Source organism: Zingiber officinale, chromosome 4A (assembly GCF_018446385.1).
Source record: "Zingiber officinale cultivar Zhangliang chromosome 4A, Zo_v1.1, whole genome shotgun sequence".
In the NCBI taxonomy this organism is placed as follows: Eukaryota; Viridiplantae; Streptophyta; class Magnoliopsida; order Zingiberales; family Zingiberaceae; genus Zingiber; species Zingiber officinale.
In genome coordinates, this window is record NC_055992.1 from 55,916,002 (window position 1) to 55,976,949 (window position 60,948).

Consider the following 60,948-nt stretch of genomic DNA (forward strand, 5'->3'; position numbering starts at 1 on the left):
CTAGCTGATAATCTTTTAGTGTATGTATCATCCATAAAAGTTGGGAAGTGCATTCTCCTAGGGGCTATGTAGCTTCAGTAGTGGATAGAGCAACACAATGTTGCTTTCTGCTTGACCAACTTACTAGACACTGACCTAGAATTTGGCAGCTACCACTTGTGCTTTTTCTATCTAGTTTGCATCCGGCATAGTCTGAATCAGAGTAGCCAAAAAGGTCAAGGGTGCAAGTTCTAGGGTACCAAAGTCCCACATTTAGGGTGCCCTTAATGTACCTAAGTATCCTTTTAACATATGTTAGGTGTGATTCTTTTTCAAAAGATTGGTATCTTGCGCACATACCTACTGCAAATAAAATATCGGGTCGACTTGCAGTTAGGTAGAGTAGGCTACCTATTATACTTCTATAGTACTTTGGGTCTATTGGTTTTCCTTCTGGGTCAGAATCAATGTTGTTGTTTGTTGCCATTGGAGTGTTTATAATTTTTGAGTTTTCCATACCAAATTTTTTAATTAGTTCTTCAGCATATTTGGTTTGGTAAATATAGATTCCATCTTTGGTTTGTTTAATTTGTAAACCTAAGAAAAAATTGAGTTCCCCCACCAAACTCATCTCAAATTCGTTTTCCATTAAATTAACAAATTCTTTTAAAAGTTTAGTGTTGGTTGAGCCAAAAATTATGTCGTCAACATAGATTTGGGCAATACAAATGTCTTTTTCTATGGTTTTGACAAATAGGGTATGATCTATTTGACCTTGGTTAAAGCCCCTGGATATTAGGTAATTAGATAATCGTTCATACCATGCCCTAGGTGCTTGTTTTAGTCCATATAAGGCCTATTTTAGTCTTAATACATGGTTTGGATGATCTAAGTCCTCAAATCCTAGGGGTTGGCTTACATAGACCTCTTCCTTAATAAACCCATTTAGGAATGTAGATTTTACATCCATTTGGTATAACCTAAACCCTTTATGTGTTGTATAGGCTAACAACATCCTAATGGATTCGAGTCTAGCTACTGATGCATAGGTTTTGTTATAGTCTAAACCCTCAACTTGACTAAACCCTTTGGCTACTAGTCTAGCCTTATTTCTTATTATCTCACCTTGATCACCCAGCTTGTTCCTAAATACCCATTTGGTGTCTATTATTGATTTATCTATGGGTTTAGATACAAGTTCCCAGACTTGGTTTCTATCAAATTGGGCTAGCTCTTCCTGCATAGCAATGATCCAGTCTGGGTCAGGTAGGGCTTCTTCTATAGTCTTAGGCTCAATCTTAGAAATAAGAGCAATCTGACTCAGGTTTCTATAAGATGATCTAGTTCTAACTCCTAGGTTTGGGTCACCCAAAATCTGGTTAGGTGGGTGAGAAATACCTATTCTCGTTGGTCTTATATTTGTGTTAGGAGTTAGTTCCTCTGGTTTACTAGTATTTAGTTGAATTTCATCGTCTCCTATAATTCTTGGGTTAATGTCTACATCTATATTTGGTAGATTGTTTTCTTCATCAAATATTACATTAGTTGTTTCTTCAACTTTTAGTGTATTTTGGTTATAAACTCTATAGGCCCTACTGGTTGTAGAGTATCCTAAAAAGATTCCTTGGTTTGATTTGGCTGTAAATTTTCTTAGGTAGTCTTTAGTGTTTAAAATATGAACTTTACATCCAAATACTTTTAAATAGTTTAAGTTGGGAATTTTATTATAATATATTTCATAAGGGGTATTATTATAAAGTTTGTTAATTAGAATTCGATTTTGAATATAGTTTTGTTGGTGCAATCATGCCCTGGAAGTTTCAATGTATTGACAATTATTTAAGTTTAGATTAATACGTTGGATTTAACATGCATTGTGAGTTTGCAGGAGGAGTTTCTTGGAGGTCGGAAGACCAGATGCAAGAGAAGTCCAAGAAGGTCGAGGAGGACTGGATTCTTAGCAAAAGGAAGTTCTTGCAGGTCAGAAGACCAGATGCAAGGCAAGAGAAGTCCAAGAAGGTCGGGGACCAGATTCTTGGCAAGAGAAACTCCTGCAAGTCAGAAGATTGGATGTGTGTTAAGCCCACTGTCAGAAATTGATTTGTAAATCGATTCAGACATAACTGTGAGTCAGAATGCCTCTGAATCGATCAGCCGATCGATTGAAGGGAAGTTAATCGATCGGTCGATCGATCAGTAAGGTTCTGTGCGAAGCACAGAATCATCCTGAATCGATCAGCCGATCGATTCAAGGTATTGAATCGATCGGTCAATCGATCGGTGAACGATCTATGCGAAGCACAGATTCCTCCTGAATCGATCAGCCGATCGATTCAAGGTATTGAATCGATCGGACGATCGATCGGTGAACGATCTGTGCGAAGCATAGATTCCTCCTGAATCGATCAACCGATTGATTCAAGGTATTGAATCGATCGGCCGATCGATTCAAAGAGGCTCTGCGATTCTGCGATGAAGCACTGCACGTCTGAATCGATCAAGGCAAAATCCCAATCGATTAAGGTTCAAATCAGATGATCTATGCCGTTGATCTTAACGTGACAACACTCAACGGATACCTTTGATTCGATTGGAATACAAGCCCAATCGATTCATAGCGACGGCTACGTGAGAAACGGCTAGTTTTCTCGACATTTAAAAGCGTGGAAGAAAAAGAAAACAGATTATCCAAAAAGAATATACTGTTTCATTACTCTCAAAGGTTTTCAGAAATCCTTCAAGTGATCAAGATTTGAAAAGTGCTCAAGCTCTCCTCTCCGCCATTTTCTGAGGTCTCACTTGCAAAGAAGAAGCTGGTTAAAGTTTGTGATCCTTCTTCTCTTCTTCATTGTAGTGTTTGTGATCTTTACTTTGGAGAGGGAGAGTTGTAATCTTGTAAGATTTCTCCACCTTCGGTGTGATTCCGAGAAGGAGGGTTTTGATAGTGGAAGAGTGGTGAGTGGTGTGGATCCTTGGACTAGTCACCTCCTTGAGGAGGTGGATACCAAGTAAATACAAGAGTTAGCATTGCCTTCAAGTGTCCGCTGCGAAAGAGTAAATTGATCAAGAAAACGAAGTGAGTCATTCACCCCCCCCCCCTCTAGCTCAACCGATCCTAACAAGTGGTATCAGAGCATTGGTTTGCTTTTGAGGATTTATCGCCAAGAAAGCACAAGTTAAAGAGCTACAAGATGTCATTGATGGAGAGACATAGTACTTCACGACCACCATTTTATGAAGACAGTAATTTTGCTTATTGGAAGAGCCGCATGGAACACTATCTCATGACCGAAATTGACATGTGGTTCTCAATCACAGAGGGATTCACGACGCCAACCTAAAATGAAAGAATGCTTGAATCATCAAGGTGGGTCGTTGAACAAAAAATGAAGGCTCAAGCAAATGCAAAGGCGATTGTGACTCTTCAATGTGGATTAAGCTCGGAACAACTCAACAAGGTTAGACCTTTCAAGAGTGCCAAGGATTTATGGGACAAGCTCATTGAGCTAAATGAAGGCACCAAGGATTCAAGAATTGCAAAGAGAAACCTTTTGATAAATCAACTTCAAAATTTCACAATGAAGGATGGAGAAACGGTAAGTTCACTACATGGGAGGTTCAAGGAACTCTTAAACGGTCTTCATTCAGTTGGAGAGAGTGTAGAGAACTGAGATCTCATAAGGTATGCCCTGAAATCTTTCCCAAGAAACTCATTATGGTCATCCATGGTGGATGTCTATAAGGTATCAAGAGATTTGTCAATAGTAAAGTTGGATGAATTATTTGTGAACTTGAATTGCATGAGCAAGCTAACACAAGCCACAAAGAGAAAGGTATAGCCTTGGTTGCAGGTGAAAAGAGCAAAAAGAAGCACAAGGAAAAGAAAAAGGAGAAGGAGGCATCTTCGGAATCTGAGCAAGACAATGATAGTGATAGTGATGAAGAGCTATCATCAAGTGAAATGGCAAACTTTGTTCGAAGAATGATGAGACATTCAAGGAAGTTTGACAAGAAGGATGTTAAGAAGATTTTCAATGATGAAAAGAGAAAAGGTAAATCTCTTGTGGAGTCTAAGACTAAGACTGATGTAATTTGCTATGAATGCAAGAAAAAGGGGCATTACAAAATGGAGTGTCCAAAGTTGAAGAAGCAAGAGGAAAAGATCAAGAAAAAGAAGAATGCCTTGAAAGCCACTTGGGATGACTCATCATCAAGCTCATCGGAAGAAGATGAAAGGAAGAGCTCAAAGCACATGGCTCTCATGGCCTTAAGCAATGTTGAAGATAGTGAAGATGAAGATAGTCATGGAAAGGATGTGGAGTCTTCAAGTGAGTCATCATCTAGTGATGATGAGGTAATTTCTCCCAAGCTTGATAAGATGTATGCCACCATTGCATACTTAACCAATACACTAGCTAAATCAAAAGGGAAGGTTAAAAAATTGCAAAATGAATGTAAATCACTTAAAAATGAAATTGTGTCATGTGAAATTTGCATGCTTCATGAAAATGACAAAGATGATTTTGATGATCTTAAAAAGGAAAATGTATCGTTGAAATCACAAGTTGATGATCTTAGAAGTGCTCTAGAAAAATTTACTTCAAGCTCAAAATACTTAGACATGATTCTAGGCGCTCAAAGAGGTGTGTACAACAAAGCGGGACTAGGTTTTAAATCACAAGATAAGGAAGTTAAATTCATGTCTCTAATTAGTAGAAATCATGCTTCAAGGGTTAAGTTTGTTCAAGCTTAGGTACCCAAGCAATTTGTTATTGATGCTACTGGACCCAAAGTATGGGTACCAAAACATTTGGTTCATCGTGTTTAAACAGGCATGCGCAAAGAGGGAGCATCCAACAACATGGTTCGTAGATAGTGGATGCTCTAAGCATATGACGGGAGATTCGTCAAAATTGTCATCATTTAGGCACAAAAGTAAAGGTACCATTTCTTTTGGTAATAGTGGTGAATTAAAAGTTATAGGAATTGGAGATATTAGAATTTTGAAAAAATTTGTAATAAAAAATGTGTTATTAGTGAAAGGCATGGTCTTTAATCTTTTAAGTGTTAGTCAACTATGTGATTCGGGTTATGGAGTTGAGTTCAACTCATCTCAATGTCTAATCAAGCATAGTGAACTAAACACCAATATTCTCATAGGCCATAGAAGAGAAAATATTTATCAAGTTGAACTATTTGGTGTTACTAATATGTTTGCTAAGTGTCTCATATCCAAAGAAGAGGAGACGTGGCTTTGGCACCGGAGACTTGCTCACACCAACATGAGGAATATCAAAAATCTTTCAAAGAAGGAGTTGGTGCAAGGAATGCCAAAGTTGAAGTTTCAAAAAGACAAAATATGCGATGCATGTCAAATGGGTAAGCAAACCAAAGCTACTCATAAAGGTAAAAACGTTGTAAGTACCTCAAATGCTTTGGAGCTCATTCACATGGATTGATTTGATAGTAGTAGATATATTTCTTTAAATGGTAGTAGATATTGCTTTGTGATTGTGGATGATTACACTAGATATACATGGGTGTTTTTCTTGAAACATAAGGATCAAACTCTAGATACCTTGATTGCTTTTTGTAATAGAGTAGAAAATGAAAAGGCTCATAAGATAAACAAGATAAGAAGTGATCATGGAGGTGAGTTTGAAAATGATAGATTCACAAATTTCTGTATAGAAAAAGGTTATAAACATGAATTTTCCACCCCTAGGACTCCTTAACAAAATGGAGTTGTTGAGAGGAAAAATAGGGTTTTGCAAGAGGTCGCTCGGAGCATGTTAAATGAATATTCACTTCATAGTTTCCTATGGGCCGAAGCAATTAATACGGCATGTTATGTGCAAAATCGAACACTACTACATAGGTTTTTAGGAAAAACACCTCATGAGTTGTGGTTTGGTAAACCACCTACAATTAAGCATCTTAGAGTGTTTGGGTGTAAGGTCTATATTCTAAACACCAAAGATCACTTGGGAAAGTTTTCCGCTAAGGTGGATGAGGGGATCCTTGTAGGTTACTCAAGTCATAGCAAGGCGTATCGAATTTACAACAAAAGATCAAAATTAGTTGAAGAATCACTAAATGTTGTCTTTGAAGAAAATCCTTCTTTGAACTCTATAAGAACAAACGATGAAGAAATACGTTTTGAGTTAGAGAAATTAACACTGGATGGAATAGATCATCAAGGAGAAGAAAATCAAGAAAGTGATGGTGAGAAAAATGAATCTTTGCCATTTGAACCCGAAATTATAATAAATCAAGAATCAAGACCTACTAGGATTCATGTAAATCATCCCTTAGATCAAGTAGTAGGAGACATCACTCAAGGAGTGAGAACTCGATCTTACTTTAGAAATGAAGGAAGCCAAGTCGCCTTAATATCTCAAATAGAACCAAAAACCATTGATGATGCCTTGTTTGATCCTGATTGGATTTTAGCAATGCAAGATGAACTATCTTAATTTGAGAGAAGTCAAGTTTGGGATTTAGTTCCTAGGCCTACAAACAAATCGATTATTGATTCAAAATAGGTCTTTAGAAACAAACTTGATGATAAGGGGATAGTTGTGAGAAACAAAGTTAGATTGGTTGCTAGGGGTTTCAATCAAGTAGAAGGGTTAGACTATGATGAAACTTATACACCCGTAGCAAGATTGGAGTCAATTAGGATGATGTTGGCATTTGCCGCCCACAAGGGGTTCAAATTGTACCAAATGGATGTAAAATCAGCATTTTTGAATGGTGTTATAAAAGAAGAGGTATATGTTGAGCAACCACCGGGGTTTGAAAATTTGGAGTGTCCAAATCATGTATATAAACTTAAAAAAGCCTTATATGGGCTAAAACAAGCTCCCCGGGCTTGGTATGAACTGTTGGAACCCCAAGGTTGTTTTGGTGTGATCAACAAGTTAAGTTAGGTCCTGTTTGTTTCTAACCTTGTGTCTAAGTGTGCAGGAGCTTAGGAACACAGGTAGTCGAGCGGAAGACGCAGCTAGCGAGAGGGACGGTAGTCCGAGGGACGAGGTGCTGCGGAAGAGTACCCCGGTGGACGAGAAGGAAACGTGCGGTGGTTCCGAGGGACGAAAGCCGGAGCGGAAGATTACTCGGGGAGCAAGAGATGCAGCTAGCGAGAAGGTCGGCACACTGTGGGACCGAGGGACGAAGACTGCGGATGAGTACGCTGGTCGACGAGAAGGAAACACGCAGCGATTCCGAGGGATGAGAAGCCGGAGCGGAAGGCTGCTCGAGAAGGCCGGAAGTTGGGTTCAGGTGAGCCCTTTTCCGGATGGCAGAGATCACCCAAGCGAGCGGATCTGGAGGAGAAGAACCAGAGAAGAAGTCCCGGATGAAAAAGTCAACAACTGTTGACTTTGGGCTCCGGGGCGCCCGGAGCCCTCCGGGGCGCCCTGAGCAGTAAAATTGACCAGATCAAGTTTTGACTCGATCTGAACGTCGGGGGATAAGTTTTATCCCCCTAGGGTGCTCGAAACCCTTTCAGGCGCCCCGACCAAGGCTATAAATATAGCCTTGGTCCAGAAGCTTTTCAATGAACTCTAAATTGTAATTCCAAACACTTGTGCGCTTCTGTTCTAGTTTAGCTTCTGTTTTCTACGCTACATTGATGTACGAGGCTTCTCCGCCTGAAGGAGATTTTTAGTGAGCTTAATCTTCCTTGGATTAACAACCACATCGGTTGTAACCAAGTAAACCTTTTGTGCCTCGCTTTCTCTTTATGCTTTTAATTTATTTGCTTACTTTATATATGCAAGTGTTAGTTTAACCGGTGTAAGAGGCTTCTCCGCCCGAAGGAGTTTTTAGTGCGATCACTTTCCTTGGATTAACAACCTCCCCGGTTGTAACCAAGTCAAACACGGTGCCTCGTTTCTTTCTTGTATTTCTGCTTAGCTAATTTTATACAAGTGTTAGTTTAAGAGTTCGAGAAGCGTTGCTTTTGTTTTTTTTTACAGGGCTATTCAACCCCCCCTTCTAGCAGGCTCAACGGTCCTACAATTAGTATCAGAGCCGAGGTGCTTCAGGAGGACTAACCACCGAACGAAGCAACGAGATGGTCGGACCAAGCATTCACCCGCCGAAAATCGAAGGGGATTTCGCCACATGGAAAAAACATATGTAGGTATTTCTTACAACAGATATTGAATTATTTTTAACAATGAAACTTGGCTTTCAAGCTCCAGAAGACAAGGAAATAGATAAATGGACAAAAAAGGAGCAGGTCGACTTCATGGCGAACGGCAAAGCAGAGTACCATCTGCTAAGCGTTCTTCCACCTCAAGAAGTCAACAGGATCGGTAAATACAACTCTGCAAAGAAACTTTAGGAGAAGCTCCTCGAGTTGCACGAAGGAACGTCCGAAGCCAAGCTCGCCAGAAGAGATCTGCTTCGCAATCAGCTCACCAGCCTGCGACTTGGGGAAGACGAGTCAGTCACGCATCTGCACTCGAGAATAAAAGAAATCACCATCGGACTTTCGAATCTCGGAGAAAAGGTAAGTAACCGAGATTCGCTCATGTACGCTTTAAATTCCTTTCCTAGAAATACCAAATGGGCATCATTAGTAGATGCATTTTACATTTCTAAAGATTTAGAAAAGATTTCATTAGAAGAATTCTTTTCAACATTTGAAGTGCATGAGTCAAGATGTGCAGGAATGAAGGAGCCTAAAAACAACGTCGCCCTCAAAGCCTGAGAGATGAACCAGAATCGGAATCCTCTCTCGACGACGAGGAAATGGTAATGATGGTAAGAAGATTCAAGAAACTTTGTAAATCTAGATCTACTAACCATCTGCAGGGGAAAAAGAAAAGGACAATCCGCTGCTACCACTGCGACGAAGAAGGGCATGTCAAGGACAACTGCCCCAAGCTGAAGAACAAAGACAAGGATAAGGGTAAGAAGGCTATCCAGAAACGAAAGGCCCTGAAGGCGACGTGGGACGATACGTCGTCCGAATCAGAAGTCGAAGCATTCTCCGGACTCACACTAATGGCGAGTCATCAAGACGACGACTGCGATTCAAGCTCTTCCGAAATGAGCATCGAGAGCATCGATAAAGGGGGAGACACGTCAGAAAAAAGCAGCAGCTCAGGGGGAGAAACGGACAACGAGATCGACAAGGTAAGTCAGGTACGATCTCTTCCTCCCGATAAAATGTTTAAATTCGTTAAACTTTTAACAAAAGATTACTGCAAATTAGAAAGTGAAAATAATAATTTAAAAGTAATTCTAGCTACGTCTTTTCCCTTAGAAGAATTAGATAAATTAAAACTAGCAAATGAAAATTTGAAACTTGAAAATGATGATTTGAAAATTCAAGTAGATAACTTGAAAAACTATGCATGTTCATCTAAAACCAATTTTAGAAGATTTAAAAATTTAAATTGGTACTTTAAATATCACTTGGGACAAATTAAGAACATTTCAAGAAAATATGTCCCTAAAAATTTTTTGGTTAATCCAGTAGGCTGGAACCTATATTGGGTTCCGAAGTCATGCTTAAATTAATTTTAAAATTAAAAGTAGCGCTTTAAGTGAGAAAATTAAACAAAAAATTTCTTTATGAGGCTTTGTCTAAGGAAGTGGTTGTTGCTCCAATAACCAAGAAGGCCTAGTGCCTCGCCACGACCTGGAAGCCAAAATAATTGAAATAAATGTTTAATTAACTTACTAATGAAGCATTAATACAAGAATTAATTAGTGCTTTAAAAAGGGTTATTCAAAACATTTTATTTCAATTTAGAAATCTACTTAGAAATTTTTAATTGACTAAGTCATTTGTTTTAAAAATGTGCTTAAAAAAATTCTCAAAAATCATTCTTTCTTTAGTTAAAAGATTTTATGAAATTAGAAATTTATGCTCAAATTACTTAGAAATTTTTTTTCGTAAGTCAGATTTTTTTAAAAACTTTACTTAGAAATTTTTTTTAGAAATATTTCTCAAAATAATTCTTGCAAAAACTTAAAATTGTTTTTATGAATTTCTTTTAAATATTTTTTCAAATTTACTAAATCTTTAACCCTTAGATTATTTTTTTGGACCCCCATTTTTTTTTTATCAAAGGGGGAGAAGGGAAAGTATAAGTCTAGGGGGAGGTAGATAGATTTAATTTGATTTTATCTTTTCTATATTTTTGCACTTAAATTGAAAATTAAGTTAATTTACTTAATGTTATTTAATGTCTATTTTAACCCTAGCTTAACTTGGGTTGATCACACCAAAAAGGGGGAGATTGTTGGAACCCCAAGGTTGTTTTGGTGTGATCAACAAGTTAAGTTAGGTCCTGTTTGTTTCTAACCTTGTGTCTAAGTGTGCAGGAGCTTAGGAACACAGGTAGTCGGCGGAAGGCTAGCGAGAGGAGGCGATCGAGGGGACGAGTCTTTGCGGAAGAGTACCCGGTGGACGAGAAGGAAGCGTCGTTGGTGAAAGCCGGGGCGGAAGATTGCTCGGGGAGCAAGAGGCGCAGCTAGCGAGAAGGTCGGCACTATGCGAGGGGCGAAGACTGTGGATGAGTATGTTGGTGGACGAGAAGGAAACACGCGATGATGAAGCCGGAGCGGAAGGCTGCTCGAGAAGGCCGGAAGTTGGGTTCAGGTGAGCCCTTTTCCGGATGGCAGAGATCACCCAAGCGAGCGGATCCGGAGGAGAAGAACCGGACCGAGGCGGGACTGAACCAGAGAAGAAGTCCCGGATGAAAAAGTCAATAACTGTTGACTTTGGGCTACGGGGTGCCCGGAGCAGTCCAGGGCGCCCGGAGCCCTCCGGGGCGCTCTGAACCCTCCAGGGCACCCTGAGTAGTAAAATAGAACAGATCAAGTTTTGACTCGATCTGAACGTCGGGGGATAAGTTTTATCCCCCCTAGGGCGCCTGGTACCCATTCAGGCGCCCCGACCAAGGCTATAAATATAGCCTTGGTCCAGAAGCTTTTCAATGAACTCTAAATTGTAATTCCAAATACTTGTGCACTTCTGTTCTAGTTTAGCTTCTGTTTTCTGCGCTACATTGATGTACGAGGCTTTTCCGCCTGAAGGAGATTTTCAGTGAGCTTAATCTTCCTTGGATTAACAACCACATCGGTTGTAACCAAGTAAACCTTTTGTACCTCGCTTTCTCTTTATGCTTTTAATTTATTTTCTTACTTTATATATGCAAGTGTTAGTTTAACCGGTGTAAGAGGCTTCTCCGCCCAAAGGAGTTTTTAGTGCGATCACTTTCCTTGGATTAACAACCTCCCCGGTTGTAACCAAGTCAAACACGGTGCCTCGTTTCTTTCTTGTATTTCTGCTTAGCTAATTTTATACAAGTGTTAGTTTAAGAGTTCGAGAAGCGTTGCTTTTGTTTTTTTTTACAGGGCTATTCAACCCCCCCTTCTAGCCGGCCCAACGGTCATACTAGTGGTATCAGAGCCGAGGTGCTTCAGGAGGACTAACCGCCGAACGATGCAACGAGATGGTCGGACCAAGCATTCACCCGCCGAAATTTGAAGGGGATTTCGCCACGTGGAAAAAACATATGTAGGTATTTCTTACAACAGATATTGAATTATTTTTAACAATGAAACTTGGCTTTCAAGCTCCAGAGGACAAGGAAATAGATAAATGGACAAAAAAGGAGCAGGCCGACTTCGTGGCGAATGGCAAAGTAGAGTACCATCTGCTAAGCGTTCTTCCGCCTCAAGAAGTCAACATGATCGGTAAATACAACTCTGCAAAGGAACTTTAGGAGAAGTTCCTCGAGCTGCACGAAGGAACATCCGAAGCCAAACTCGCCAGAAGAGATCTGCTTCGCAATCAGCTCACCAGCCTGCGACTTGGGGAAGACGAGTCAGTCACGCATCTGCACTCAAGAATAAAAGAAATCATCATCGGACTTTCGAATCTCGGAGAAAAGGTAAGTAACCGAGATTCGCTCAGGTACGCTTTAAATTCCTTTCCTAGAAATATCAAATGGGCATCATTAGTAGATGCATTTTACATTTCTAAAGATTTAGAAAAGATTTCATTAGAAGAATTCTTTTCAACATTTGAAGTGCATGAGTCAAGATGTGCAGGAATGAAGGAGTCTAAAAACAACGTCGCCCTCAAAGCCTCGAGAGATGAACCAGAATCGGAATCCTCTCTCGACGACGGGGAAATGGTAATGATGGTAAGAAGATTCAAGAAACTTTGTAAATCTAGATCTACTAACCATCTGCAGGGGAAAAAGAAAAGGACAATCCGCTGCTACCACTGCGACAAAGAAGGGCATGTCGAGGACAACTGCCCCAAGCTGAAGAACAAAGACAAGGATAAGGGTAAGAAGGCTATCCAGAAACGAAAGGCCCTGAAGGCGACGTGGGACGATACGTCGTCCGAATCGGAAGTCGAAGCATTCTCCGGACTCGCACTAATGGCGAGTCATCAAGACGACGACTGCGATTCAAGCTCTTCCGAAATGAGCATCGAGAGCATCGATGAAGTGGGAGACACGTCAGAAGAAAGCAGCAGCTCAGGGGGAGAAACGGACAACGAGATCGACAAGGTAAGTCAGGTACGATCTCTTCCTCCCGATAAAATGTTTAAATTCGTTAAACTTTTAACAAAAGATTGCTGCAAATTAGAAAGTGAAAATAAAAATTTTAAAGTAATTCTAGCTAAGTCTTGTCCCTTAGAAGAATTAGATAAATTAAAACTTGCAAATGAAAATTGAAACTTGAAAATGATGATTTGAAAATTCAAGTAGATAACTTGAAAAACTATGCATGTTCATCTAAAACCAATTTTAGAAGATTTAAAAATTTAAATTGGTACTTTAAATATCACTTGGGACAAATTAAGAACATTTCAAGAAAATATGTCCCTAAAACTTTTTTGGTTAATCCAGTAGGCTGGAACCTATATTGGGTTCCGAAGTCATGCTTAAATTAATTTTAAAATTAAAAGTAGCGCTTTAAGTGAGAAAATTAAACAAAAAATTTCTTTATGAGGCTTTGTCTAAGGAAGTGGTTGTTGCTCCAATAACCAAGAAGGCCTAGTGCCTCGCCACGACCTGGAAGCCAAAATAATTGAAATAAATGTTTAATTAACTTACTAATGAAGCATTAATACAAGAATTAATTAGTGCTTTAAAAAAGGTTATTCAAAACATTTTATTTCAATTTAGAAATCTACTTAGAAATTTTTAATTGACTAAGTCATTTGTTTTAAAAATGTGCTTAAAAAAATTCTCAAAAATCATTCTTTCTTTAGTTAAAAGATTTTATGAAATTAGAAATTTATGCTCAAATTACTTAGAAATTTTTTTTCCTAAGTCAGATTTTTTTAAAAACTTTACTTAGAAATTTTTTTTAGAAATATTTCTCAAAATAATTCTTGCAAAATCTTAAAATTGTTTTTATGAATTTCTTTTAAATATTTTTTCAAATTTACTAAATCTTTAACCCTTAGATTATTTTTTTGGAACCCCATTTTTTTGTGATCAAAGAGGGAGAAGGGAAAGTATAAGTCTAGGGGGAGGTAGATAGATTTAATTTGATTTTATCTTTTCTATATTTTTGCACTTAAATTGAAAATAAGTTAATTTACTTAATGTTATTTAATGTCTATTTTAACCCTAGCTTAACTTGGGTTGATCACACCAAAAAGGGGGAGATTGTTGGAACCCCAAGGTTGTTTTGGTGTGATCAACAGTTAAGTTAGGTCATGTTTATTTCTAACCTTGTGTCTAAGTGTGTTGGAGCTTAGGAACACAGGTAGTTGAGTGGAAGACGCAGCTAGCGAGAAGGACGGCAGTCTGAGGGACGAGGTGCTGCGGAAGAGTACCCCGGTGGACGAGAATGAAACGTGCGGTGGTTCCGAGGGACGAAAGCCGGAGCGGAAGATTGCTCGGGGAGCAAGAGACGCAGCTAGCGAGAAGGTCGGCACACTATGCGACCGAGGGACGAAGACTGTGGATGAGTACGCTGGTGGACGAGAAGGAAACACGCAGCGATTCCGAGGGACGAGAAGCCGGAGCAGAAGGCTGCTCGAGAAGGCCGGAAGTTGGGTTCAGGTGAGCCCTTTTCCGGATGGCAGAGATCACCTAAGCGAGTGGATCCGGAGGAGAAGAACCGGACCGAGGCGGGACTGAACCAGAGAAGAAGTCCCGGATGAAAAAGTCAATAACTGTTGACTTTGGGCTACGGGGTGCCCGGAGCAGTCCAGGGCGCCCGGAGCCCTCCGGGGCGCCCTGAACCCTCCAGGGCACCCTGAGCAGTAAAATTGACCAGATCGAGTTTTAACTCGATCTGAACGTCGGGGAATAAGTTTTATCCCCCTAGGGCTCCCGGAACCCTTCCAGACGCCCCGACCAAGGCTATAAATATAGCCTTGGTCCAGAAGCTTTTCAATCAACTCAGTAATTAGCATTCCAAACACTTGTGCACTCACTGTTCTAGTTTAGCTTCTGTTTTTGTGCTTTCACCGGTGTAAGAGGCTTCTCCGCCCGAAGGAGTTTTTAGTGCGATCACTTTCCTTGGATTAACAACCTCTCTGGTTGTAACCAAGTCAAACACGGTGCCTTGTTTCTTTCTTGTATTTCTGCTTAGCTAATTTTATACAAGTGTTAGTTTAAGAGTTCGAGAAGGGTTGCTTTTGTTTTTTTTTACAGGGCTATTCAACCCCCCTTCTAGCCGACCCAACGGTCCTACATGAACGATTGTCAACATTTCTAGTATCAAAAGGGTTTCATAGAGGAAAAATTGATCCCACTTTATTCTTGAAAAATAGTGGTAATGATATGTTTGTGGCCCAAGTATATGTAGATGACATTATTTGTGGTTCTACAAATAAAGATTATTTAAATGAATTCATTAATCACATGGAGAGTGAATTTGAAATGAGTTTGGTTGGTGAATTGACATTTTTCTTAGGGTTACAAATTAAGCAAACAAAAGAAGGCAATTACATTCATCAATCTAAATATGTCAAAGAGCTATTTAAGAAATTTGGAATGGAAAATGCAAAGGAAATATCTACTCCCATGGCCACTAGTACTAAATTAGATAAAGATGTTGAGGGGAAAGAAGTTGACTCCAAGGTGTATCGTAGTGCTATAGGGAGTCTTCTCTATCTTACGGCTAGTAGACCCGACATACTTTTTGTCGTAGGTGTAACGACCCACCTTCTACTGGCTAAGTTGTAAGGCCGATCGTCACATTATGCTGTGCTAACTAATCCATGACCATCATTAAATCTAGATGTGGAAGCTGTACTAATCAAAATTTTGCTAAACTATTATCATTTCTTAGTTCTACATGTGCTAAGGGGTGTAATCTAGACTATTCATGTCATGATTACCTCCCCTTATGGTCAAGGAACTTAACTAAGGGTTTATAGCTAATATCAGGCTTCCCAATCGATCCACGGATCGATTGGAATGGTCGAATCGATCCAGTGATCGATTCAGCAGGCATGCGAGACTTGGGTTGGATCGATCAAGTGGTCGATCCAGCACGCTACTGTGCTCGGCCGATATTCTGGATCGATCGGCTGATCGATCCAGACTGGTCAATCGATCCAGTGATCGATCCCAGGGCCTTCTGTTCGCGACAGAGAGCGCCCGGATCGATTGGCTGATCGATCCAGAGGCCTACTGTTCGTGAGACGAATTGCCCAGTCGATCCTTCGATCGATTGGAAACCCTCGAATCGATCGGCTGATTGCTAATTGTCTGATTTTAACACTTGTTCGTGCCAAAACTACTTATAACATTTCTAAACTAGATGCCAAACGTTCTAACATCACAAAAATAGTATTCTAAACATGATAGGATGCTTGATTAACTAATTCATAACATTTAATATGCTAAGGTGCAAAATAACAAAATGCTAAAAGGTTCTAGTGCTTAAACAAGCTTGCTGAAATTCCCTAAGATCTCTATTCCAAGTTCCATCCACACACATCTTTGTAGCATTGCTCTCCAGCCTCCGCTAGTCCATCTTTCCTTTACCTTTATCTGCAGTATAAGGAAAAGAAAGTATCTGTAAGCTTTCGCTTAGTAAGAAACCATCTACCTCACTAAAACATGCAATCGATGTAAATCATGCTTTGAAAACATGCTATTTAAAACATGTACTGATTTAACTAAAACATGGCATGCTATCATACAATACATAGCAATCAAAAGCTAGTCATGGCATACTATCATCTAAAGCATGTGTAACATGAACTGAACATAGAGCTATCATACATAATCATAAGAGTGAGCTGAGCTGAAGCATGAACTGAGCTAAACTAAACTAAGCTAGTACTGAATTTAAGCTGTATACACAACTGATTTGTGAGAGTTTAAAAACTATACATATAATAGATGAAAATATATAATCATGCTGCTAATGGGCCCGGCAACTGTACGTGATATGCGCGTATCCCTAACTAGACCCGGGTTTGCAAGTCCCAAATTTAGTAGGGCTACTAGGTTATCTGAACCTAGGGACAGACTGTGGGAGCCCAACCCAATGGATATCTAATCTAGTACAGTGCCACTGAAAAGTAAAATACTGAACATAAGCTAATAAATTCTTGTCTTGCTTTTACTAGGTTGTCTAAACTTAGAACTAGGTTATCTAAACCTAGAGGCGACTGTGGGAGCCCACCCATTGGACATCTAGTCCTGTAAAGGCTGGAGCAAGACTAAATAAGCTATAAAATGCTTCTATTGCATTTATCTAAGTTACTAAAATGCCTAAGTTGCATTTTTCTGTGCTAACTATTTAATCGAACACTTGGTATGCGCTAATTCGCATCCTTTGTGTCGATAGTCTACATATTACTAAACTAAGACATGAAATTCACACGAAAGCTACTTATACTGCAGGTGAGGGGTTTCTTACCTCCTGTTCGGATTTTCTTACGATTCTAATCACTAGATTTCCGGAGGAGACGATCCTTTCGACGATCTTCTCGCGTCTATGCGTTCCTCTCGCGGAGGGGAGCATCCTCGTGTCGAAGTCATCGTCGGAAAGTGCCCTTGGGCGGAACCCTAGCCTTCCTTGTGGTTGGCACCGAGAGAGGAAGAAAAGAGGGGTGGGCGGCGGTGAGGTTTTGAGGAGAGGAAAAATCACGATCCAAATAACCCTTCACTTACTTATTTCTTATTTATATTAAGTGGAAATTTCCGGCCCAACTTGAATATAAATTTAATTGTCTCCCTTTCCTTTCAGCACGGCCCAGCTGGGTTCACTTGGTCACCATGGTTCACCATAAGTCGTAGCACCCAATAGGTCTCGGGTTCAATTCCCACGTAGGCTATTTTACGTTTTCTATTTATTTTTGCTACTTCCGCTATTCTAAAAATTCCATAAAAATATCCTAAAATTCCAGAAAAATACTAAGATATTTCTAATAATTATTTTGAGAATTTTCGGGCGTTACAGTAGGTATATGTGCATGGTATCAATCTTGTGCCAAGGAGTCACATTTGAGTGTCGTTAAGCGAATTCTTCGTTATCTCAAGGGGACTCAAAATGTTGGTCTTTGGTATCCTAGAACCGAAACTTTTGACCTAGTGGGCTATACCGATTCCGATTATGCCGGATGCAAATTGGATCGCAAAAGTACTAGTGGTAGTTGTCAATTTCTAGGATCTTCTTTAGTAAGTTGGTCAAGTAGAAAACAACATTGTGTAGCTCTCTCCACAACCGAAGCGGAATATATTGCCATGGGAGAGTGTGTATCACAATTATTGTGGATGACTTATACTCTAGAGGACTATAAACTTACCTATAAAAATGTTCAAGTTCTTTGTGATAATGTGAGTACAATCAACTTGACCAAAAATCCCATTCATCATTCAAGAATGAAACACATAGAGGTTAAACATCATTTTATTCGTGATCATGTAACTCGAGGTGATATCATTTTAAATTATGTTGGATCAAAATTAAACTTAGCCGATATCTTCACTAAACCTCTTCCCGAAGTTGAATTTAGCTTTCTTATAAGGGAATTGGGAATGTGTTGTATTGATTAAATCACATCCTCCATGATCACTTTACAGGTAAAGCACTTTAGGCTTTTCTTCACCTTAAGTTTTGCCTCTCACAAAAACATAGGATTGTCCTCTTAATGTGATTTAGATGGGGTGAGAGGTTAAGGACATTTATCTTGGTCATAATGCTTGTTATGATGCATTATTTTGGTCAAGAAAAATGGTTTTCATATGAAATATTTATTTGTCCAATCATAGGGAAAGCAAGTGTACAAATCATGTGCACTTTTCCCTACGATTATGATTGGAAATTTTAAAATTACAATATATATAAAACTTGTTTTTAAAATCCTGGTTGACATGTGTGATTGGATGCGAGATATCATTGAACAATTAGATAAGGACTTACTCAAATTATTGAAGATTTCCACAACTTTTGATTTTGTGTAAGTCTTCACTAAGACGAGTTAATTTTTGTTAAACTTTATTTTTCGTTGATAATATGAGACATATATAGTGTCTACACAAAGTTTCATGATTTTTAGAGGAGTGTACAATTATTTGTGCATTTCCAAAACATGAATCTGAAAAGCTTTTCAAAAGTGCAGTAATATCAGACTTCCCAATCGATCGGTAGATCGATTGGGAGGCTCGCATTTCACTTCAGAAAGCATCTGAATCGATCAATGGATCGATTCAGAGAAGGTGAATCGATCACTGAATCGATTCAGAGAGGGTCAATCGATCGATGGATTGATTGGGACGCTCTTTTGATTTTCACAAAAGGCATTTTAATCGATCAATGGATCGATTCATCCCATTTGAATCGATCGTTGGATCGATTGAGACGCATATCCCAATTTTCACAGAAGCTTCGTGAATCGATCGATCGATCGATTCACCTACTCTCAATCGATCGGTCGATCGATTGAGAATTTAAAACCCGTCTTAAAACCCGATTACCCTAGGTTTTCTCTCACTCCACCTCATTTTCTCTCCTGACTCTTTCCGTGCCCTAACGTTTAGGCGACTTTCCCGGCGATTCTCCCACCTGCGTCGACCGTTCTCTCCGGCGGTTTTCTCTGGCGAAGGGCGCTCTTCAACCTTCCTCCTGCTTCCTTTTTTCTCTCTCGACGACCAGGGCAGCCCCCTTTTCTTCTTCTCCGCGTCGCTCGCACACAATGCGAACTCAAAACCCTAAGTACTGTCTTTACTTCTTTCTCATTTTTCTTTGGTTCTTGCTCCTATACTTGAACTAATCCACTTATGTCTTGTGTGCCTTTGTGTATTGTTTTGCATTATCCCTCATGCATTGCATTGCCTGCACTGTCCTTGCATTTTTGCATATCTTTCCCTGCATCTTTCTGTTGCACTACAAAATCGTGTGCCACCTCTTGTTCTTTTTCATTTACTATCCCACAGAAAGAAACAAAAAGTTCGTGAATCGGGCGAAGGATCGCCCGTACCTCCATCATGTCCTCAACCTCCCACTGATCCGAGATTCCCTAATGCTGCTATGCAACAAGCCTTTAGCAAACACACCTTCAAACTCATAACCCCTAGGTCTGTTGATTTTCAATACTATAGGACGTCTTGTTTTGATACCTATAATCGGTTCAAGCACTATAAACTTGACTCATTGTTAACCTGTGAGAGGGATGTCAATGTAAGTCTTGTCTCTGAATTCTATAATAATTTGTACACTTCTGATGGTGTAAATTATCGCACTCGCGTTGCGAAACGGAGCTTGGACTTCTCCTATGAGATCCTTCAATCTTTTCAAGGCTGTCACCATTCAACAATGACTTTGTTTTTTATCTCACTCTACCTAATGAGTTGCCTCCACCTTTTGAGCATCTCAGCATTGCATCCATGCATCAGTTCCTTTTTGGTCGTCCTCATCCAGATGGGCTAAATGCTCAAATCACTAAGTTTTCTTCACTTGAGTTATTGGTTGAGGCCTTTTCCCCATTGTTTCTCATGCCTTAGCCGCTTTGCGACCTCCTCACATGTTTACCCTATATGTCATTCGTCATTTTCTTGACATCAACATCGCTCTGAACATTTTTCATTGCATCATTCATTTTACCCAGCCAGTGCAGCAGACGGTCCACATGCCTTTCGGACATCTTATCACAAATTGGCTGGAGTCCATGAAGGTAGATGTCTCCCGGGGACGGCTGGAGCACATGACTGTTGCTTATTCTCGGATTTCTTCCCGCTCCTTCACGAAGACGGGCTTAGTTGGTGGTCCAACGGGAGTTCGATGGCGCGATGGATGTGCTTTTGGTGAGGGACCTAGGGCTCGCCATAGGGGGGATGCACAGGCATTGGTTCCTGCGGCAGATGATACTGAGGAGGATATCCCTGAGCCAGCTTCTCCGACATTCGAGGAGACTGTCGACACTCGCCTGGAGGAGCTGACCATGGAGGTAGCCGACCTGCGTTCCACGATGGATACCATGGTCCATCGACAGACTTTGATGCAGGCGACTATGGATACATTAGTGGATTTAGTGAGCTCCTGGGTGACGGGTCATCCGTCTCAGTCTGTTCCATCCACAGCTCCCGTTCCCCATGCTGAGGATGCTGTTGATGCTGACTCTGTGGTGGTTCCTGCTCCAGCTAGTACGTCTGCTCCTCCTGCTGCTGCTGATCCCCCTCCTTCGGGCGATGATCTTATTGAGTTTTATGCCCCTTTCTGACGTGTTATTGTCCGTTATGTGGATGGTTGTTATGGAGTCTCTCTGTGAACTCTATTTTATTTTGGATATATGCTATGCTACTTGTTCTACCTTTTGTTTTGTTTCTACGATCACCGTTGTTATATTATGTTGATATCTGTGTGTTTTAGGGGGAGTACCCCTTGAACTGATTGTGTTTTGTTTAGTGCACATTTTGAGGGGGAGTTTGTTTTTTTTTTTATATTTGACAAAGGGGGAGATATATGTTGAAGTTTATGCTTAATCAAATTTAAATTGAAATTCAAGTTTACTTGCTTACTGCTTATGCTTAATTCAAATGATTTTCAGCGTAGTTGCAATCATTATTTATCATTGTATTATTATGGTATGTTGGAAATTAGCCTAAACTTAAATAGATTATCAAACATCAAAAAGGGGGAGATTGTTGGTGCAATCATGCCCTGGAAGTTTCAATGTATTGATAATTATTTAAGTTTAGGTTAATACGTTGGATTTAACATGCATTGTGAGTTTGCAGGAGGAGTTTCTTGCAGGTCGGAAGACCAGATGCAAGAGAAGTCCAAGAAGGTCGAGGAGGGCTGGATTCTTGGCAAAAGGAAGTTCTTGCAGGTCAGAAGACCAGATGCAAGGCAAGAGAAGTCCAAGAAGGTCAGGGACCAGATTCTTGGCAAGAGAAGCTCCTGCAAGTCAGAAGATTGGATGTGTGTTAAGCCCACTGTCAGAAATTGATTTGTAAATCGATTCAGACATAACTATGAGTCAGAATGCTTCTGAATCGATCAGCCGATCAATTGAAGGGAAGTCAATCGATCGGCCGATCGATCAGTAAGGTTCTGTGTGAAGCACAGAATCGTCCTGAATCTATCAGCCGATCGATTCAAGGTATTGAATCGATCGGTCGATCGATCGGTGAACGATCTGTGTGAAGCACAGATTCCTCCTGAATCGATCAGCCGATCGATTCAAGGTATTGAATCGATCGACCGATCGATCGGTGAACGATCTGTGCGAAGCACAGATTCCTCCTGAATCGATCAGTCGATCGATTCAAGGTATTGAATCGATCGGCCAATCGATTCAAAGAGGCTCTGCAATTCTGCGATGAAGCATTGGACGTCTGAATCTATCAAGGCAAAATCCCAATCGATTAAGGTTCAAATCAGATGATCTACGTCGTTGATCTTAACGTGACAACACTCAACGGATACCTTTGAATCGATTGGAATACAAGCTCAATCGATTCATGGCGACGGCTACATGAGAAACGGCTAGTTTTCTCGATGTTTAAAAGCGTTGAAGAAAAAGAAAACAGATTATCCAAAAAGAATATACTGTTCCATTGCTCTCAAAGGTTTTCAGAAATCCTTCAAGTGATCAAGATTTGAAAAGTGCTCAAGCTCTCCTCTCCGCCATTTTCTGAGGTCTCACTTGCAAAGAAGAAGCTGGTTAAAGTTTGTGATCCTTCTTCTCTTCTTCATTGTAGTGTTTGTGATCTTTACTTTGGAGAGGGAGAGTTGTAATCTTGTAAGGTTTCTCCACCTTCGGTGTGATTCCGAGAAGGAGGGTTTTGATAGTGGAAGAGTGGTGAGTGGTGTGGATCCTTGGACTAGTCACCTCCTTGAGGAGGTGGATACCAAGTAAATATAAGAGTTAGCATTGCCTTCAAGTGTCCGCTGCGAAAGAGTAAATTGATCAAGAAAACGAAGTGAGTCATTCACCCCCCCCCCCCTCTAGCTCAACCGATCCTAACAAGTTTGTCGTATTTATTGCTTCAGCCCAAAATTGATGATTTAGATTATATTCATTTAGCATGGTTCTAGCGGCTTCTTGTAGGGTTCTATTTTTCCGTTTTACTAGACCGTTCTGTTAGGGGGTTCTAGGGCATGAAAATTCGTGTTTGTATCGGTTAATTTTATAAAATTGGATAAACCTATGATTTTCAGATTCCCCCCATGATCACTTCTTATTCTTTTAATTTTAGTATCCTTTTCATTTTCTGTTAATTTACAAAAATTACTAAAGACTTCAAAGGTTTCATCTTTTGTTTTTAAAAATTTTACCCAGGTGAACCTGGAGTAGTCATCAATTATAAATAAGCAATACTGGTTCTTGCTTAGTGACTTGGCTCCATGTGAATCAAATAGGTCTAGGTGAAGGAGCTCAAGTAAAGAGTTAGTTCTATCTAGATTGGTTGACTTGTGGGTTGACTTGGTTTGTTTTCCTTGTTGACAGGGATGGCAAATTGTATTTTCTAGGTTTCTTAATTTGGGCAATCCTCTAACTAAGTTATTTTGACTCATTTTTTAAATGAGTTTAATATGAGTGTGACCTAGTCTTCTGTGCCACGAGTAGGTTTCCTCTTGTTGTGTCAAGAGACACTTTATTGAGGGTAGGTCAATTGTATAGATGTTATTTTTTCTAAGTCCTTTAAACCTGATTTCAGGGTTGTCGATGTTTTTAATTAAGCACCTAGAATTATCAAAGGTAACTAAGTATCCACTGTCACACAATTGGCTAATACTTAATAGATTAAAATTAAAATTTTCAACTAATAGAACTTTTCGAATGATAAAATTGGAGTTAAGTTCGATATTACCTCTTCCGATTACCTTAAGTTTACCATCGTTGCCGAACGCAACTGACCCTAGGTTCTTCAGTTTGAGCTTAGTAAACTTCAACCTATCTCTAGTCATATGTCTGGAGCATCCACTATCTATCATCCATTGATCCAATTCCTACACATAAAGTAGTTGATTTGGATTCTTTTAATGGATTAAAAGATAGGTTGATTGAATTAAGCTCTCTATTTTTCCATCTCACCCGTACTAGGTTTTCAATCAGTTATTCCTATGGGTGATTATGAGGTGGATGAATTAGGTTAATTAAAAAATATTTTAAGTTGATACATAATTTTGAAAAATATTTTAATTTAATTAAATTTTGAAAAAATATTTAAGTTAATTAAGTTTTGAAAAAATATTTAAGTTAATTCAGTTTTGAAAATATTTTTGAAAATATTTAATTAATTTTTACAAATAATTTAAAGTTAATTTTGAAGATATTTTTAAAGTTAATTAATTTTGAAAAATATTTAAGTTAATTAATTAATTTTTGAAAATAATTTAAAGTTAATTTTAAGGTTAATTAATTTTTTATTCGAATTTCGAATTTTGATTTATATTTTGAATTTCAAACTGATTTTAATTTCTGTTCCTTAGTCATCTCACCCGATCTAAATTTTCAATCAGGGAATCCTATAATTTTTGTGAGATGATTTATGGTTTAATTGTAAGGTTTGGTTTTAACCTTGTGTTAGATTCAAGTTTAGCTTTAGGTTCAACAAATAGGCATTCTTTAGATAAACTTCTGGCTATGGTGAGTCACAAGGACATCATTAAAGTAATCATGCCTTTGAGATTTTCTAAATAGTCCTACCCATTGAACTTAGTACTAAACATTGGTCTAACTGGTTAGGATCCATAAGGGGTAGCTTCGGTCAGTTCTACTTAGCCAAATACACCAGGTCGAAGCCATATCTTCCTAGACATGCGATGACTAAGCTTCCCCAACGTACTATCATCCAATACTTCACCAGTATCGTGAGTCAAGTTAAACTTTTGTCCCCCTTTTTTTTATCCCTAATTACCCAATCGGGTAGATTAAGTTTGATTATCATGTCGGGTAGATTAAGTTCGGTTACCCAGTTGGGTAGTTAGTTTGAGGATGCCAGCAATTCTGGAGCCTCCTTCTATTTTTAATTTGAATTTTTGTTTAATTTTGGTTTGATTTTAATTTTGATTTCGCTTTTAATTTTACTTTTGATTTTAATTTTGATTTTTATTTTTATTTTGATTTTAATTTTACTTTTAATTTTAATTTAAATTTTGATTTTGATTTTAAATTTGAATTTATCTTTTAATTTTAATGGTTTTTGTGTTTACTCCCCCTGGATCATAGCCTCGATATGGTCTATCGAGGTAATGTATTTGATCCTTGGGAACCCAATATTGTCCAAGTCTAACTTAATTGATCAGGTTGAACTTGGGGACCCATGCTTGGACCATTTTTCTATTTGTTCTTTGTATAAGTGATAAATATAATTTATATTTCTTTTTCGATTTGAATCCTAGTCCAGTTCTATTGTAGATTACCCTTTGTGTTCTAAGAATTAGGTCAAGGCTCTTGGAACCCAAAGAGAATCGTTCTAATGTTTTCTCCAGATCCTTGACCTGAGTTTTCAGGCTGGAATTCTCTTCCTCAAGTTTTTGGACTTGAGTTGAGTTTCCAGTCTAAACTGGTTCAATCAAAGATTCGGAGTTAGTCACTTCTTTAAGGACAGCTACTTACTTTTAGCAGTAACTTAATCTTAGCTTCTTTAAGAACAGCTACTTACCTTTAGCAGTGACTTAATTCTAAGATTAGACTTAGCTAATTTTCATAACAAGTAATTGACTAGATTGTTTAGTCGAGGGATACTTACAGAGGGATCGGGCTTTTCGGAAACGGATACGGATCTGTGGCTTCTTTCCGATTTTGCTTCCAACTCGCTCTCGCTCTCGGACACATCGATCTGGTCCCGGGCCATTAGGGCAAGAAGGCTTGTCTGTTCAAGTTCGTCGTCGGTATCCTCTTCTGAAAATTCTTTAAAGGTTGCTTTTAGCACCTTCTTCTTTCTCTGCTTCTTTACATCCTTCTGATTGGGGCAGTTGTCCTTGATATGTCCCTTTTGGTTGCACCCGTAGCAGATCACCTCAAACTTAACCTTTGAACTGGGTTGAGCCTCCTTTGATTGTACGGCTTTCTTTAGGCCTCTCTTATTGAAGCCCTTCTTCTTCTTGTAGAGCTTCTTCACAAGATTCACGAGTTCGGCGGTCAATTCGTTGTCTTCACTGTCTGAGTCGGGTTCGACTTCTGATTCTGGTTTAGTTATTCGCCGTGATCTTGGTTCACGTGTTTAACTGGTACCTGCAACTAACGCAATACCTTTCTCGATTGGTTGTGTATTAGTCTGTTCATGCAATTCAAACTCACAAAATAACTCATCTAACTTTATAGAAGATAGATCCTTGGAGACTTTGTAGGCATCTACCATTCATGCCCACAATGTACTCCTTGGAAACGAGTTTAGTGCGTACCTTATGATGTCTCGGTTCTCGACTTTCTGCCCGATTGCATGGAGGGCGTTGAGAACGTCTTGTATGCGCGCGTGGAGTTGACTTGCCGTCTCTCCTTCCTGCATTTTTAGATTATATAGTTTATTGAATAGAAGATCTCTTTTACTAACCTTGGTGTCGGAGGTGCCCTCGTGAAGTTCGATCAGCTTCTCCCAAAGCTCTTTTGCGCTGGAGAACGGTCCAACTCTGTTGAGCTCCTCCTTGGTCAATCTGCACTGGAGGGTGTAGGTCGCTCTGGCATCAGCTTCCACCTTCTTGATTAGAGTCGGTTCCCATTTTTCGCAGGGTGTCGGCTTGCCATCTTCATCAGTTGGCAGTTGTATTCCGGTCTTGATAATCATCCAGGTATCAAACTGGATCTTCAGGTACATTTCCATTCGTCTCTTCCAGTACCCGAAGTCTTCTCCGGAGAATAGTGGGGGACGAATGGTGCTGAAACCCTCTTGTTGGGTCATTTGTTAAATATGCAAAACAAAAATAGCAGAAATATCCCAAGACTATGTCTTGGATTAGCAGTGTGGGAAATAAGGTTAAGAATTAACGAACTCGAGTGGTGTTGCACCAGTCTCGAGCAAAAAATGATTCGAAAAAAATAATTAGAATATAGCTATTAAGCTAATTCTAATTGACTCCGTAAAACTGAAAATACCACGAAAAAATTGTGCGATTGGTGGTTGCACCAGATCAACGCGACCCCGCTCTGATACCAATTGTTGGATCGAAAGCGCTAGAGGGGGTGAATAACGCTCATGGCTTTCACAATTCGTTTTCGGAAACCGTTCGAGTAAATGTAGCAGAAAAGAAAAGAAATAACACAAACAGAGAAGAGCCAAGATTTACGTGGTTCGGAGCCTAGGGCGACTCCTACTCCAAGGCCCGCGATCGTTGATCGCTTCCGGTGGGCAACAACTATAATATCGAAAAATCTTTACACAAGATGTATTACAATTTAATAGCAATAATGAAATTATACCGACACTATGAGAAATAAAGACGTCGTCGTTGGTTGTCGGAGTAGCAGAGCATTGTTGGAGCGTTTGGAGCAGTGTTGGAGAGCACAGGTTCTTTTGTTCAAGATTTTTTAAGCTACACCCCGAGGCCTTCTTTTATAGCTCTGCAAAGTCTAATCCAGATCCCCAGGGTTCTGACCCGAGGCGGATCGGTCGACTGATCCCTTGTTCGGTCGACCGATCAGGCGATCTCCTCCTATCTGATCCGCCCGATCCTCTCGCTCCACTTCGATCTGGTCAAACTCCATCCGAGGTTCAGTCGACCGATAAGCAGATTCGGTCGACCAATAAGCTGTCCAGTCAGCCTGATCCAGTCGACGCCCAACCCTGGTTCGGTCGACCGATCCCAAGATTTGGTCGACCGATCCCCTGGTCGAGCCTGGTCCAACCTCTGAAGATCTGATCTGCTGGCTTGGGGGTTCGGTCGACCGATCTCAAGGTTCGGTCGACCGATCCCGGTCACTTCTAACTCTGCACAAAAAATGTTAGTCTCCTGCAACATAGAGTTAGAACATAATAGATAATATATAAGCAAATAAACTGACAGCCGTCGAATTGTCCGGATCTGACTTCGAGTTTCCGACCAGAAACCCTAGGTCGACCCGACGCCTACTGTTCCCTCTACGGGGAACGCGTCCTTACCTACTCCACTCAAGAGATTTACCAGTTGCAATGTGATCCTCCAAATTGACTGGTCTTTTGCTCAGCGTTCGACGCTTCCGGACTTTCTGCTGGACTTCCGCTTCCCGGCCCGACCAGACTTTCACCTGGTTCGCGACACCAGGACTTTCTACTTAGGGTTACCCCCTAGGACTTTTGCCTGAAGCACTCGACCCGCCAAGACTTTCCGCATAGGGTTACGACCCCCTATGACCTAGGGTTACCACCCCCTAGGGTTTTCCACCTGACTTTCCTGTAACACTCCATTAAGTACGTTAGATCACAAAACAACTTAACTTTGAATTCCTTTGTCATTATCAAAACAACGGTCGATCGTCGGATGCTTCCCGCACCAACAGTAGTAACAAGCCCAGGATCGAACCTCGAGGAACAAATGGTAGGATGTAATCTAGGATTGTGTATTATTCCTATTTTTGAGGTTTTTAACTTGAATTTAAATCTAACAAAAGTAAAGCACAGCAATAAAGAAATTAATCTAAAGCAGTAGTGAAACCTAACTAGGTGCCAATAATCAAACCATAACGCATTGTCACCCTACGTTTTGATTAAATTATCATCACACTTAAACTAGAAATGAAATATAAAACACAATTAAATCTAATCTTAAGCATAGAATAAAATAACAAGACATAGAATAAATCTGACCTAAAGCACCAATTAAAACCCTAGCTTAAACTTAACAACATAACAATTAACCAAGCACAAATTAAGCACAAATTAAACTTCAACAAGGAAAGAAATACTAGATTACTTGCTAAAACAACTTAATAAACATCAAGAAATCTATGACAAGCTATAAATAGTAACAAAATGAACTAAAAAGGGTAAACCAATCCATTCTCACAATCAATCCAACAATCCTCACACTCTTGTCGTCACACAAGAGTGTCGAAGTTGAGAACACCCAACTCCGGACCTCAACAAAGAACCTCAGCTACGTCTCAGTTTGAGGTATGCTCAACAACGTCGGCGGACCACCTCCGGCGAGCTAGAACAACCCTAAACCCAAGAATGGCCCAAAAATCTGCAAATCTGAGCTCTGGATCTGGGATGAAGTTGCGGATGATGGTATGCTATCGGATGGAGCTCAGGAACACCGGAGGACCACCGCCGAGTGTCACTGATGGGAATCGGAACCTCAGATTTGGAGGAACACCTCAAATCTGAGCTGAACAGAGATATACTGAGAGCCAAATTCCACCGAAGGAAACCCCCTCTGATGGCTCCAGAAGATTGGGATGAGCTGTTGTAGAGATTATCCACTGAGGTTGAAGCTTGAGAGGATGATCGGAGAAGGAAAGGTGGTCAGAATCCGGAAGAAGACGCGCACCGGGACGAAGCTACGTGGAGGAGATCGACGAAGGCCAAGGTTACTGTAGCTTCTCTTTTGAATCTGATCTAGATCTGAACGGACGACTGTGATTGATTTGGAGCTTGATCAATGGTGAAAAGTCGCCTAAAATCCGATCCGAAGGTGCTGATCTTGATCAAGGGTCTGGATCTACTCTCCCTTAGGTCGAATCGACCAGATCTTCACTGGATGGTTCAGATCTGTCCAATCTTTGATGAATGGTCCATAATGCTCCGCAGCTTGATCTTCTCGTTTCAACTCCGATTCGAGCACAAATTCGGTACAAATAGATACAAAACCAAGATCCTTTGATGCATACAAAATAAGAATCAAATATTAGTATCAAATAACACAAAAATACAATAATTTACAATTATATCCAAAATCTATACAATGCATAAAATGTGATGAACCATGATTTAAACCTATGAAATCAACATCAAACCATGCATATATGAATCAAAATAATACAATAATAATATAATCCTGGATCCTAAGAGATAATGACCTGAAGTCAGTCATCACAGGTGGTCTCTCCTCCCCAAAAAGATACATATAGATAGTATCTAATGTAATATGGGAATAGGGCTCACCAAATGGGAGGTCCCTACTAGGGTAACAGAAAAATGAGCAAGTGGATGACCTAAGTCCTAGGCTAGTATGTAAGAGGGTCGGAGAAAACTGAAAGTCCTTTCCACCAACTATGGTGGAGTAAGTCAAATCATTTACTCTATCTAGGTTATTATAAAACTAAGCACACAAGTCATGATTAACTGGATGGCTATAGTAAATCAGTCCATCTAGCTAGTAGTGCTCAATCATCTGGACAATAGGAGTGCAGTATCTAGCAAAAAAAGATCTACTCAAATATCTACATTTTAATGGAGTAAATGTATGTCTAATAAACTCTAGCCTATGTCGCTTAGTAGGAAATCTAAGATCCGTGGATGGGGTGCTATTAGTAGCAGAGTCTATGTTTCGTCTTTTCCTAGATTAATATACACAAAAATATAGCAAAAATGCACAAAAAATATATATTGGAGCAACATAATGAAATAGGGTATACCTAGGAGGCATTTTGGGTTGAAGGAGAGAAAATCGAGTTGCAGAGGGCGCCTCGATGTGAGTTGAGTTGTGAAAAAACGTAAATAGAGAAAGTTCTGTTCGTTGGAAAAATCAGCGTTGAGGGCGCCCTCAATGTTTATGGGAGGCGCCTTCCACCTGTTAGGAGGTGCCCTCCTTAGTTTCGGCGAGAGTTTTTCCCGTCGCTCCCGAGGGCGCCTCCTTTCAGTGCTAGAGACGCCTTCGTGAGGCGCCCTTCGATGGCCCTTCTGAATATTTTTTTTGTTTAAGTTAAATTAGATTTTTTTTTCTTAAGTTAAAATTTGGATTAGGTTAATTTAGAGATAAGTAGTATTAATTAATTAAGATTTAATTGATTGATTGATTAGGTTAAATTAAATTAAAATAATTAATTAGGTTAAATTAAATTAATTAGTCTAAATTAAATTAAATTAATTAATTAGGTTAAATTAAATTAATTGATTAGGTTAAATTAAATTAATTAATTAGGTTAAATTAAATTAATTAATTAGGTTAAATTGAATTAAATTATTCTAATTTTTTACTTAAGTCCACTCACCATTTTCTAAGTTATCAATCAGGAAACCTTATGGATTTTTGTGAGATGGTTAATTTTATCTTTGATTTAGATAATCATCTAAGGATTAATTTACATTTGAGTTAGACTCAGGTTTTTCAATTAGTCAATTAAATATTCATTTCAAAGATTGACTTCCAGGCTATAGCGAGACACTAGACCTTCTTGGGTATGAGATCATCCACCAGTTCTAGACAAAGTCTTTCAAAGAAATTGGATATCTAATTTTCCTTTTAAAACCCCTAGGTCTAACTAGTCAAGTGTAAATATGTCTAGGTCCTTATCTAGCCTAATCTAAGCATGTATAATGAAAAAGCAGTAGAGGCAATCATCAGATAAATCTATTTATTAATAAAAATAGTCTTTCTATTGGCTCCCCCTGGATCATAGCCTCGATAGGGTCTATCAAGGTAGTGAATTTCATCCTTGGGGACCCAAAATTGTCCAAATTCATCTTGATTAACCAAGTTCGACTTGGGGATCCATGCTTGAACTATTTTTCTATTAGTTCTATTTATAATTGATAAATAAGACTTATATTTTCGTTTAGTCTTAAATCCAAGTTCGGATCGGTTGTAAACGACTCGTTGTTTTCCAAGAATCATATCAAGATTCTTGGAACCCAAGGCGAACCATTCCAACGTATCCTTTAGTTCCTTGACTTGATTTTTTAGGCTAGAATTCTCTTCCTCAAGTTTTTGGACTTGAGTTGAGATTCCAGTTTGAATGAGGTTAGACAAGGAGCTAGGATTAGTCACTTCTTAAAGGGTTGTTACCTCCTTTTGAAGTGATTTGGCCCAAACATTAGATTTAGCTAATTTACGCATAAGGTAATTGACTAAATTATAAAGTTTATTGACTTAAGAAATACTTATAGTGGGTTTAGACCCTTCAGAAATGGATACGGATCCGTGTCTTCTCTCGGACTCTGTTTTTGATTCACTCTCGGTCTCTAATTCATCGATTTATTCTTGGGCTTGTCAGCGCAAGGAAGCTTGTCTCCCCGAGCTCTTCGTCGGAATCTTTTGACGAGGACTCATCCCAAGTTGCTTGCAGCGTTTTTTTTCTTCTTTTGCTTCTTTGCTTCCTTTTGGTTTGGACAGTTGGCTTTGACGTGTCCCTTTTGATTGCAGCCATAGCAGGTTACTTCGAACTTCACCTTTGGATTTGTTTGTACTTTCTTGGATTGAATCACATTTTTCATGTCCTTCTTTGTGAATTCCTTCTTCATTTTGTAGATTCTGCGTACTAGGTTGATGAGTTCAACTGCTATTTCGTCGTTGTCATCATCTGAGTCCGGTTCTTCTTCGGACTCGGGTTCAATCTGATGCTTCTTTCTAGCCTCCTTTGCCTTGTTTGTACCTGCAATCAACGCAATACCCTTCTCGGTCGGACGTGCATTAGTCTATTCATGCAATTCAAATTTGGAAAACAACTCATCTAGTTTAATTAAAGACAAATCCTTAGATACCTTGTAGGCATCTACCATTAATGCCCACAATGTATTCCTCGAAAAAGCTTTGAGTGCGCACCTTATTACATCACGATTCTCCACCTTCCGTCCGATTGCGTGGAGGTCGTTGAGGAGATCTTGAATGCGCGTGTGAAGTTGGCTAGCCATCTCACCTTCCTGCATTTTGATGTTATACAATTTATTAAAAAGTAAATCATGCTTGCTTACCTTCGTGTCGAAAGTGCCCTTGTGCAGCTCGATCAATTTTTCCCACAACTCTTTCGCGCTTGAGAACGGGCCGACTTGGTTCAACTCCTCCTTTGTTAGGCCACACTGAAGGGTACATGTCGCTTTGACGTTGATCTCGACCTTCTTTATTATACTTGCGTCCCAATTCTTGCATGAAATTGGTTTTCCCATGCCGTCGAGTGGGAGTGTGATGCTGGTTTTGATGATCATCCACATCTCAAACTGGGTTTTGAGGTAAGACTCCATTGGCCCTTCCAGTAGCCGAAATCTTTGCCGGAGAAGAGCGGCAAGCGGGTTGTGCTATAACCTTCTTGATGGCCAGTTAGGAGAAAACCTTGCAGACAAAAAAAATGAGAAACTTGTTCCAAGACTTGGTCTTAGATTAGTAGTGCGGGATTAAGAAATTAATATACGAACTCGAGTGGTGTTGCACCAACTTCGAGGAAAAATTTGATTGCGATTAGAACAGATTGGAAAGCGGCAACTTTACCGATTCCGATTGACTCCAAAAAACTAAAAATCACCACGAAAATTTTGCTTAATTGGTGGTTTCACCAATTCGAAGCGTCCTCGCTCTGATATCAATTGTAGGATCGAAAACGCTAAGGGGGGTGAATAACGCTCGTGACTTTCACTTTCATTTCGGAAAACTATCGAGTAAATATGCAATGGAAATAAATAAAACAATTGCAAATACACGAACACCAAGGGTTTTACTTGGTTCGGAGCCTGGGGCGACTCTTACTCCAAAGCTCACGCTCATTGAGCATTTACTTTGGGTAATCACTATAAGCTCGGAAATATACAATTTTGATTTACAATATAATGCAAAATGAAAATTATACCGACAATGAAAAATAGAGAGTTTGAAGCTTCAGGTCACCGGTGTTGAGTTACAGCTTTGTAGAATTGATCTTTAAGCAGCACACAGAAGAAGGATTGTCTGTTTTTGTTGTTCCCTTGCTGCTGGTCAAACTGGGCTTAAGTAGCTTGTGGAGGGCGCCTCCAATACCATGGAGGGCGGCCTAAATCCCGCCGAAACCGCAGTGTGGATGAGCCTTGAACTAGTCGTTGCTTATCCATCTAAGGGCGCCTCCAACCTGGATGGAGGGCGCCCTCGCGCCAGAGTCCAGGACGCCTCCAAGCTCCACAGAGGTGCCCTCGCGCCTTGCTGTGAGGTCGTCTCTGCAAGTGACCCCGAGGAGCCTTTAAGCTCCATGGAGGGCGCCTCAGGGACTGTTCATCCGAGGTAAATGTGTCCAATTCGTTTCCTGCAAAATATGTTAGTCCCAGAAACTAATCATACCTTACAAAACAAAGTTAACACAATATAGACATGATAAATAAAGTATTTGACAGTTTTTTGACTGTCCGGTTCTGACTTTGAATTTCTCGTCCGGAAACCCTAGGTTAAACTAACGCCTATTGTTCCCTCACCGGAGAATGCGTCGTCACCTACTACACTCAGGAGAATTTACCTGTTGCCAGACTGATCCTTCAGACCGACTGGACTTTTGCTCAGCGCTCGAGGCTCTAGGACTTTCTACTGGACGTCCGCTCCACGACCCGTCCAGTCTTACACCTGGTTCACGGCACTATGTCTTTCCACCTAGAGTCCCCGACTCTAGGACTTTTGCCCGAAGCTCTCGACCCGCCAAGACTTTCGCCTAGGGTTAATTATCCACCCCTTAGGACCTAGGGTTACCACCCCTAGAGTTTTCAACCTGCCTAACCGCAGCTAAGACTTTTGCCTAAGTACACTTAGGATTTTCCTGCAAACTCATTCAAATATGTTAGACAACAAATTATCTTAACTTTGAACCCTTTGCCATTATCAAAATGTATGTTCGATCATCGAATATTTTCCACACCAACACTAAAAGCTATGAACAAGTAAAACAAATGTGTCTATGTAATTCATGTTTTTCCATTGTAAATCTTACTCTAATATTTTTCTAATAAAAAGAAGTTTAAAAAAATGAAATGAACTTTATGAATAGTATTCGCTCTCTTCTACCACTTTTAGATCCGTCAATACAAAACTTTTATATGATAGTAGTTTCTAGTTGATTCTTCTACGTGGCTAACTTGAATTATAATTATTGTACCACCAAATAAAAGGAACCATTAGGAAACTTGAATTATAATTATTGTACCATCAAATATAGAGGAACCATTAGGAAAGAAGTTTTATGATAATAGATCTGTTTCTATAACTTGAGATATTCGTCGAGTGTAAACGTGTGAAACATAAATTTTGATCATACCAGTTATTCAAATCGATTAATTTTAAAAATAATTGATATAATTCTAAGAAAATTTTATATAGATAAATTGAAAAGAAAAATGATATGTACAAAGAAAAAAATTCAATGAAAATCTTAAGGATAGACACATAAAATGATGGGGCCCACAAAAAATGAAATAGTGGGTCATGATTTTATATGTTTATCCTTGAAATTTTCATTGAATTTTTTTTTTTTTTTTTTTTTTGCATATCATTGTTCAATTGAAAAATAGTTGTGATTAGTTAAAAGTGTTCACTTTATCTGACTATTCATGGGAGAAAAAATATTTACCAAAATGAAACGGAAATTTTGCACTTTTACCTTTTTCTAGATTCCATGTCCGCGTACCAAATTCGGGGGTATTTTTGGCCTTGCACTGCACAAATTTCATTATTTTCTAAAGTACCTCTGTTAAAAGTATTAAGTCCATAGTTTGTCCATTATTGTTTTTTTAATAAAAATTTTTTTCCTCTGCTCTGTATTTTTCTTTCCCTAAGCTACGGAGTCTTCTCTCTTTATCGAATCCAAGTTCCTTTTGGAGTTGGATCTCAGTAGATCGATCGGTGGAGCTACGATCTCGTGTCGATTTGGTTAGTTTTCAGTAGTTCCTTTCATTGGATTCGGATGGTCTTCTCTCTTAGATTTCCCTTCTGGCTCGAGATATCACCAACAAAAAAGGGAGTTTGGTTAAGCTAGGTTTTTCATTTCCTCCAGACTGATTTCGTCCTACTTTTGCACACATCAAGTTCTGCTTTTCCGCTATTACGCTTCTTTTTTCTTTCTTGTGTGATTTCATGTCATAGAGTTAGGTATGGTACAAATCTCATAGCGCTATTGAGGCCTGTCGAAAATTGATCTGTTTATCATTTCTTTTGGTTGGAATGATGGATCGGCATTTGGTATAAGATCTCTATGCAAAGCTGATTTTTTTTTTTCTTTTTGGCTAAAAAAGAGAGTTCGGAGAAATTTGGGGTTCTCTTCTTCTGAATTTTTCAAAAAAAAATTCTCATTGTTCTTTTTAGTTTAGTACTATTCAGTTGAAAATTTCAATACATGACGCAGCAGTTTGATCTCATATTTTTTTTATTTTAATTATTTTGTGTTGGACGTTCATTCTCAAACAGTTTGGAGCCGTATAAGTTTATGGCAAATATGAGAACTGCTGCAAAGAGCTCAGCACATAGTGGGAAGCAATCTTTTCTTCCTCCAAAGTGCCCTTTTCCAACTGTATCACCATCCCATTTTGACTATGGATCTATAGGACCCAAATGTGTCCCTAGATCAAAAGAGGGACAAAGGCACCATCAACGCACTTCCTCTGAGAGCTTTCTAATTGAGGAGCAACCATCCTGGCTTGATGACTTGCTTAATGAGCCAGAGATGCCAGTGAGGAGATCAGCTCATCGCCGTTCTACAAGTGACTCTTTTGCATATTTAGATGCTGCGAATTTTTCCCATACTGGTAATGTAGGTCAGGAGCAACTCAGGCAACTGAGCATTCCAGGCCTTCCAGTGTTTTCTCCTTGGAATTCCCAGGAGTCTGATCACCGTAAAGATGTACATCAGGTTCCTTATTCTCCGGATACGAATTCATTTGCAAGGCCTCAAAACAGAGTATGGGAGTCTACAGGAAATTTCACCAGTAATCCTAGCAACACTTTCATTGAAAAGGAAAAGACCATTCATCCACGGTCATCCTGCACTAGTACTGAATCTGATCTATTCAAAACTAGTTTCTGTGAAAAGAATGATCACCCAGATTCTACGCAAGATGCAAAGAGTACCTCTGAGAACAAGGATAATTTTAAGCAGATGGAATTAGATTCAAAGAGAGTTAAACAGTAAGTCTGAATTCATTTTTATTACATTGGATTTGTTTGAATTAATTGCCAATTTATTTCTTTTGCATGTGCGGGATGTTTTTGTATGTGCATTGCCAAATGACTTATTTAGCATCAATATCAAGATTTAGGTTAGGTCAATTATTCTGGTTGCTTGTTGAGCCGCAAATAAACTTACTTTGCCCTTTTTCCTAACATTACTTTCTTAAAGATTTGAAACCCTTAATATTTCTTTTCTATATATATATATATATATATTTGAGATAAGTGGTTAACCAAGTAACTTGAGAAAGAGCAAGGGGTTCTTCAGATCATGATATTATCCTATAAATTAATGGATTGGATATGAGCTAGATAAGTATAAGTGTACCCAGGGGGAATATCAAAAATATAAATATATAAATTTGTTTTTTCCCCTTATCTTGGGCTTTTGAGATAATTGGTTAGCCAATCAACTTCAAAAAATCTCAAGCAAAGTAGGAATTTTATTTACATTATTTGTTCCATATAAAATGTTCAAGTGAATTGAACCTCTCTCTCTCTCTCTCTCTCTCTCTCTTTTTCAAGTTCCCATTCTACATTTGCATGTACTTTGAAAACGAAACATGGAAGATAGTTATGAACTTAACCTATGAAATTTTCTTTGTAACAAAAAAATATTCAGCTAGATAGCCTTTAATTTTGTTACATTCATATCTATAGTTACATGTAATAGTCTTTAGTTTTGTTTTCTGCACCAATCAGAAACTTAATGATTAAAATAGTTGTTGTTAAACTAAACATAGTGCATACCTAATATCAATTCTACAGTAGCCAAAATCATAACTAGTTGCAACTGTTCTTTCTTCGTCATTGGATTTCTGTATTCCTATGGCAAAAAAATTTCCTGTGAGCAATGGTAAAATCAGAATTGGAAGTCCTTATATAAAACTATGGGAAAACATGATTTTGTAACTATATATAAGCTGAAAATATATTTTCATAAATTTTGAGATATGATAGTGTAGCTAGTTTTTAAAGGTCTGTGTTTAGGTTTTCTAAATAAGTGTGTTTAGAAAATATTATTTTATGAAGAGGTAGTTGTGGTCTCAATGTATGGAAAGGCATTCAGATCCCATGTCTTAGACAAAGTTTTAGCTAATATAATTTTCAATAAATGATACTTGTTGTGGAATGTGTTTTACTTGGTGCAACTTAAGCAAGGACCATTTCATCTATGATTATTAAGTTTAGTTTACACACTCCTCGTTTCGTTCACAATTTCTTGCTCGCTTTTTTCTACTCTACTTTGTGAATGATCAATAGTTGGGACCAAGGTTTAAAATTTTGATTCGTACCAAGGTTTCGGTCTCAGACTAGAACGATATGGTTTCGGTATCATATCGTGTCGTGCCGATATGGTTTCAGTATTTTTTTATTTATATATAGTAATTATAAGATAAATATGTTTATGGTGTATATAAAAATAAGTTGTATATTGATTTTGTATAAGTTCTCAATTATTGAACAACTTAATATATTAAGTTAGAAAAAATAATTAAATATAATTTTCTTTAAATAAAATTGATTTATCAATAACTCAGAATTAAAATTGATCTATCTGTAATAATAAGTATATAAATTAATACAAAGATATTACTTTATATATAATGTTTATATAAATTTATTATTTATTCATTTACTTAATTATTAATTAAATAATATTGATCTTGAGACTATATTCTCGAGGACGACTAACTAGGGAGCTAGCATGGGTGTTGACTGCTATCATTGAAACTGCAAGGAGAGGGAGACCGAAGGGAGAAATCACCATCACCACCGTCACCTGAAGCACCTGCAGATGGACAAAAATAGAAGAGAAAAAGTGGGTTAGAAGGGCACACTGAGAATGTCACGGTGTTTACTCCTCCGATGTTCAAGTCAGAGATGGCGAGATGATGAGAAAATATGAAGCAAGCAAGAGAATAGTAGAATTTCTGATGTCATCACATGCCAAGCCCGCAAGAGCGGGCCGCGGAGGCCGGAGGTGGCTTGGAGGCCGGATTCAACTCGGAGGTCAGAGTCGGCGCCAAGGCCGGAGGCGACTGGGAGGCCGAAAGTGGCTCAGCAGCCGGAGTCGGCTAGGAGGTTGGAGGTGGCGTGGAGGCTAAATTCGGCTCGAAGGCCGGAGTCAGCGCGGAGGCTGAAGGTGGCTTGGAGGTCGGAGAATAGAATAGAATAGAATGAGTTCCCCTCTCTCGTTCTTGACATACCATTTTATACCATTGCCAGTGACCTTCTATCTTGCCCCTGTTTAATGATAATGTTTTAATTATGGGTAGATAAAGTATTCCCTGACTTCTTCCTCATGTTTAATGAAACCATATTTATGATGGATGAAGTATCTCTTTTGAAATATTACACATACTTAGAAATTATTTAAATTAATTAAATAGAAATTTTAATTTCCATCGGGAAAGAGAAACGTCGCAGCCCGCGGCAGATCGCTGGACGCCTTCAGCGCCGCAGGAGGTGTCCCGTGACGCCTTCGGCGCCGAAAGTGTTGCAAGACGCTTCCGGCGCCTCCGAAAGCGTCCCAACACTTCCTGTGTCGCCAGAGGCCTCCTGCGACTCCTTTAGCATCGCCTGCGACGCATTCAAGACTAGGACGTCTCCAGTGCCGGTTTCGCCCGCCAACAATAAAAACCGTCCGTGCCGAACGGCACGGAACGACATTTCATTCTATGGTTGGGACTAACATAAGGTATTAATGTCAACTTTATTAACTATTATTGATTTTGACTCCATTAATTTTCTTTTAATGAAGGATTTAAATATCATAACATTTCAGTCAGCATGGTCAAGATATATTATTCTACTGCCTATTGAAACTGAAACTGACACAATATATTATACCCAAGTTGAATTAAATTCAAGTTATTAATTGAACAATTTAATTAAAACTTGGTGTAATGGTTTAATGGGTGAGTTTGTGGAAAATTGCGACCCAATTAGAGTCTAGAAGATGTTATTTGAGTTGGTTTTGCTGGAATAGGAAGTGGGCTTAACCTGGGTTTGATTTGGGCTATATTCAAAGCTGAATTGGTCTGAACTGAATCCAGTTCACTTGTAAAATGTTGGATTTTATGAATTGGTCTTAATCTCTCTCACATCCACATCTCTTTAGTGGGATCACTTTTAGCCCTCACATGGATCCTATAATGTCCCTCTTCCTTCATTCTACCTCCTATGTACAACTGCTTGAGGCAATATTGAGACCGGGCATATGGAGCAGCTCATGGTGACTAGTTCTCTTGTCATGTCCTAGTGATGACCTCTCCCTTTTATGAAATAGTGACAACACAAAACCCCTCTCCTTTTCTTTTGATCCCCCTCTTGCATTGGCTACTTCTTTTCTCATCACATGTTCAATGCCAAGAAATGCTGAAATTGGTATACTCTGTAGTCTGTTTGGCTGGCCTGGAATCTGGTGCAGATGGATTTAAATGCTTCTTATTTTGAAAATCTGAGTTTGCTAGTACATCCTGGAGCAAGATTTGGTGTTTTCCATGATGTCATCAGCATTACTGAACACTGCTGAACATATGCTAATGTACAGGACTGAATTTGTTTACTGGAATAGATGCTCCGTGTATTTGGAGCTACTAGAAAATTGGTTTGAAGCTAGTACTAGATGCTTGCATTTTGTAGGCTGGATATGGTATAAAATATGATGGATTTTGGGTTGGTGACAAGTTGAATTTTTATTGTTCTGCCTCCTGAATCTGGGTGCTTGGTACGCTGTTAAAAGTTTGAAATCAAGTTTAGTGTGGTAGCTGATGGTTTTAAGGGAATTTGGCTTTGTTTAGAGTTTAACTTCACTGTTCATGTTATTAAATAAAGGTGCTCAAGCTGTATTGGATGCCATTTTTATGTACATGGAGTTTGAAGTGGGGTTTTTCCTTATAGCTGATCATTTGTAAAAATGATTTCTATGCATTGCTGTAACTGATCCAATTTCATGGGCGCTGATGGGGTTGATTCTGAGAAGGCATCATTGTCTTCGTGGGTGGCTTTTTGTACTGCTTTGCCTTCAAGCACACAATGATGACCATCACTGAGTGCCTTTTTGTACCGCTTTTCCTTCAAGCACACAATGATGACCATCACAAGTTGCCCTTAGAGCAGGTGCTTCAAGGAGTGGCAATAGGGATTGAGAGGCTACTGTCAGAGTAAATCAAGGTTTAAAATTTCGACCCATGCCGAGGTTTCGGTCCTAGACCGGAACGATATAATTTCGGTACCGTATCGTGCCGATATAGTTTCGGTATTTTTTAAATATAAAATATATTAATTAAAAAATAAAATATTTAACATAAATATTTAAAAAATAAACAAAATAAATAATATAAAAAATAATCTTTTTAAAAAGGAAAAGATATGAAAATAGATAAATAAATAAATAAAAATTTTATTATAATTTTTAAATTAAAATAAATAAAATATAAAATTAATTAGATAATTTTATTAGGTTTAATAAAAACCTCTTTAGATTATCTCCATCATAGCTAGGAGTTGATTAAAATAATTAACCTCAGTTTAATTAAAAAAAATCTGAAATTCGACACCGCTCGTGAGCTTGCGCGACTTCGGCGCTGCTGTGAGGTTGTGCAACCCCTCAATTATGGCCACGGGGATCGCGTGACTCCTCCAGCGCGACCGCAGTGGTCGTGCGGTTCCTTTGCAGCAGCCGCAGGGTAGTGTGATGCCTCCACGGCAACAGCGGAAGGGTTATGCAACCCCTTCGCTGCTGTTGCGGGGTCAAGCGACCGTTGTGACCACGGGGTAGCACAACACGTAACAGCTATCATGGGTATGGTGCCGAAGTCGTGCCAGTGCCAGTCGCCAAGAGGAACCAGATACTTTGCTCGTTTCGACCATCTTGGCATGATAATTTAAACCATGGAGCAAATTGTGGAAGGCGGCGGTAATATGCAAGGTGATCTTGGGTGGTGGGGGCAAGGAGAGGTGGAGTGGATGCCAGAGGTATAGGAGGGTGGTTAACTTAACTATACAAAATTATCATTGGTTCACTAAACTAAATGAAATGTGTTATTGTGGAAAATCTTTCTATGAGCACCAGAACAAATCATGAAATTGATTAGTTCTAGGCAGTTCTAAAACAAAATTCATGCTAAGGTCTTTCTAAGGCTTTACGATGGTAGTTTCACATTAGTATCGCCTATTTTTCCTGAAGGCCCTTTATTTATGAGGGATGAAAACAACTAGGAAAAGAAATAGATTAGGAAAAAACTCATTGGAAAAAGCTTTGGAAATATTTTTTGTAGTTTTGATATCATTAGAGGGAAGGAAAGAAGTAGAATTTTTTTTATTTTGACCATTTCCATGGAAAGAAGGAAAGAAGCACAAAAATGTAAATTTTGAAGTTTTTTTATTATCAAATAAAATATAAGAACCAAATAAAATATATATGAACCAAATATAGATTTGAAAAAGATATTTTTGTTTTTTTATAGTTGAATTTGAGCTCCATTGCGCAAAAATAGTAACTTTTCTAGCCAGATCAGTGGGAATTAGAATTGTGAAAAGTCAAAGAAAGGTTTCCTAGTATTTTCCTTCTCTAGGAAATAGAGGGTAAGGAAGTGCCCTTTAAAAGCTTTCATGCTTTTGATAAATCTCTTCCATATCGAGTCAAGCACGAACAACTTAACCTTTCTCTCTCTTTTTTTAAAGTTTATTGGTTAACCTATTTGGCTTTAATCTAGGTTCTCTCCTAACATTGTATGTATGTATAATGCTTAGGACTTGCATTGATTCTCTGTTAAACTTAAAGATAATATATTAGGGGATCAAGGCTAATAACATAGGAGGATCCATATAGCCGACTCCACTTAATGGGATAAAGGCTTAGTTATTGTTATATAAAAAATCAGACTGAGTTGGATTTGGATTGACATTGGTGATTGGACATTCCAATTTTGAGTGTGTTTTCAAATGCATACTAAGAATTCTCTCAAGATGAAATTGGCCAAACTCTTTACTAAGTAGAAGAAATCCATTAAGAGAAATCATTGTGACTGTCAGACAAGGAGGAGAGGTGTCAAGATCCATTACAGCTGCTAGACAAAGGAGGAGAGGAGATGTCTTATGACATTCTGCAAGAAGGTAGTGTGTGAGTCATGTTGTTTTTCTCGCTTTTCTATACGTGTGCAAGGTAAAGAAGACTCATATACAGGAGTTGGGACAAAAAAAAAGATAGGGGCATAGGGTGTAGGGCAAGTATTTTAGATAATTAACTAATTTTTAAAATGGTTATAACTAATAGTAGTTTAATAATTAATTAATTTTGAACAATTATTAATAAATGGTTTATTCTAGTAATTAAGTTAATTTAAATTTAATTAATGTAATAATGTAACCAATTTTATTTAATTTAAACAAATATAATTAATTACTTTAATTGGATAAGTTTAGTATGAATGTTTTATTTAGAGTAGACATCTCTTAGCTCGTACCTAAGGCTTATGAGTATTACCATATTTTGGAAATTGATCTACTTTTCTAAACATGCTTATGAGTTCATTCTCTTTGAATGATCTCAGAATGTTGGACTCTTATATTTTGCTAATTCTTTAGTTTGTTCACTAACATAGTCAGGACCTCTAATCTAGTTCTTAGGAACTTAAGTTTGTCTTTATGTTGCTGTATTTTGTTCAAGATTATTGCACCTAGTATCTATATCTCTCAAAGTGATAGTATTTCCTCTCATCATGGCTGATGTAAGGGAAATAAGTGTTGACAATAATTAAGTGTAGAATAAAGTGCAAAGAATAATTATGATTAAGCTAGAGACAAGTAAGAGGCTATGATAGTATTATTATTATTATTATTTTTGCTAAAGTGATGATTGAATTTTGTGAAAAGACATTAATACTAAAATTGATGAATCTAACAAAATTAAACAAATGTAAATTTCAATAATAGGTGTAATTATATAGAAGTGATGTGAGTCAATTTGTTCTTAAAATTGCTAAGTCGAGATCATGGTGAGGAAGTCGACATTAGGATTCAAAAAAATTCAAAAGGGCACCCTTTGTTTTCTTAAAAAGGGCGCTCCATTTTAAGAAAATATTCAAAAGGCCCCTATCATATTTTTTATATTGAAAATATCCTTATTCCAACATTGTTGTAGTAAATACGACTGAAGCTACTACAACGTGTAGTAGTTATAGTTATAATTGCTACAAAATATGTTAAAGTAAACTAGCTAAATGTTTTCATTTTGGCCTAACTTGGTTAGGTAAAAATTACTACACTTGAAATATTGTTGTATCAAAATAATCGATACTAACTCTACCAAATAGCTTCAACTTCGTCAAAAACACTTCAACATTGTTATAGTAGCTATGACCATAGCTACTACAATTGTAGCAACTATGGATTGACACATTAGCTGCTACAATATGAAGCAAATTGTGGCAACTGTGGTCATAGCTGCTATAATTGTAGTAGCTATGATCATAGTTGTTACAATGTGTAGCAGCTAAGATCATAGTTATTACAACATTGAAGTGATTTGGACAAAGTTGAAGTAATTTTAATCTAAGTTGGTAAAGTACAATATATCTTTTTATAGCAATGTTCCATGTGTAGTAACCGATCCCATCTAATAATTTTGACCAAGTTGAAGTAATTTTTCTCTATGTTATAACAACTATGTTTATAGCAGTGTTCTAAAAATCGGCCTAGGCGCTAGCCGATCGCAACAAAAACATGCTAGTCAGTCAGCCTAGGGGGCCTTGGCGCTTATGCGAGATTAGGCGGCCCTAGGCATCGATTAATCAATCGAATCGTCTAGGTGCGATGGAAATAGTGCAAGTTTTCATAATTTTTTTTAGTTTGAGCTTTTAAATTTAAAGCCAAATTAAAAAAAATAAATGTAATATTTTTTTTATTGGGCTTAAGTTTTATAAGTCCTAAACTTTGGTCCAACAAGAAAATCGATTTGTTAGCTTGCCCTAATGGTTAGCATCAAACTTCATCTTCATCGTACTGAGCACATGAAGAAGTCCACATTTATGAGAAATCAGAGAGTTAAAAGGCTAGAGAAATCAATTTGAAGAAAAATTTGTTGGCTGATCTTTCTTCAACTGAGTGACTTGAAAGCGATTAAATTGAAGGTTGACCAAAGCCTCATCCTTTGGAGACGTCATTTCATCATACAACTCCAAAAAATTCTAGAGTGAGAGAACTTCACGAGAATGATTTTGCATCCGAAGAAGAAGAGGAGGATCACAATGATGATATTGAGTTTGTGTCCGATGAAAAATAAGTTGTTGAAAATTAGGGAGAAAAAGTAGAATAAATTTGTGATATTTTATTAGTTGTGTAATTTTGAATTCATTTTAAATTTGATGTTATTGTGTTGGAGTTATAGAATGTGATTTATTATGTAATTTATGTTAATACCGTGGAATTCATCTAGCGGTGCCTAGTCCCCGCCTAGGTGCTAGGCGCTGGTCTAGCGCCTGACTAGCGCCTAACGAATTTTAGAACTTTGGTTTATAGTTACTAAACAACGAAATGATGGTTCGTTGGAAAATAGGAATAATGAATGGGTTGTTGGGTGACTGTGTGAGAGGAGTGTAAGTCTATTTTTGGTATTTTTAGTGTGCAGCTATGTTGGATCAGAGAAGAGTATTCCATGAGACAGTTGCATTTGCAAGCAGGAGGGAGCTGACTAGTGTAATGGCCATCAAGATCGGATATTTTTATCATTGGTATGTGGGAAGATGGAGAAAGAGATGGAATCCAAATATTTGGAGTTTTCGTTGCAAGTGGGTCTACCAGTCTAAGTGTGTCTATTGTAATATGTCATTAGAGTAGCAGGGTGGCCAAGGAAAATTGAGATAATCCAAACAGAGGAGTTGTGGTTCCTTTACATGGCCAATGATGACCTATTCTCCTATAATCCTAGTCCTTAATGACCTATTCTCATAAATAATTTATTCTCCTATGATAAGGTTAAATCTATCTACTTTATTATGACCAGTAAACTAAATAAGAAGAACGTTTTATAAGATCTAGAAAATTAATTTTAATTGTTGTATTAATCACGGTTTGAAATGTCGTTTCATGCCACCCGGCACGGACGGTTTTTACCGTTTCGCCGAGCGGCCGAAACCGGCACGGGAGGCGCCCCCGTCTCGGCGACGCCGGAGGAGACGCGGGACACCTCCATCGGCGCCGGAGGAGGGTCGCCAAACGCTTCTGGCGCCGATGGAGGCGTTCGGCGACGCTTCCAGCACCGCCGAACGCCCCCGCGGGATCGCCCAAGATCATCGTGGGCGCGATCTCGCTTACGCATACGCGATTTTTTTTTTTAATAATTATTTATTTTATTTAATTAATTTAAACAATTCCCAAGGATGTGTGGAAGATGTGTGTATTTTGAAGAGGTTTTTATGAGCCCTAATTAAATTATCCTAATAAAATATATAAAAAATATATTTAAAATTAAAATAAATTAAATAAATTTTATTAATTAATATTCTGGAAAAATAATATTTTAAATTTCATTTAAAAATTTTAAAAAATATATAATAATTCTTATTTATATTCTAATATATTTTTTATTATTTTAAATTTCATTTAAATTTTTAAAAAAATTATAATAAATTATATTTATATTCTGATAATTTTTTTATTTTTTTACTTGATATTTTTTACTATTTAAAATATATATTATTTAATTAATAATTAATTAAATGAATAAATAGTTAATTTATATAATTATTATTAATATAAAGTAATATCTAGTATTATTATTATTATTATTATTATTATTATTATTATAGATACTTCCATTTTAATTTGAATTATTGATATATCAATTCTATTTAAATAAAATTTTTTTAATTATTTTTTCTAACAATATTAAATTATACAATAATTGAGAACTTATAATAAATCAATATACAACTTATTTTTATATACACAATAAATATATTGATCTTATAATTACTATAGATAAATAGAAAATACCGAAATTGTATCGGCACGGCACGATACGATACCGAAACCGTATCGTTCTGGTCTGAGACCGAAACCTCGGCACTGGTCGAAATTTTAAACCTTGGTATTAATCATCCATGGCTATATAGCATAAAATGTGTAATCATCACTATGCTCATTTAGGAACCTTACAATAAGCCAACAACTTCAAAATTGAAAATTAGCTTGGTGTGACACAGAATTACTTTTCATTCTTATACTTTGCAGTTTTTTTAGGTGGGGTGGGGTTGTGCAGTTTCTAGTGTACTCATGAATTTTTATTTAGAAATGAAAATATGTGAAATTTATTTTGCAAGTTTTTCTTGAATTTGATATCTTGTATCACAGGCAATATGCTCAGCGGTCTCGGGTTCGTAAACTCCAGTACATTGCTGAGCTTGAAAACCATGTCCAGGCATTACAGGTAAGATTGAGAGACTGAATGAGTGCTAAAAAAATATTAGATATCTTAATCAAGGAATTCATTGAACATTCTTTTCTTCTTTTTTTTAATCTTTGTCTGTCTTCTAACTTCACCAATTTCAACAGGCAGAAGGATTGGAAGTTGCTGCTGAACTTGAATTTTTGGACCAGCAAAATCTTATTCTGAATTTGGAGAATCAAACCTTGAAGCAGAGACTTGATAGTCTAGCTCAGGAGAAGCTTATAAAACGTGGTCAGTGTTTTGTTTTTCATGGTGTCACAGTTTCATGATCCTTGTGTTTTTGAGGAGTTTACAGTAAAGTTAGATACTGGGTTAGTGATTGATATTAATATCATTTGAATGGTGGATTAATCAATGTGGAATATGGAGTTATTCTCATTTATAAGTTTGCAACATTTACTGATACCTTAGTTGAATAAATTCTGCAAACATTACTGATATCTGAGATAAAATATAAGACTCTTGCTCACATTTTATCTCAGATATTTTTTTAGCCATGGCCTACCTCGGGCATGTTCATAAAAACAAATTGCTAACATCATGTTATCAGTAATTACTGTACTACCAGCCATGAAATTGCCCTTCTTGCTTCCTTCTTGCTCCCCTTCCAACACTAAATTCCACCCTTCCCCCTCCTCCTGCTGAAAGGCCTCACCTTCACTCTTGTTGCTTCCATCCTTGCCACACCACAATAGAATAGAGGGGTCGTGATCCAGTTATGTTGACTAAAAGGTGATTCTCACCCAAGATTTAAATTTTGAGCCGTGCCTGAGTATCATACCGTGCCGATATGATTTTAGTACCTTTTTAATTATAAAATATATTAATTAAAATATTTTTATTTATATTTAATCGTGGTAGGTACTTATTATTAAATTATTTGAAATGTTGAATTTAAGTTTTGATATTATAAATATTTGATGCTTATTAAGTCAATTTAGAATTCACTAAAGTCCACACAAGGCAGAATTAAGTAGGTTTAAACCAGATTTATATGTAGAATAATTTAGTTTATTAATAGTAGTATATTTTATAAAGTTAGAAATTATATTATATTTATTTTTTATCTTAATAATCCATTTCCTACCTCCTTAAAGTTTTTTTCTATATTTATCTCATGGGCGGATAAAGAAGGGAAAAGGATAATCATCTTGAAAGAGGTTAATAGGTTATTTACCTTGTGAAAAAATGAAAGATAGCAAAAAAAAATTAATCTATCTTTAATGGTTTTTTTCTCTTTGTTTACATTCTTATACTGATGTAGGGAAAAAAATTAATAAGGAAGAAAAAAAATTCATGGATGTTTGATGAAAAAAAATTAAGTAAAAAATTAACATGGAACCGGAATTACTATCTAAAAATAAAAATTTCAATCTAAACTTAAAACATAAAAGAAAACAATAAAAAAAATTAAAAAAATAAAACAATTGTGGCAACTTCGGGGACCACAAGGAAGCCCCACGGGATTGTGGCAACCTCTGCGATCGCGTGGAGGCCTCGCGGGGTTACCACGGCTTCTACGACCACGCGGAAGCCCCATAAGGTTGCGGTATCCCTCTTGACCTCACTAGGTTGTCGTAAGTCTCAACGACCTCGTAATGTCGATAACGGTGTTGGTTGGTAGGTAAATGGCGAATTCTACCTGTGCCGACTGACATAACACGATATTTAATTCCATGTTCTCACCTACAAAATAATTTTTGTTTTGGAAAAAAAAAAGAAGAAATAGTGGTGGATCCCATTTCTAAAAGAATATAACAATGGTTGTATCATGGTTTAAAGTTATCATTCCTTTGGGGTTTCAGTCCTCTGGATGGTATAGCTTTGGTATAGTTCATGACACAACATGCTTCATCATGATAATTTAAATTAGTTTTGCTCCTTCAATCATAATTCACTTGAGTGATTTACTTCTAAACACAAGGAAATAGAAATAGAGGTTTGATAATTAATTGATTTAACATTTTGTTGTACCATATTGTCCAAATATTTGGCTTGGTCCAAATTGAGATTAATTCAAATAAGTTTCACTCAAATAACTCATTTACCCTTAGATTTTTCTACTTTTGAAGTAATTTATAGAAATTGGTAATTCAAATTAATTAAAATTTTATTATATTACGGCCAATACTTTACATCCATTAAATAAAACATGTGAAATGAATTCAAATTAGTTTTATTTTTTTTTCCTCTAACTATTACAAATAAAATGACAATTTGCTATACCACATACTAATACCCAAATCGCGCACCACACTTTCATATTTATCATATCATGCATTATTTTTTTCAAAAATACCTCTCCCTCTGGACACGTTTATTTGACTCACTCAAGAACCAAAGTACATTTAAAATATCAAAAGTAGTATTTTTCTCTCTTAAAAAAGTTAATTTTTTTAAAACCTTACACATGATAAATATGTGGTGTAATCAAGAATGAAGGACATGATTACACTCAGGAGAGTCCCAAGAGTATATGGTCATGATTTGAATTGAATTTAATAAGTCTAAGGTCATCACAATGAGTTTTGGCCAAAACTCATTGATACACTTCGGAATTTTTTTTTTTTTGGGAGGGGGGGAGGGGGTGTGAATAGCTCGTCTCGCTTCGTTGATGTTGATTTGCAACGGAAAATATGATGCAAACTCCTCCACTGCTAACACAAAGGATTTACTTAGTGTGCATTTCAAGATGAGGTAACTAATCTAAGGATCCACATACGAGCACACTCTCCACTTCAAAAACACTCCTTCTCAGAATAATTTGGAGATAGAGAAACCTTGTTCAAGCTCACACAAGAGTACAACTCGAAACAAGAAGTAAATGTACAAAAATACAATGAAGAACCTCTCTTGTTTGATCTCTTGTATCTTGAAGACGCCTCTGGACCAGTTAGAAATTGCAGCAGCACTTGTCTTCCAAGCTCAAAGTCCGACGAATAGTACCGGAGAAGAATCGTGCAAGTGTTGTTACGTTTAAGCCTCGTCGTCACCTTTATACTCCGCAATTTAGGGTTTCCAATTGATTGGGCTTACTCCCCAATCGATTGTCACGTCAGATCCAGGTGATCCTAGTCATTCAAAGCTCGCAATCTGGGCAACGGTCATATCCCAATTGATCTACTGATTGATTGGGGTAGCTGGATCAATCATCCATGTCTTCTGTGCTCTCACAGAAGACCCCGGAATCGATTAACCAATCTATTTCGGTCGCCTCGCGTCATCACGAGAAAATCATCTCCAATCGATCGGCTAATTGATTGGAGATTGGGAGACCTTCTGTGCTCATGCGATTTCCTCTCAATCGATCACTTGATCAATTGAACTCCTCACGTCAAAAGCACTGCCGAATTGATCCACTGATCGATTGAGCTCTGACTCAATTGGCCACCTAATCGATTGACCAACCCAAACTTACTTAACTCAAGTATAGGATTCTCAATCCCAATATCTGGTCAACCGTGACCTGTTGGGATTTCGTTACTAAGTGTTCGATCAATTCTTTGACCCACGTAGACTTTCCTCCTCGTGTCAAGTGTCTGGTCAACCTTAACCCACTTGGACTTACCATCTCATGTCAAGTGTCCGCTCCTCCATAACCCACTTGGACTTCCAAACATTCGGTCAACCTTGACCCACCTAGATTTCTACATGCCTGGTTTTACTCACCAGTATTTTTCACCACTTGGCTTCACTCACCGGGATTTCCCTCTCCCTAGCTTCACTTACTAGGGCTTTTCACCACTTGGTTTCACTCACCATGATTTCCCTCTACCTAGCTTCACTTACTAGAGCTTTTTACCACTGTCTAGCTTAACTCAGACTTTCCAACTATCTGGATTCACTCACCAGGACTTTCTAGCTATCTGACTTCACTCTCCAAGACTTCCCAATCTACTTAGCTTCACTCACTAGGATTTTCTACACCAAGTATTCGGTCAACACTGACTTACTTGGATTTTCTTCTTCTTCCAACCTTCCCATTGGACTTACTCTTGCCTAACCTCCAGTTAAGACTTCCCAGTCAAGTATTCGGTCAACGTTGACCTACTTGACTCTTCTGGTCCCCCTTTGACCGTCAATATCCTATATGGACAATTGCACCTACAATCTCTATACATTATCAAATATCGAAACTCAAACATCAAGACTCAAATTTAAGCCAACTCAAGCTTAGTTGGTCAACTTTGACCAAGGAAAAATTGCACCAACAATCTCCCCTTTTTGATGTTTGACAATAGTTTAAGTTAAGCTAATCTTATAACCTCAACTTGTTTTTCATGCCACAACATGAATGAGGGTTTTCTTCATTATTCTCCTTTCCAAGAGGGTAATCTCCCTGTTTGGGTAAATGAAGGTTTCCTAATTTAAACCCTACATTCTCCCCCTTTGCACACATCAAAAACTCTCTCCTTGAAGAGATATCCACATGTTCACAACCTCACTTGTTGCTCACAACATCACAATGAAAGCCTCATACCCTTCATTGTCTCCAAATGCTCATCTTAGAGCATACATCCATCACAATGAAGATTTTCATTTTTCCATTGTTTCGTTAAAAAAAATCTAATTCATGTCTTTAAGGAGTAGCTCCCTCTCAAAGCATGCTTAAATTTTCTATCATTGCACAAACAATGACTTGGAGTTCCTAAACCTTTAGGAAACTTAAAATTTGAAATTTTGATGTTCAAAAATCAACTTTAAAACTAAACCTCATCCTAAACTCCAACTTAGTCTTCTTTAATCATCTCATTCTTATTTTCATCTGGAAAACTACCCTTAAATACATATAAATGAATATCTTAGGGTTAGGGATGGTTAACACGACTGAAATTAGACCATTTCAGCCAAAAAAACAGCCTCTTAATCGATTGACATTGGGACTCAATCGATTAAAGTTATTCAATCGATCAACTGATCGATTCCGTGAGCTTCTGTTCGCGAAAAAGCACTTGAATCGATCAAGTCAAGGTTAATCAATCAACTAATCGATTCCGCGAGCTTCTATTTATGGAAAACCTAGTCCAATCGATCAACTGATCGATTGAACATCCCCAATCGATTGGTCGATTGATTTTCTGAAATCAAATTTCAGCCGAATTTCAGAAATTTCTAGATAATTCTATGATTTTTCAAAAATCATGAAATTTTGCGTAGACATTATTTACTATGATGGAAAAATAGTTTTCTAAGAAATTAATTTCTATTTTTAAAGATTGACACAAAACTTGAAACTATTGAAAACTTCAATATTTTGCTCTAGTTTGTGTCTAATTATACAATGGTGATTCCTATCAAAAGATAGCCTTCGCCAAGGTTTTTCAAAAGCATTTTGAAATGATTTTCAAAACCAATTTTCAATCATGTTCCTTCGGTTAAATGCACATGACTTGTACACTAGTTTTCTCAATGATTGGATTACACATAACTATGTGTTTTGATAAAATTAAAACTCAAAATGATGCACTAAATCAACATCTTGAGTTTTGTTCATCCTCCTAACATCTCATTTGTATCTAATGTGCATCAAGACACATACAAGTCAACTTATGGTCTTTGTGAGATGTAGATATTGATTTTCCCTAATCTAAGCGTTTATGTATATTTATCTAGGCATTTAAATTATGATCATGCACCTATAATGTCATTTGATAGCTAATGTCATTGTCCTTAATTACAAGGAATTAAACTAATGCATGATGATTTATGACATACATCAAAATAAATAATTTTTAAAAGAAAACATGCTACAGCTACATGATATATGTATGACACGACATGTGATATTTTCATGATGATATGAATGCAAAATATGATGTCATGACATATGATGGGTAAACAATTATGACAATTTAGCATAAATAATACACCTAGATTATCTATCAAAGTATCTCTAATTAATTTCTAAATTTAAAGAATAGACCTAAATTTGCCCTTATTTCCCAAGAGAATGCTAAATTCTCAACTTGACATTTCTTTGACCCTTTCTATTCGTGTCAATTTTAATTAAGTCCAATTCTTCAAAGTTTTGACACATTTTTTTCTTCCAAAAGAGTAAACATTTTAAACCTACATTTTTAAAGGTTAACAAAACCTTAAAAATGTCTCAAAGTGTCAAACTTCAATTGGAGTTGACACTCTCTAAATCCATCAGAGTGTAGAGAACACACTCTTAGGAACCCGAAACCTATTGGTGCTTCTTAGGTGTACTAGATACTCATTAGGGATAATTTCCCTAGTTACCTTCCTAATGACCTTCTTAGGCTTCTTAGACGCTTTGGCCATGCTAGACTCTAAGTCAACTCTAGGGATAACTTCTCCTGTGACTTTCTTAGTGACTTTCTTAGGCTTCTTAAAAGCCTTAGTCGCATTGGCCTTTTCAAGGTTAACTCTAGAGATGACTTTCCTTATAACCTTGACTTGGCCCCTAGTCCTAGAGTTAGTTTCATAACTATATGGAACTCTATGATAAGAAGAGACATCCTTCTTGGCTTGAGGTTTATATCTCAAACCTCACCTACTATTGGATTGTTCTTGTCTATCTATCCCTAGATTATGCTTATTTGACCCCTTAAAAATATTTTCCATTCTTTTTATGGTCTCTTCCAATTTATCAAGCTTTGACCTCAAGCTTGGTTTTCTATCTTTAAATTCTTGCATGTGGATTTTTCTAGATTGCTTTGGCATTTTTATCTTTAGGCTTATATCTATAGTCCTTAGAACTCTTGCCTAATTTGTTATCTACCTTTCTATCCTTGGTACGGTAGTTTTGGCATGATACGATACATTTTTTTTTTTTAATTTTATCATGCTTCCTATTTTCATGATAAATAGCATTAAAATGATAAAGATTAGACCTAGCATGCCTTTTTATCATGGCTTATAGGAATTACTTCAATAAATGATACCTTGAGTTTGCTTTTCAGAGCTCCCCTTAAGCTGAGCTTCCTTCTTTGACCTTGATTGGATTTCTTCCCTTTGGACATTTTGATAATGTCTCTTTTAATTGCAAGAAAAGCACACAATGTGCCCTTCCTTAGGCTTCCCGACGACATGAGGGGGCCGCCAGTGGGCCGGGGACCGACTTCCTTAGGCTTCCCCTTGCCTTTTGATGTCAATCAATCCTTCTTCTTGGTCAAGTTCGGACACTTGCTCTTATAATATCCACTTTTCCTAGACTCAAAGCACATAATGTGACTTTTATTATTTACAATTGAAATTGTTATACCTTCTTTACTTGTAGGGTGGCACATGACCCTTCTTTTAATCCGGATGTAAAGGCTTCTTCTTGATCCGGTGCCAAAGATTGACGCTCCCCCTCAATCCTTGATAGGGATGCCTCTTCATCTTCATCCTCGGATGTTGAGCATCTCTCAACTTCCGAATCATCATCTATGTGAAACAAAGAGTATCTTCCTTTGCCTTTGTCCTTATGCTCTCTTGACGATGGACCTTCTTCAATTTCTTCTCCTTTGGAAGATGAGCATCTCTCAACTTCCAAATCTTCTTCTTCGTGATCCAATGAGTCTCCTGTTTTAGATTCTTCTTGATTTGGCATAGTGGAGGGATCTCCATGAATCTTTGCCAACTTGCTCCAGCTCCTTGGCATCATGATAATATCCAATTTTGCTTAAAATGTTGCTAGGTAATAAATTGACCAATAGTTTGGTCACCTTGTCATTTGCCTCACATATTTGAATTTGCTCCTTGCTCCAATTGCTTCTCTTGATGATTTTGCCTTTGCTAGCCTTTTGGAGTCTTAAATTCTTCCATTAGAGTAAACCATTGTTCTATCTCCACCATCAAGAAATTTTCGATCTTTGATTTCCAAAGATCGAAGTTTGTCAATGTGAATGGTGGAGCCATTTGAGTATCATATCCAAGTCCATCACGGAAGTCCATCTTGAAGTTGAGCTCTTTTGATGAAGTCTTTGACATTGTTAAAATTAGGGCTTCAACTTCTTCCTTTAGCTCGTTGCCCTTTCCAGCAATATGTCCGGTGAAGAGTGGCCTCGCTTTGATACCACTTGTTGGGACACTTTGGAGTTAGAGGGGGGTGAATAGCTCGTCTCGCATCGTCGATGTTGATTTGCAGCGGAAAATACGATGCAAGCTCCTCCAATGCTAACATAAATCTGTATCCACCTCAAGATGAGGTGACTAATCTAAGGATCTACACACGAGCACACTCTCCACTTTCAAAAACACTCCTCAAAATAATCCGAGGGTGGAGAAATCTCATTCAAGCTCACGCAAGAGTACAACTCGAAACAAGAAGTAAATATACAAAAATACAATGAAGAATCTTTCTTGTTTAATCTCTTGTATCTTGAAGATGCCTTTGGACCAATTGAAAAGTGCAGCAGCACTTGTCTTTTCAATCTCCAAGTCCGACAAACAGTAGCGGAGAAGAATAGTGTAAGTGTTGTTATGTTTGAACCTCATCGTCGCCTTTATACTCCGCGATTTAGGGCTTCCAATCGATTTGACATACTCTCCAATCGATTGCTACGTCAAATCCAGGTGATCCCAGTCGTCTAAAGCTCGCAAATTAGGCATCGATCATATCCTAATTGATCGGATGATTGATTGAGATAACAACTGATCGATCCAGATGTCTTCTGTGTTCTCACAGAAGATCCCGGTGTCGATTAACCAATTGATTCCGACCGCCTCGTGTCATTACGAGAAAACCATCTTTAATCGATCGGCTGATCGATTGGAGTAGCCGAATCGATCAACTGATCGATTGGGTGGCCTTCTGATCGATTGAGGTTATCGCGTCAAAAGCACTGGATCGATTGGGCTCTGGCTCAATCGATCACCTGATCGATTGACCGATCCAAACTTGCTTAACTCAATTCTAGGGGGTCAACCATGACCTATTGGGACTTCGTCACCAAGTGTCCGGTCAATCCTTTGACCTACTTGGACTTTCCTCCTTGTGCAAGTGTCTGGTCAACCTTATCCACTTGAACTTACCGTCTTATGCCAAGTGTCCGGTCTTCCATGACCCACTTGGACTTCCAAACACTAGATGTCTGGTCAACCTTGATCCACCTGCATTTCTACATGCCTGGCTTCTCTCACCTGGGATTTTCACCACCTAGCTTCACTCATCAGGATTTCCCTCTGCCTAACTTCACTCGACTTTTCACCACCTGCCTTTACTCACTAGGATTTCCTCTGCCTAGCTTCACTCATTAGACTTTTCACCACTGCCTAACTTCACTCACTAGGACTTTCCAGTTGTCTGACTTTCCACACCAAGTGTCTGATCAACACTGATCCACTTGGATTTTCTTCTTCTTCCAACCTTTTCGTTAGACTTGCCCTTGCCTAATCTTCAGTTAGGACTTCCCAGTCAAGTATCCGTTCAATCTTGACCTACTTGATTCTTCTGGTCAATTTTTGACCCTCAATATCACATATGGACAATTACACCTGCAATCTCCATACATTAACAAATATTAAGACTACTCAAGTTTGAGTCAACCTGGTCAAATTTGACCTAGAAGAAATTGTACCAACATTGATGATATTAGTCATATCCGAAACAACTCAAATTAAGACCAATGCACTCCTAGTAGCCTCCTGAGTGTTATCATGCCCTCCAACTTTAGTTTCACATCTTAAGTAGGCTCTTGTGAGTTTCTAAAATTTATACACTTTTGAATAAATTTGACACAAATTTACTATTAAATTTAGACATATCATATTTACTCAACAACAACACAACACCAATGTGTTCCTGAGACTCTTCTAACTCTTACCGCGCCCAAAATTTTAAAATCTGGACATTATACTACATGTTTGGCCAAAAGTCACTGATGCCCTTACCACATCAAAATCAATCCAATCTTGGACCAATGCACTCCTAAGAGTCTCTTGAGTCTCATCATGCCCTCAAACATTAATTCCACAACCTAAATAGCATGGTGTGGGTTTCTGAAATTTAAATAGTTTTATGTAATTTTGACACTATTGGACTTGGATCCATCATATTCACTCAACAACAATACTATTGTGTTCCTGGAATTCCCTTGACTCTGACCATGTTTAAAATTTCAAAATTTAGACATTATATGACCATTAGTGAGTTTTGGTCAAAATCCACTGATGACCAAAGTCACATCTGACTTAATCCAAATCAAGGCCATTACACTCCTACAAACTTTCTGAGTATCACCATGCCCTCTAACTTTAGTTTCACACCTTAGATAGACGCTTTGTGAGTTTTTAAATTTTATAATACTTTGAGTAAACTTATCACAAACTCACTGTTGGACTTAGTATATTCATCCAACAACACTAATATGTTCCTAGGACTTCTGATTTACCATGTCTAAAATTTAAAATCTAGATATTGTATAACTATGAATGAGTTGGTCCAAAACTCACTAATATCCTTAGCCACATCAAAATCAACCCAAACTAGGACTACAATGCCCCCGGTAGCCTCTTGAGTCTCACCATACCCAAATTCCAAGTTTTGCCATATTGTCTAGAATTTGAAATTTTGGGTATGGACAGAATTAGGGGAGTCCTAGGAACACATTCATGCTATTGTTGAGTGAATATGATAGATCTAAGTCTAATAGTGAATTTGCATCAAAAGTACACTAAGTTATCTAAATCTTAGAATATGAGAGCATGGTGAGACTCAGGACTCATAGATATTTCTAAGGGCATTAGTAAATTTTGTCCAAAACTCACTGATAGCCCTATAATATTCAGATTTTGAAATTTTGGGCATGGTAAAAGTTAGGGGAGTTCTAGGAACATATTCGTTAAGTGAATATGATAGGCCCAAATCCAATAATGAGTTTGTGCCAAAATTATATAAAACTATCTAAATTCAGAAACCCACAATATGCTATTTAAATTGCGAAATTAAGGTTTGAAGGCATCGTGAGACTCAGGAGGCTACTAGGAGTGTATTGGTCCCGGTTTTGGCTGTTTGGGTTGATCTTGATATATGATAAGACTAACCGTGAATTTTGGCTAAAATTCATTAATGGTCGTAGAATGTCCAAATTTTAAAATTTTAGAAATCTTGTTTAAAGCTTAACACCTCTATTAACCATAGGTACATCATTGCATATTAATGGAAGATTTAAGTAAATTTCTTGGAAATCATAATACCAGTAGAGCGAAAATTAGCCATGGAAACAAACTGTTAACTCTGTTTGGTGAACATCCAGAGAAAGATGGAAATGAAGAATTCAGTAACTGAACATTTAGAGTGATGAAAATAAAGAAGACTAAAAAAAGATAATATAGGAAATTTGATCATGTGTCTGATAATCTTGAAGTCATTAAACAATTGCACAAGAAACTTTATGCCTGCTCTATTGATTCATTTATACTGTGAAATAATTGAGATTGATGTTGATGTATTTAACTTACCGGTTTACCTGAACACTACTCAAATTTTCAACATAGAGGCTTTGGTACCTAATTTGGAATCATTAGCTGCCATCTTTGTTCGACTAGAACATTACTCAAATTTTCAACATAAGAGTTTTTGCTACCTAATAAGGAACCATGTGAACCTCCATCTTTAGTTGTTGACTTTCCCATAGGCTGCATTTTCTTGAATTCCCATGTCAAGATATGCTGCAGAAAGGCATTGTTCTAAAAGGCTTTGCATAAGGCGCCTATGTGGCTGCATTAGTTTATTCGGTGATGTAGCACATAGAAATGTCTCCAAGAGTGAACCTCAGGCAGCATTCTTGGCAAGCTTCTTTAGTAGATGCAAGCCAACCCACCTCACCTCTGGTTGATTTCCCAATATTGCTACTTGCAAGGAAAGATATTGGCATGTCACTCTGCATTTCTCATACGATGGAGGAATTCTTTTTTATGATACCATTTGTTGATGAATGGAAGGGTTGGTGGTGGTCCTGACACCCACTACACCCTTATCCAATAGATATGAGCCAACACATGACTGGTGAGGTCCTCCCCCTAGACTTCTACTTGCAAGGAAGATGACTGTGAATGAATATCTTGGCTTCTCAGGGACAGCAACATGAGATTTCTATGCACCAACAACTCATCAACCTCTATTAGTAGGCCATCAGACATTATTTATTGCAATTTAGCCAACTCACTGAGCGGCTATTGGTAATGAGATTGATGGTTTGATGTGCTTCAACCCAAGATTCAGGTTGGCAGTCTAGAGTTACATGAACCTTATTGTAGATTTGAATCCATCATTGAAACTGAAAGAAGTGATCTCAACCTTCTCAATCTACAGGGTGTCATGGAGCTATAATTTTAGCAATTTCTCAAGAAAAATGGTGTAAATAGTGTGGGAAATGCAGACGTTCAAAAATTCTATCCAGCTGGTATATTCCTCATGGTCTACATCATATTGTGGATAATTACTTCAAGTTTGGATTCTTTGTATGTGGAAATGCCAATACCACAGTTTTTACTTGGTCACGCTTACCCATTTAATCACATACCTATCAAACTACAAGTCTTCATGCTCATAAATAACTTTGCTCATGCATGTTCCCATTCAAACCTCAGTCTTGGAGTCTCATCACTCGTGAAGAGGAGGGGAAACAAGTGTGAAGGATAGTAGAACCCCAAATCTCTTTACATTGATCTACAAAAGGTAGGAGGTATACCTATTTACCTGGAGTGAAGGGAGAGGAGAATAGAAGTGGAGAGGGAGAGAGAAGGGACCAAGAGAAGGAAAAAAACTGAACCTATGTACCTTGATCTGTGGAAAGGAAGGTGGTATCTTCCTTTTCCTATTTACTTTGCAAGAGTCATGAACAGAAAGAGATGTAATTTACCATAATACCCACTGAAATCATCCATAATATGGGTCGTTTTTTTAGTGTTGCACTTGAAGTGGCATGGAAATATGCCTACTGGATCTGTAAATATAGTCGTTCCTAGTTTGATATGCCTTTTGGTTTTGACAAATAATGGAGCCATGCTACCTAGATTATTCTCGCTTTTTTTTTCCAAGTGGTACATCCAACTTGAAAATAAATGAAAATTTGAAGCTTCTTAAATGTTGCGATGCAGTTCAACAGGAAACTCTGGAACGTGAGATAGCTCGTCTTCGACAACTATATCAGCCACAACCACAAGAACAGCCTTATTCTGCTCATCGCAGTAGTAGCATTAGAGATCTTGATTCCCAGTTTCTGAATCTTTCTTTGAAGCACAAGGAGAAAAGTTCCGGGCAAGAACCAGTTAGCGGCCCACTTCACATTTAGCATTGACCCTTCTGAGCTGTTGTGAGCTTAACATGCCCTATTTGACCTCATTCACCTGCATGAACTGACACCAAATGTGCCTTGGAGAGGTATGTTGGAGAATTGAAACTGCTGCACAAACTTGGTGAATAATTTCAGATCATCAGTTACTTCAAATATCAAATTCTCTTTTTTCTCCCCCCTTTCTCGATATGTTATCTAGCAGTCACTTTCAGCTCTTATGAGCAGTAAGTGGTGTTAGGTTCTTGTACTACTATGTTCATTTCTTCATTTCTGTATCATCGTGAATTCTGCTTGGCTTTCACCCTTACATTTTCAATGTAATCTTTACTACGTCCTCACCTGTTTAATATTAGTTCATAGGAACTATATCATTCGAGGAAGGGCTGAAGAATGATTCTCGCCTTTCGTATCTCTGACTCATTAACTAATTTTATTGCCAATTAAATGTCTTTGTGTTGAGATATGGTATGTTTAGTTTGTCTGGAAACTTTGTTTTAACAGTATGGTTAGGCTTTTCTTGTGTTCTGTTCGGTTCGGTTCGTGTGAATAAAGGCTGTGCATTCTTTTGGATCCTCAAAAAATCACTATTTCTATGCTTAGTTAAAAAAAAGAGTGAGGTTGAAATATCAATTTTTATGAAGTTATTATTCTCCCATCATCATTTTCCATTATTTCCTTCACCACTCTAAAGAATATTTACTTTTTTTATTTCAAGCTAAAATCTAAAGAATATTTCCCAGTGCTCTCATTAATCCATCTTTAAGTTAATATGAAAAAGGTAAAGTTACTATGAAAAAGATAAATTATAGATGATTATTAATTATTAGTGTAGTG

The 60,948-nt window shown here is 37.9% G+C and overlaps 2 protein-coding genes across 2 annotated transcripts; one reads left to right on the forward strand and one right to left on the reverse strand.

The window, feature by feature from the left end:
* Positions 1-30,822: 30,822 nt before the first annotated feature.
* LOC121972400 lies at positions 30,823-32,486 on the reverse strand. The gene is made up of 3 exons (XM_042524076.1): positions 32,220-32,486; positions 32,071-32,168; positions 30,823-30,832 (listed from the first exon to the last, which is right to left on the reverse strand). The coding sequence occupies exons 1-3, from the start codon at positions 32,484-32,486 to the stop codon at positions 30,823-30,825; spliced, it is 375 nt and encodes a 124-aa protein (XP_042380010.1).
* Positions 32,487-34,965: 2,479 nt separating this feature from the next.
* LOC121969925 (uncharacterized protein At4g06598-like) lies at positions 34,966-60,584 on the forward strand. The gene is made up of 5 exons (XM_042520246.1): positions 34,966-35,118; positions 35,653-36,369; positions 46,771-46,846; positions 46,972-47,098; positions 59,918-60,584. The coding sequence occupies exons 2-5, from the start codon at positions 35,672-35,674 to the stop codon at positions 60,109-60,111; spliced, it is 1,095 nt and encodes a 364-aa protein (XP_042376180.1). The 5' UTR covers positions 34,966-35,118; positions 35,653-35,671; the 3' UTR covers positions 60,112-60,584.
* Positions 60,585-60,948: the final 364 nt, after the last annotated feature.

Bases quoted from the DNA above. Each gene is read 5' to 3' on its own strand.
- LOC121972400 (XM_042524076.1), bottom strand. From the start codon at position 32,486: ATGGAGTCTTACCTCAAAACCCAGTTTGAGATGTGGATGATCATCAAA. The intron at 32,169-32,219 runs GTAAGCAAGCAT...ATCAAAATGCAG, and splicing joins AGGGCACTTTCGACACGAAG to GAAGGTGAGATGGCTAGCCA.
- LOC121969925 (XM_042520246.1), top strand. From the start codon at position 35,672: ATGGCAAATATGAGAACTGCTGCAAAGAGCTCAGCACATAGTGGGAAG. The intron at 36,370-46,770 runs GTAAGTCTGAAT...CTTGTATCACAG, and splicing joins GATTCAAAGAGAGTTAAACA to GCAATATGCTCAGCGGTCTC. The intron at 47,099-59,917 runs GTCAGTGTTTTG...GTTGCGATGCAG, and splicing joins GGAGAAGCTTATAAAACGTG to TTCAACAGGAAACTCTGGAA.